This window comes from Dromiciops gliroides, chromosome 4, assembly GCF_019393635.1.
Source record: "Dromiciops gliroides isolate mDroGli1 chromosome 4, mDroGli1.pri, whole genome shotgun sequence".
NCBI lineage: Eukaryota > Metazoa > Chordata > Mammalia > Microbiotheria > Microbiotheriidae > Dromiciops > Dromiciops gliroides.
In genome coordinates this window covers 477,086,458-477,158,546 of record NC_057864.1, presented here as the reverse complement: position 1 = coordinate 477,158,546, position 72,089 = coordinate 477,086,458, and the positions used below count along the sequence as shown (strand labels likewise).

Genomic DNA, 72,089 nt, shown 5'->3' with positions numbered 1-72,089 from the left:
TACTGATAATGGGCATCTTTGTTTCGCTCCCAATCTTATTGGGAAGGCCTCTAGCTTATTCCCATTACAGATAATACTGATGGTTTTAGGTAGGTGCTTCTTATCATTTTAAGGAAGAATACATTTATACTCATGCTTTCAAGTGTTTTTCATAGGAATAAATTGAATTGTTAAAAGCTTTTTCTGTATCTATTGACATAATCATAGGATTTTTGTTGCTTTGTAATTAATATAATAAATTATGTTAATGGTTTTCCTTATATTGAACCAGCCCTGCATTCCTGATAAAAAATCCCACTTAGTCACAATGTATAATCTTTGTGATATGTTGCTGTTAGTCTTCTTCTTCTTCTTCTTGCAGGGCAATGAGGGTTAAGTGACTTGCCCAGGGTCACACAGCTAGTAAGTGGCCAAGTGTCTGAGGCCAGATTTGAACTGAGGTCCCCATGAATCCAGGGCCAGTGCTTTATCCACTATGCCACCTAGCTTCCCCCTGCTGTTAGTCTTCTATCTAGTATTTTATTTACAATTTTTGCATTAACATTCATTAGTGGAGATAATATAATTTTTCCCCCTGTTTTTACTCTTCCTGGTTTAGGGATTAACACCATATTTGTTTCATTAAAAGGCGGGATTCTTTCTTTGCTTATTATTCCAAATAATTTAGTTAATATTGGAATTAGTTATCTTTAAATGTTTGGTACAATTCACATGTAAATCCATCTGATCCTGATGTTTTTTCTTAGGAAGATCACTTTTTTATAAGCATTCTTCCATTTTAATTAAATTGTTAAATTTATTGTCATACAATTGGACAAAATAGCTCCTAATAATTGCTTTAATTTTATCTTCATTAGTAGTGCATTTACCCTTTTCATTTTTGATACTAGTGGTTTGGTTTTCTTTCTTTTAGGGATCTCTTTTAGGAGGTGATTGGTCGATTCTTTCAATTTCTATTTTAGCTTCTGCTTCTAGAATATCAGGGCAATTTTCCCTCACAATCTCTTGGAGGATGGTGTCTAAAATCTTGTTTTGGTCATGGTTTTCAGGTAGTCCAATGATTTTCAAATTATCTCTCCTGGATTTATTTTCCAGGTCAGCTGTTTTTCCAAGGAGATATTTCACATTGCCCTTTATTTTTTCATTCAACTGGATTTGCTTTCCCATGTGTTGATTTCTCATAAGGTCACTAGCTTCCATTAGTTCAATCCTAATTCTTAGGCAATTATTTTCATCAGGCAGTTTTTTAATTTCCCTTTCCATTTGGCTTTTCAAACTGTTGACTTTTTCTCATGACTCTGCTGCATTACTCTCATTTCTTTCCATTCTTTCCTCCCTCTCTCTACATCTTCCTTCTATCTCTCCTACTTTCTCTTCAAAGTCCCTTTTGAGAGCTTCCATGGCCTGAGACCAGTTCATATTTTTCTTGGAAGCTTTGGATGTAGGGCCCTGTGGTTGATTTCCTCATCTGAGGTTGTACCTTGATCTTCCTTGTCGCTGAAGAAGCTTTCTATAATTCTGAACTTTCTTTGCTTGCTCATCTTTTACTTGATTTTAAACTCTCCACTTGGCTTCACTCCTGTTCCCAGCTTCAGAGGGTCCCAAGTGTTTTGGTTTGAGGGAGGGCAGGTTTTACTCTTGCCTGGCTTGTTCTCTGGTCCAAAGACAACCTCAAGCCTACTTACTAAACAACCAACCAGCAAAGCTTTCTGTGGTGTGGTTCTTAGCTTCAATGAGCCTGCGCCCCTCCCCCACCTGGACCCGCTGGTACCCCTGCACTTTACCCCCTTGCCAGCCGTTCAGCCCTCTCATCTGACCGCATGCTCAGATCTAGAAGACGCTGGTGCTGTATCCGATTCAGAGGCTCTGTGGTAAATTCCTCTAGCAGCATGTCTGGTGTGTCTGCCTGCATGATCACACAGTTAGACTTTACTCATGGCCCAGCACGGCCCCCTGAAATCTATCTAGAGCTGGAGAATAATCTCAGTCCATATTTTTGTGTTTTTCTACTCCAGAGGTTCTTTTATTGATGTTTTTGGGGTGATTGTATCAGGAGCTCTTTCCTCTGCCATCTTGGCTCCACCCCCCCCCCAGTTTTCTTTCTTTAAAAAAAAAATCCTATTGGGGGCAGCTAGGTGGTGCAGTGGATAGAACACCGGCCATGGATTCAGGAGTACCTGAGTTCAAATCCTTCCTCAGACATTTGACACTTACTGGCTGTGTGACCCCAGGCAAGTCACTTAACCCCAATTGCCTCACCAAAAATAATAATAATAATAATAATAATAATAATAATAATAATAAATCATATTAACCGATGGTTCATTTGTTTTATTTTTCATAAAACCAGTGCCTAGTTTTATTAATTCAATGGTTTTCTTACATTCAATTTTATTTATCTCACTTTTAATTTTCAGGATTTTTAATTTGGCATTTAATTGGGGATTTAAAAAATTTTTCTAGAGTTTAAATTGTATACTCAATTCATAGATTTGCTCTTTCTCTATTTTATTGATGTAAGCATTTAGAAATATAAATTTTCCTTTGATTACCACTTTTGCTGCATCCTGTAGGTATATCTATATTGTTTCATTATTACCATTCTCTTGAATAAAGTTATTTATTGTTTCTATAATTTGTTCTTTCACCCATCATTCTTTAACATTAGGTTATTTAGTTTCCAATTAATTTTTTGGGGGAGAGGACAATAAGGATTAAGTGACTTGCCCAGGGTCACACAGCTAGTAAGTGTCAAGTGTCTGAGACCAGATTTGAACTCCTGAATCCAGGGCCGGTGTTTTATCTACTGCACCACCTAGCTGCCCCCTCCAAGTTAATTTTTAATATGCATTCCCATGGTCCTCTATTAAATGTAATTTTATTGCATTATCATCTGGAAAAGATGCATTTAGTATTTCTGCTCTTTTGCATATTATGCCCTAATATGTGGTCATTTTTTCTTTCTTTTTTTTTTTGTGGGGCAATGGGGGTTAAATGACTTGCCCAGGGTCACACAGCTAGTAAGTGTCAAGTGTCTGAGGCTGGATTTGAACTCAGGTACTCCTGAATCCAGGGCTGGTGCTATATCCACTGTGCCACCTAGCCGCCCCCATGGTCATTTTTTTTTCATACAGGTCCCATGTACAGGTGAGAAAAAGGCATATTCCTTTCACTTTCCATTCAATTCTCTCCAGAGGTCTATCATATCTAGGCTATCTAAGATTCTATCAATCTCCTTGATTCCTTTTCTTATTTATTTATTTTTTGTTAGTTTTATCTAGTTCTGAGAGGGAAAATTTGAAGTCTCCCCACTATTATAGTTTTGCTTTCTATTTCTACCTATATTTCAATTGCTTTTTCCTTTATAAATTTGGATGCTACAGAATTTGGTACATATGTGTTTGGTATATAATTTGCTTCATTATCTATGGTACCTTTTAACATAATGTAATTTCCCTGCTTATCTTTTAATTAAATCTATTTTAACTTTAACTTTGTGATCATGATTGCTACCTCCTTTTTTTTTTACATCAGTTGAAGCAGCCTTTATTTTTACTCCATGTGTATCTTTCATTTTGTTTTTTGTTTTTTGTTTCTTTGGTTTTTGTGGGGCAATGGAGGTTAAGTGACTTGCCCAGGGTCACACAGCTAGTAAGTGTCAAGTGTCTGAGGCCGGATTTGAACTTAGGTACTCCTGAATCCAGGACCAGTGCTTTACCCACTGTGCCACCTAGCAGCCCCCAAGAGTCTCTCATTTTTAAATATGTCTCTTGTAAATAATATATTCTCAGATTCTGGTTTTTGAGCCATTCTGCTATTTGTTTCCATTTTATGAGTTAGTTCATCCCATTCACTTTCTTTTTTTTTTCCATTCACTTCCTTGTTTTTCTTTTTTCTTTTGGTGGGGAAATTGGGGTTAAGTGACTTGCCCAAGGTCACACAGCTAGTAAGTGTCAAGTGTCTGAGGCTGGATTTGAACTCAGGTCTTCCTGACTCCAGGGCCAGTGCTCTATCCACTGCACTGCTTAGCTGCCCCTCCATTCACTTTCAAAGGTGTAATTACTAGTTGTGTATTTCTGTCTATCCTATTTTCCCCCAATGTTTATCTTTCTATCTCTCTTTTTATCCTATCCCTCCTCATAAGTCGAATTTACTTCTGACCACTCTTCCCTAATATGCACACCCTTCTAAGAGTCCCTTCCTAATCCCATCCCCTGTCCCTCCTATTTCTTTGTAAGTCAAGAAGACTTTTATACCCAACTGTTATTCCATCTTTAACCCAGTTTCAATGAGAATAAAGTACCTGCACTGCCCACTCTCTGCCCCATCCATCATCCCCTCCACTTTAAATATTCCTCCATTCCCACATCCTTTGTGTGAAATAATTTGCTCCATTTTACCCCTCCGTACCCAATCTTATTTTTTAGGATCATCCCACCATAATCAACATAACTCCAAGCCTACTATCTATATATACTCTTTTTAACTACCTCAATAATTATAACATTCTTAAGAGTTAACAAATATTATTTTCCCCTATAACACAGTAAACAGTTTAACTTTATTAAATCCCTTATTAGTCTTTCATGATTACCTTCTTATGTTTCTCCTGATTCTTGTTTTTGACAGTCAAATTTTCTGTTCAATTCTGTTCTTTTCCTCAAGAACATCTGAAATCCTTTAATTCATTAAATATCCATTTTACCTTGCATGATTATACTTAGCTTTGCTGATCAGGTTATTCTTGGTTGCAAACCTAGCTCCTTTTCTCTTTGGAATATCTAATTGGGGCTGCTAGATGGCGCAGTGGATAAAGCACTGTCCCTGGAGTCAGGAGTACCTGAGTTCAAATCCAGCCTCAGACACTTGGCACTTACTAGCTGTGTGACTCTGGGCAAGTCATTTAACCCCCATTGCCCCACAGGAAAAAAAAAACCATACTAGTGGAATATCTTATTCAATGTCTCAGTCTTTTAATGTAGGAGCTGCTAAATTTTGTGTTCTACTGCCTGAAGCTCCACAATATTAGAATTGTTTCTTTTTGGTTGCTTTTAACATTTTCTCCTTGACCTGGGAGCTTTGGAACTTAACTATGATTTTCCAGTGGTGGTGGTGGAGGGTGCGGGGTTCAATTTCTACCTTACCTTCCAATTCTAAAACTTCAGGGAAATTTTCCTTATTAATTTCTTAAAGTATAATATCTAGATTCTTTTTGTTTGTTTGTTTTGTGATGCTGCCCCAGGTAGTCCAACTATTGTTACATTATCTCTCCTTGATCTATCTTTACTAAAACATGATTCTTAGAATGTTGTTTCAGATGTGGTTTGACCAGGGCAGAGTAAGCCAGGACTATCACTTCCTTATTCCTAGAAGCAATATCTTTCTTAAAGCAGTCTAAGATTTTATTAGTTGTGTTAGCTGCCATCTCACACTTTTGATTCATATTGAGTTCACAGTCCAAGGAAACCCCATGATGTTTTCCAAATCAACTACTGTCAACTCTCATCTTGTACCTGTGAAGGTAATAATTTTAACCTAAGATTTTCAGGGCAGCTAGGTGGCGCAGTGGATAGAGCACCGGCCCTGGAATCAGGAGTACCTGAGTTCAAATCCAGCCTCAAACACTTAACACTTACTAGCTGTGTGACCCTGGACAAGTCACTTAACCCCAATTGCCTCACTAAAAAAAAACAAAAACAAAAAAAAACCTGTATATGATTTTCAATTTGTCCCTGTGAAATTCCATCTTATTAGATTCAGTCCAATGGTCTGACCTAAAATCTATTTTGATCTTGTCAACTAGTACATTAGCTATTCCCTCCCAGATTCATTTCATCTGCATAATAAAGAAGCAAGCTATCTATGCATTCCTGCAAATCACTGATAAAATTCTTAAATGGAACAGGCCAGGCACAGATCTCCAGGGCCCCCCATGGGAGGGCTCCCTCCAAGTTAACATTTTTTTAAACTACAGTTGTTCTGAAATTTTATTATTTTTTTAGCATTCTTTTTTTTTTTAAATTTTGAGTTCCAAATTCTGTCCCTCTTTTCCATCTGTCCCTCATGCACTGAGAAGGCAAGCAAAATGAGATCAATTCTGTCTATCTGTCTGTCTATCTATCTATCATCTTAGTGCAAAATATATTTTCATATTAACCATAATGCAAAAAAAGCAAGCAAACAAGCTAGAAAATTATACTTCAATTTGCACTAAAAATTCATCATTTCTCTCTCTGGAGGTAGATAGCATTTTTTTAATCATGAGCCATTTGGAATTGTCTCAGATCATCATATTGATCAAGCCAAGTCTTTCACATTTGATCATCATTGCAACATTGCTGTTACTGTGCACAATGATGTCCCAATTCCTCTCACTTCGCTTTTCATCAGTTCATATAGATCTTGCCATGTGTGTTGTTTTTTCTAAAACTACCCTTTGTATCATTTCTTATAGCACAATAGTACTCCATTACAATTATGTGACATAATTTATTCATCCATTCCCTCAATTGAGGAGCATCTATTTCCAATTTTTTGTTACAACAAAAAAGAGATACTATAAATATTTTTGTAAATATTTCCCTTTTCTTTTACCTCTTTGGGGTACAGACTTAATAGTGGTATTGCTGGGTCAAAGGGTATGCACAAATTTTTGCAGGGCATAGTTCCAAATTGTTCTACAGAAAGATCGGACTAGTTCACAACTCCACAGTTTATTAGCGTACCTATTTTTCCTTATCCCCTCCAGCATTTGTCATTTCTGAGTTGTTTTCATTTCCATGTTTCTAATCAATAGTTATTTAGAGCATTTTTTCATATGACTATAGAGAGTTTTGATTAATTCTTCTGAAAATTGTTCATATCCTTTGACAATTTGTCTATTGGGGAATGGCTCTTCTTTTTAAAATTTTGACTCAGCTCTCTATATATTTGAGAAATGAGTCCTTTGTCAGAAAAACTTGATATAAACATTTCATATTTTATATATATATATATATATATACATATATATATATATTACTTCATTGTCTATGGTACTTTTTAGAATAATGTAGTTTCTCTGATTAGCTCTTTTAATTAGGTCTGTTTTTGCTTTTTCTTTGTCTGAGATCATGATTGCTACCCTTGCCTTTTTTTTTTTAACTTCAGGTAAAGCATAATAGAGTCTTCTCTAGTCCCTTATTGTAACCCTGTGTGTGTGTCCTCTGTTTCAAGTGTGTCCTTTGTAAACAACATATTGTTGGATTCTGGTCTCTAGTTCATTCTGCTATCCACTTCTATTTTGTGAATGAACTCATCCTGTTCACATTCACAATTATGATTACTGTGTCTTTCCCTCCATTCTATTTTCTTCTGTTTATCCACACATACACTCCCCCTTATGCTCTCCCTCCTCAAAACTCTGTTTTACTTCTGACCACTGTACCCCCTTAATCCACATCCTTTTTTATCACACATACCCCATATATCTCCTCTCCTTTTCCTAGTTCCTATTAATAATCTTCTATTAATAAGATATATACCTCTACCCAAATGAGTATGTGTATGTGTATGTATGTGTGTGTGTGACCACCCTATTTTCCCTGCCACTATAAAAGTTCTTGCTTGCAAGTCTCTTTTATATGAGAAAATTTCCCCATTCAACCTCTTTCTTTCCTTTTCTCCCAGTGCATCTCTCTTTCTCACCTCTTCATTTTTTTCCTTTAGAGATCATTCCAACATAAACAGTTCACACTCTTGCCCTTTGTCTATGTAAACTCCTTCTAACTGTGCTAATAATGATAAAGTTCTTAACAGTAAAATGTATCATCTTCCCATATAGGAATATAAACATTTTAATCTTATTGAGTCCCCCATGATTTCTCTTTCATTCTTTTTCTTTTTATGCTTCTTTTGGGTCTTGTGTTTGAATGTCAGATTTTCAATTCAGCTCTGTTCTTTTCATCAGAAATGCTTGGAAATCTTCTACTTCATTAAATATCCATTCCTCCTGAAGGATTATACTCAGTTTTCTTGGGTAGGCTATTTTTGGTTATAATTCTAGTTCCTTTGCATTGCAGAATATCATATTTGAAGTCCTCTGCTCCTTTAACTTGGAGGCTGCTAAATCTGTGTGATCCTGACTGTGGCTCCATGATATTTGAATCGTTTCTTTGTGGCTGCTTGCAATATTTTCTCCTTGATCTGGGAGCTCTGGAATTTGGCTATAATGTTCCTGGAAGTTTTTTATTTGGGGATCTTTTTCAGGAGGTGATGGGTAGATTCTTTCAATTTCTCTTTTACCCTCTAAATCTAAGATATTGGGTCAGTTTTCCTTTATAATTTTTTGAAATTGTATGTCTGGGGTATTTTTTTTCTCATGGCTTTCCAGTAGTCCAATAATTCTTAAGTTATTTTTTCTCAATCTATTTTCCAGGTCAGCTGTTTTTTTTCCAGTGAAATATTTCACATTTTATTCTATTTTTTTTTTCATTCTTTTGACTCTGTTTTGCTGTTTTTTAATGCTCCCTTGTGACTGATCACAAGCACTGCTCTCTTCCCTGGAACTGAGACCCAGAAGTGCATATGGGCAATAGAATTGCCAGTCAGCACCAGCTACCAGCAAAAGTCCCCTGTAATCTCTTTCTGACGAGTTGTCTGAGCCCATTACCATTTCCGGGATGAGAACTCTTCATGCTGTTTACTTCCTAAATTGTCCCAAAATGTCTCACCCTGACCGCTTGTTGTTTCCGTTGCTCCAAAATTTGATTTGAGGAGTTATTTTAAAGTTTGTTCAGGGGGAAATATTGGGAGAGTCCAGCTGGGTTACCACCTGTACTGCATCACGTTGACTCCCCCATCCTTCAAGTTAACATTGAGCCATTAATTATTGCTGTTTGAGTCTGGGTATTTGACCATTTCTGAATTAATCTACAGTCATCTAACTTACATACCTCTCTGTTGTCCACAAGAATAGAAACTTTTTCAAATGCTTGGATAAAACCTAAGAAAACTGTTTACAATCTCCTCCTGTTCTATCAGTTAAATTCTGTCAAAAAAGAAATATTTAGTCTAGTACAACCTATTCTTGATGAAACTAGATTGGTTCTTTAGGATCATTGCTTTGTTTTTTAGATACTAATTAATCATCTCATTAATAATGTATTATGCCATTTTCTCAGAAATGGAAATAAAGCTCCCCAGATTATAATTTGCAGACTCTATTCTCTTCTCATTTGGGATGATCAGGACGTGTGCCCTTCTTCAATATCGAAGTACTTTTCTTGTTCCCAATAATCTTTATTTTTAAAAAATTATTGATATCTTTTGTTTTTATGTCACATTCATTCCAAAAAGATCCTTTTCTTCTCCCCTACCATTCCCTAAAACAGAGAATAAAAGGAAGGGGGGGGCAGCTAGGTGGTACAATGGATAGAGCACTGGCCCTGGAGTTAGGAGTACCTAAATTCAAATCCGGCCTCAGACACTTAACACTTACTAGCTGTGTGACCCTGGGCAAGTCACTTAACCCCAATTGCCTCACTAAAAAAAAAAAAAAAAGGAAAGGGGGAGAATTTGTTCAGCAAAATAAACAATATATCAACTATGCCCAAGGTAAAACTTGGCATTGTGAGTGAGATTTTACCCAACCCTTAGATATAAGTGATTTCATTATGGTAATAATCAGTATTTAGCCTATAAGTTGTGATTTAATATGTTTAGGTATTCTTTAGTGATATTCTTTAGTAACTTATACAGATAATAATAGAAGAAGTAAGATAGGTATTTGGAAAGTTTACGTATATGCTATATGTTAGATTGATGCAGATTACACATAATCGAAACCACATAAATGGAAACCATTAGTTTATTCCACTGTGGTTAGGTATCAACCAATGAGCTTAAAGGTCAACTGCTAAAAATAGTTACTCTGGACCAGTCAGAACTTGAGAAAAGTTACCTTTGGAGTTGGAAGGCGTCGATGGATTCGTTGTACATACATTACTTGAGTTGTATAGTATAAATGGTATTTCTGGGAGGGGGTTGTCTAAAAGTAGCATGGTATATAAGCATATAAACCCTGTAGGGATATAAAACCCTGGTGAGCCCCAAGCTTGGGGTCTTTCAGGTCCTACCCCTGACTGGCCAGCTTTATTGTGAGATAGGCCCTCTCTCAGCTTGGAGACTTTGCTGTTTCTTTTCTTCGTCAGACTTAGAAATTTTTTTTTTAAGAAAGACTTTACTAATGCCTTTTTTTTTTTTTGCAGGGCTATGGGGATTAAGTGACTTGCCCAGGGTCACATAGCTAGTAAGTATCAAGTGTCTGAGGTCGGATTTGAACTCAGGTACTCCTGAATCCAGGGCCAGTGCTTTATCCACTGTGCCACCTAGCTACCCCCGGACTTGGAAATTTTTGTGACAGCACACAAGTGGTAGCGCTAAGATTAAAACCCACATCTTCAAACTAAATATTGGGTCCTTCCCCATGTACCACAATGTCAAGCATTCCCGTCTCAAATTGTATATAGCTATCTCTGCATCTCAGAATAGTAGATATTCCAGAGGTGCCACAAAGATGTTGCCCTTGCAGCATGAAGATGGTCCTTATGGGTGTAAACTGGAAAACTCAGCGAACCCTTGTTCTGACAGAATAACAAACTCCATGGCAGCAAGAGGGCTGGCACAAGTGGATGTTCCCTGGCTAGAACAAAAGGAATATGTTTGGCTAGACCACCCCTGCTATCTAAACTGGAGGCTTTCCTGGCCGTGCATGTTGGTAACTTGGAGATTTTTGCCATCATATAGTCCCATTTATAAGAACAAGAGCCATTTCCAGTAGATATTCAAAAGATATGAACAGGCGGTTTCCAAAAGAAGAAATGTAAGCCATTAATGACCATATTAAAAACAACAACAACAATAACAATCTATAAATCACTAATAAGAGAAATGCAAATTAAAGCCATTTTTAGGTTCTACCTCATGATTGGCAGATTGGCAAAAATAACAACAACACAAAAGGAAAATGACAATGTCACAAAGGCTGTGGGAGAACAAGCACACTAATGCATAGTGTTGTGAATTGGTTCTGGAAAGCAATTTGGAACTACACCCCAAATGACAGTAAAGTGTGCCTGCCCACTGGTCCAGAGATACCACAGTTAGTCCACAAAGATACCACAAAGAGATCAAAGGAAGATGGAAAGAACCCACATTGATGAAAATATTTATAGAGCTGGAAACAAAAGTGGGCACCCATCAATTAGGGAATGACTGAGCAAGTTGTGATATATGAATGTAATAGAATATTATTGTGACATAAGAAATGATGGAAGGGATGGATTCAGATAAACCTAGAAAAATTTATCTGAACCGATAACCAAGCATTCTAGAAGTTTAGTGGTCTACCTTGGAAGACCCTCACTGGCAGCCTTCAGGGAATGGCTGAAATCCTGTACTAAGTATCAGATTGGCTCTTAAATTCCCTCTAATTTTCTTGGCTTTGGATTCTCCCTCTGCAACATAAGGATAATAATCCTTGGTGCTTTTGGTTTTGTTTTTTAATGGGAGAGCCAGGAAAATGGCTAATCTTTTTTTGGAGGGAAGAAAACATTACACCATATCTCAAGTAAGCCAATCCAGGGACTCAGCGGCTCAACGGGTGGGGTACCAGCTTGCAATAGGTTCCACAGTTAGGGCAATGCTGTCTCACCTTTGTGAAGCCAGAACCAGATGACTGCACTGTTGTCTCTTCACAGATACAGCCCACTATTCGCTTATCAGTGATGGAAGGGACCAGGTTCAGCTCCTCCGTAGTCCCTGGAGGCTAGCATATTGTAGGGCTCCAAACCATTCCTTGCAGCTGTCCGTAGTCATCTCACTCTCCAAACCAGCAGCTTGCTCTTCATCAGAAGAGGTGCCTCCTCCGCTCACCATGGAATGAGTGGCAGCTCAAGCCATGCCACAGACCCTCAAGGTCTGGACCACCAGCATTCCAGGGCCCCACAGTAACCCTGAAGCCATCACAACTCAATCCTTGGTGTTTTGTGATGAATAGATTTGATAAAATCATTGGAAGAGCTGGGATGGGGCTAAGGGAGGGGATGCCACTAAATTAGAACTATCCAGAAAGTGGAAAGGGCTCCCTTGAGAAAGAGTGGGGTTCCCTTCATGGGCTGGGGGGGAGGTACTCAAGAAAAGGCTGAATGACTATTTGGCCAAATTACAAACTTTAAAATGTAGAAAGAATTGGATTGGGCCAGATGGCTACCAAACTCCTTTCCAACTCTGAAATTCTGTGATTGATTCTGAATTAATGAGCCAAGATGAACAAAACCAGTGTTAAATTTCCTCATTTGGTTCTGTGTGTGTTTGTGTGTGTTTATAGGCAGTTATATAACTATTGTGTGTGGGTCATTTGGGTTAATACTTATTTCTGGGGAAAGGGAGATGGACCAATAATAAAGGACTGTTTTGGACAGGTCATCTACACAGGCTTCCAAAGAAGCTAATGGAATTTGTTTTCTTAGGGAAGTCTGGCATCCAGGAAAAGATGGACTCTGGGAACTGTGCCTGAGCGAGATTAAATCTGGAATACTTTGTTCACTGCTGGACCTCACACTGAAGAGGCATCCAGACCAACTGAAGTGTATCCAGAGGAAGGGGATACACGTGAGTACTGAACTGGGAGTCAGAAAGAGCTAGGTTTGGTTTTTGTTTTTGTTGGTGTTTTTTTTTAGTGAGGCAATTGGGGTTAAGTGACTTGCCCAGGGTCACACAGCTAGTAAGTGTTAAGTGTCTGAGGTTGAATTTGAACTCAGGTACTCCTGAATCCAGGGCCAGTACTCTATCCACTGCGCCACCTAGCTGCCCCAGAAAGAGCTAGGTTTGAACCCCACTTCTAAAAACTTCCTAGCTATTTGATATTGGCAAGTCATAACCCCTCTGAGCCTCCATCCCCATATCTACAAAATACTCATCATAATAGCCTCTCTCATACTAACAGAGATGATACGTCTGTAAACTGCTTCACAAACCTCTGAGCACTCTATAAATGTGAGCTTGTTCTATGTATAGATAAGGGGATGGCCTTTTTTTTTCCACACAAGAAGGAGAGACTGAAGAATTATGGGAAGTGGGAGGCATGAAGGATAAGGAAAGCCCAGGAGTTTTTGAACTCCCCAGCAAGGAAAGAACGTGGTGTGGAAGCACAGCAGGGAGCAGGCTAATTGCAAGCAAAGGGTGGTACTACACTTAAATGAATCTAATAACAATCAGTTGGAGCTCACTGGTCTGCTTAAGGATGATCTGCCTGCCCAGAATGTAAATACCTCATTGGACCAAGTTTCTTCCCACCCCATTCCATCTTCCCTTGGCTATTCTCCTCCTTCTCCTTCTCCTTCTCCTTCTCCTTCTCCTTCTTCTTCTTCTTTTGTGGGGCAATGAGGGTTAAGTGACTTGCCCAGGGTCACACAGCTAGTAAGTGTCAAGTGTCTGAGGCTGGATTTGAACTCAGGTCCTCCTGACTCCAGGGCCGGTGCTCTATCCACTGCGCCACCTAGCTGTCCCCTGGATATCTTCTTAAAAGATGAGTCTAACCATGTCTCTCTCTCTCTCTCTCTCTCTCTCTCTCTCACACACACACACACACACACACACACACACACTTCAATAAACTCCACTGGCTCCCTAATTCCTCTGGATAATAAAATAAGAAATGATATTTGGCTTTTAGAGTCCTTCACAACCTGGGCCCTTCCTACATTATTTCCTGCCTTACAAATTTTCTCTCTTCCACACCCTATATGATTCATGGACACTGGTTTCCTTGCTGTTCCTCAAACACTTCATGGCTTTGCATTGACTGTCCTCATGTTGAGGATTTTCTCCCCTTATCTCAGCCTCCTGGCTTTCCTGGCTTCTTTCAAGCTTCTACTACAATCCCACTTTCTATAGGAAGCCTTTCCTCATCCCTCTTAATGTTGGTGTCTTTCCTCTGTTGATCTCCAATTAACTTGTATAAATCTTGTTTATACCTACTTCTCTGCACGTTCTTTCCCCCATTAGAATGTGAAATCTTCCAAGGCAGAGACTGCTTTCTCTTTCTTTGTACCCCCAGCTCTTAGCACAAGCCTGGAACATAGTAGGTGCTTAATAATTGTTTGCTGCCTTGACTCTACTTCCTCTCTCCCTGCCTCATCACTGCCCTGTGAATTGGCATCATTTACTCTCAACAGTTTCTTATTCTTTGAAAACTTTATTTGTTATTTGTACTTTTATAATGAGTTTTGTCTCCAGATAAAGATGAACCAATTTTATATTGCTCTGAGCTTTTGCTATAGAGGAAAAGACAATGGGTATGGGGGAAGGTTCAGAAAGAACAAAAAGATACTGTGAGACCAACATCCTACTGCCCTGGATTTAACCACCAGTCTCTTTGGGGACATGAAAATAGGGAGAAGCAGGATTTGTATGTCACGTAATAATGGCATTAACAATAATTGTAGCCCAGGCTTCCTGTCTTAGAACTGACATGCCCAGTTTTAACACTGAAGCACCGTGGAGAGGGGCCTTTTGAATATGCCTAGTTTGCCCCCATATTGGTGGGGGAGCCTCCTTTGATTGGCTAACTGCATCTGAGGATTTTTTCTTTAAAAGTTAGGACATTGTGTTACCTGGAAGTATGACCCTTGATAGAAGATTCTTTTCACTGATCGTGTATTGCATTGGGTCCCATTGTTATCTGGCTTAAAACAATGTCTTGAGTGAATGGGATATTGATTGAGAAAGTCAGAGCCTGAAAGGTACCTAAGACCAGGGAGGACAGACACCAGAGCAAGACATCCTGGGCTGCAAAGGGGTTGATCTGAGTGCCCTTAGGAGATGGGGCAAGGTAGGGTGTGAGAAGGGTGCTAGATAAACATTATCTACAAACCATGGCCAAGAATCAACCATGGTACTAGTGAGGTGCCCAGGGCTTTCTCCTGGGTCATAACTTATTTTACCCCCTTTTTGATTTATTATGAACTTAACACTCAGAAGCAGCTAGATGGTACAGTGGATAGAATACTGAGTTTGGACTCAGGAAGGCTCATCTTCATGAGTTCAAATCGGGCTTTAGACACTTATTAGCTATGTGAACCTGGGCACGTCACTTTATTCATTTTGCCTCAGTTATTCAACCCTAAAATGAACTGAAGAAGGAAATAGCAGACCACTCAAGTGTCTTTGCCAAAAGAAAAAAAAAAGGGTCATGAAGAATTGGATATGATGGAAATGACCCAACAACAAAAATAACAACTATCAAAAAACATGAACATTTCAAAATAAGAAGAGAAAAATGGGATTATATCTAAAAGTCTGAACTTCTACCATATACAACTTTTTAAGGTATATGTTCAATTTGACACAATAGTACCACACCTACACTACTGGTCAGAGTTCCTTCTGAACTTCAATTTGCTCTCTTCTGTTTATTTTTAAATGCTTCATTGACACTCTTTGGGGAGATTTTTGCATCACTATCACCACCCCCAAAGTATCTCCTGGCTGAACAAACCCCTCCCTGGTAACAAATAAGTATACTGAACATAATAAAGTTATGCACTGGCTATGTCTGCAAATGTATATCTCATTGGGTACCTCTATTCTATCACCTCTGCAAAGAGACAGAAAGCAGATTCACTAGAGGTCTTCTGGAGTCATGACTGGTCATTGCATCCAGCAGAATTCTTATTCCTAATGGCCACAGATTGACTCAGAAAACCACAAATTAACATTCTATATGTCATATTTTATTTACTTTATTAAACCTTTCTCAATTACATTTTTTGTTTTGTTTTTTGTTTTTGCGGGGCAATGGCGGTTAAGTGACTTGCCCAGGGTCACACAGCTAGTAAGTGTCAAGTCTCTGAGGCCAGATTTGAACTCAGGTACTCCTGAATCCAGGGCTGGTGCTTTATCCGGTGCGCCACCTAGCTGCCCCCTCTCAATTACATTTTAATCTGTGTCTGCCACTAGGCTGAGTTTGACACTTCTGCTTTACTCTATTGTAGTCACTAGATAAATTATCCTCCTGCTTCTGCTCATATGAAGTGTTTGTACTATCAGTTAGTGATTCACTGAAGGGGCCACAGTCCTCAAGAATCGAATGGGGGATTGTGATAAATAATTATTCATAACTGATATCTTGGGGAGATTCAGTAACCTCCCCCTCTTCTTCTCTCTAAGTCTTTCATTTTTTTTTTTTTACTGATAAGATTTGAACTAGCTTCTTGTGGCAGAACACACCCAAGCAGAAGCTATTGTTCTCCACTCAGCTTGGTGGGGTCTATATTTTTTGAACTGGTGACCTTATATAGACATACTCTCCCTATCCAAGTGACCCCCATTCCTTCATTTTATTTTTTTGTTTTGTTTTGTTTTGTTGTTTTGGGTTTTTTAATCATAACTGAGAATGTCCTGTTTATTATAAACAAATTAGCATAGCACACACAACAGGATCCATCTTTAGGTAAATAGACCAAATAGCTGAACACTGTCCAGTAAAATGGTGGTCACTGATGGTCAAAGTAATCCCATAATCAGCGAGATCTGTAGACATAATTTAGCCCAACTTGATGAAGCCTATGTCTTTCACATACTGACGGAAGCACTGGCATCACATGTTCAAACTGTACTTGCAGATCAGGCCATGCCAGTTCGAACACACACGGCATGACCGAGACCCCTGGCCGAATTTGCGAGGGTGGCTCCAATAGAGCTGCTGTTGACCCATGGAACCGCTAGCAGAGACTCAAGATAGAAGGCCATTCCTTCATTTTAACAAAACCTACCTCCAATCACGTCAACCCATTAGATTTGATTGCTATTTGATGGACCACCTACAGTTAGAAGGGTATATAACCTGTGAGTCCATTGTCATTTTTGTCTTTTGCCTGAGAGACAGCTAATGGTCACCTTCTTATTAATAACCTGGTGGCCTCATTAATAAAATGAGTAAGTTACCCAGAAACTATGTCTCTCAAATTTGTAATCTTCACAGTTATGGCAAACCATGAAGGAATACTTTAAAGGAAAGAGACAGGCCTGGCTTAGGGTCTCCCAGGCAACTGCCCTCTCATTCAAATACTCATGGTGAGATCTCTTCACCTAGAGAGGCCTTTCCCTGAGAGACTCTAAGTTGAGATTTTGACTCTTCTCAACCTAAAATTTCTGATTGTAGCCTTTGACCATTTCTGGGTAAGCATATATGTCTCTATATGTCTCTTTTGCTGTTTTAGTGTTTGTATATGGTTTAATGTTTATAGTATAGTAGCATTTTCCCCTAATTTTCACTTTCATAGGGAGGAAATCATTCAAAACTCTATGAGAGGGGCAGCTAGGTGGCACAGTGGATTAAGCACTGGCCCTGGATTCAGGAGTACCTGAGTTCAAATCCGGCCTCAGACACTTGACACTTACTAGCTGTGTGACCTTGGGCAAGTCACTTAACCCCCATTGCCCCACAAAACCAAACCAAACCTCTATGAGAGTATCTCTAAAGCTACAATCCTTGCTTTCATGTTTTGAGGGTACATATAATTTAAGTTGTGTGTGTGAGAGAGAAGAGTAGAGGTAAGCTTACCCATAAGGCAGAAGTGTGTCAAAGTGAATAAAATGAAGTGAGATATTAAAATAGGCCAAGTGAGTAAAGTGAAGTGTGAGATATTAAAGCAAGGGGGGAAAGTAGTTTTAATTTCAACTCTTTGCTTTTGGGGTCACTTTGTCTTTTTTGTCTGTCTGTATGAGGTTTCTAAGACTCATTTAAGTAAAGGAACTGAAAAAAAGGCAGCATAAAACTTCCCAAGGAGTTAGTTTAGAAGGTGAAATCAGAAAAAGGGTTACTCTCAGAGTAAAAACACCATCTTTTTTCTTTGATGGGGCTTTAACCTGCAGCTCCAAGTTGATAAGATCTAAAGCAAGCAGCTGAAGATGGCAAAGGCTGATGAGAGAAAGCTAAGAGAGTTTTTGTCACTTCAAAATTAGATGAATTCAGGTTTAATTAGATCCCAAAGCTCAAGTTTGTAGATTATGTTTAAATTGAATCTGGAGAACTGGCTTTGCCTCCTCAATATAATGGGGCAAGGTGTTTATAACAGCCAAAAAAAATTTTTGTGTGTGTTGCAAGACACATTGATCAGGGCTTTTCTATCATAGCCTTAAAAGTAATCACTTTAGGATTTCAGTGATTTGTTGTAAAAGCTGTTTTTAAAATAAGTAATGTTGGTGAAGGATGTGAGAGAAATACAGCTCTCTTGATTTGTAAATTATGAAGTGTTAACTCTCTCCTGATTCTAAATGGTGAAGAGCAGCAGGACAATGAGGAGGGTGAGTGTGATTTTTTTTTGGTGTGATTTTTAATTTGGAAAACTATATTAAGTAGGCAGTCAAGTCCTTTGTGATCAATTAACTGGATTTTGGAATAAGCCCAAACCCCACTCTTCTGTTTCAACAGGAGCATAAGCCACTGTATGTCTCCTGAAAGTTTTTGTAATTGGGGCATCTAGGTGGCACAGTGGATAAAGCACCGGCTCTGGATTCAGGAGGACCTGAGTTCAAATCTGCCCTCAGACACTTGACACTTACTAGTTGTGTGACCCTGGACAAGTCACTTAACCCTCATTGCCCCACCCCCACCCCAAAAAAGTTTTTGTAATCACTAAAAACATCTTAATGGATTTCTTTCAAGGATTTGTCCCACAAACTTCTTTCTATATTAGGAGAATGAGAGATCTGGAGCTTTCTGATTTCCTACAGAACACCTGAATTTTGTGATAAGCAGATTAATGAAGAGAATCCCGTGGGCTGAAATTAACTCTATAGCTTAGGAAAGCAGGGCTTTAATAAGACATTGTCTTAATAATACTATGTGCCATCTGAGATGTGTTTGAAATGTAAAAGAAATTGAGGTAGTCTTAGTAATATGTTTGAAAGATTTGGAAACAGAAATAAAGGCTTGAAGGAAAATATGGAAGGTAGAAAAGGTTTGGGAACAAATGGGAGGACATGCCTTGCACACAGCAGGTGGGCAGTAGCAAGTCAATGTACTAGCCCTTCCTGCCCATGGATAGTTGTTCTGGGTGCCCTTATGCCATGAGGGTCTAAGAAAGTTTAACTTTGTTTTAAGAAGCATCTTTAAAAATCTTTCAGAAAGATTGAGAATGAAAACTTTGTAGCTTGATTTGAAAGCCAATAGACCAAGTTACAGTGGGCTAGAAAGATTGAGAAATCAAAATGGATTACACCTTGTGCATTAAGCCTCTTTTATTCCATGTGGCAGTTATAGGGGGAAGGAAGCATCTGATAAGAACTGGTTCCTAAGTGGGATAGGATTTGTTATAGTTAAAATGTGTTATATACTACCACTTTTAAAATCTTCTGTAGTAAATTAGCTGGAAATTCCATAATATGAAATGCTCGGAGGGCAGCTAGATGGTGCAGTGGATAGAGCACCAGCCCTGGATTCAGGAGCACCTGAGTTCAAATCCAGCCTCAGACACTTAACACTTACTAACTGTGTGACCCTGGACAAGTCACTTAACCCCAATTGCCTTACTAAAAAAAAAAATATATATATATATATATATATATGAAATGCTTGGAATAAATAATAGCCCTTGTGTAAAATATCATATTAAATAATTGAAATTGGGGCAGCTGGGACAGCTAGATTGTGCAGTGGATGGAGCACAAGCCCTGCAGTCAGGAGTACCTGAGTTCGAATCCTACCTCAGACACTTAACACTTACTAGCTGTGTGACCCTGGGCAAGTCACTTAACTCCAATTGCCTCACTAAAAAATTTTAAAAAATTAAAAACAAAAAGAAAAGAAAAGAAATTGGGGCAGCTAGGTGGCGCAGTGGATAGAGCACTGGCCCTGGATTCAGGAGGACCTGAGTTTGAATCTGGCCTCAGACACTTGACACTAGCTATGTGACCCAGGGCAAGTCACTTAATCCCAATTGCCTCACCAAAAACAAAAAACAAACAAAAAAAACCAAACAAATAATTTAAATTATAAATTAAGGTTCTGTATGATAACATTTGGAATATACATCCAGGTTCAACTGAATTTATTCTAGTCTCATTTTAAGTGAAATTTATTATTATTATACTATATCAGGAAATTTGTTAGCTGTGTGGTTTTAAGTCAAGCTATCCCAGTTATGTGATTTGTAATCTGTATAAAGATAATGCCAAAGATTAATGTGATAATTTAGTGTATTAGAGATATTGTTAGGATGTGAATTCTTCTTCAGTTCTTTTGAGTTTTGGATTTAAATTTGTTATAGTTATGGATTTGATGTGAATAATTAATCAGCAGATTAGCAACTGAGTTAGAGTGTCAGTATTTTAAGATTTCAGGATCTAGTTCTAAGCTTAAGTTAAGTTAAAGTGCAGTGATTTGACTTCAGTTCAGAACTAAAAATTGTAAAGAAAAAGATTTATTTTTGTTTTGGAAAAGATTTTTGGAAATCAGTCTGTGCCCAGCTTTGGTGTAGGAGTAGGGTTAGATCATGTGATTAATCATTGTCCACCCAGCTTTCAGGATGAATCAGGAAGACCTTATTCAATCTAATACTACATAAATATTGTATATGGTAAAGATATTGGATAATGTAATTTGTGATTTGTGATGTAATTATGTAAAATCTTAAATGTTTCCATATACTGTTCAACTGTCTAATTATTATTCTTTTAATATGTAAATAAATAACTATAACAACTATAACAATAACAACCACAACCATAACCATAACTATAAAACACTAGTAAATAATTAGCGACTTTGTGAAACCTCTGGAAGTTTCTGCCAAGGTAAACTGGCCACACCCTGGAAGCATTAAATCAAATTCCTTAGGTCTCTTTGCCTGGGTCAGAAAAGTTTTTAAAAAGTGGCAGGTCAACTTAGTCTTTAGATATTTTAGCCCAGTACATTTTAAACTAATGTAATGATAGCAAGAGTGATTTAAATAAAACTTTCTACATATTTCCTAGTATATGCCAGCTTGGAATTCACAGGGTGATGGGAATTGGAAGCTGAATGCTTAAGGCTCCCCCTTATCAGGAAAGTCTCAAAGACAGGTAAAGGAAGCAGGGAATTGACAATTGCTCCAGCTCTTTAAGGAAGTAGAAAACAAGGTTATAGCGTGCTGGGAATTGTCACCCCATCTCTTTTAGAGAAAGAAGGCAAAATGAAATATATTAATTTATTAATAATAATCATTTTCTTTTAAAGTGCTAAAAGTATTGAACCTTAGATATTAAAATGTTACCACTGGCAATTATAAATCTAGATTTGATCTGAGTTAAGTGAAAATCTGCCCTAAAGGAAATAAGAATAAGGTCTAAAAGTGCTCTCCTATCAGGAAGCTATTAGGTCATTCTATCAGTCCTACGGACCACATGTTGGTACGATCCTGAAGTACTGTAGTTAAGCAGTTATAAACTTCCAAGTTTTGTCTATATTTAAGAGGAAGTTCACCTAAAATTATTTGGCTGTTGCTGGTGAGAATTATGAGATTTGGAGTTATTGTTTTGTTTTGTTATCTTTAGAATTTTATTTTCCCCCAATTACATGTAATAACAAATTTAACATCCATTGAAAATACTTTACGTTCCAAATTCTCTCTCTTCCTCCCTCCCCACTCCCCTTTAATAAAACAAGCAATTCAATATGTTATACATCATAAATCCTTGAGAGTTGTCTTGGATCATTGTATTGCTGAGAATAGCCAAGTCATTCAAAGCTGATCACCTTACAATGTTGCTGTTACTTTGTACACAGTACATTCCACCTCACATCAGCTCATGTAAGTCTTTTCAGGTTTTTCTGAGAGCATCCTGCTCATCAGTTCTTAAAGCCTAATAGTGTTCCACCGTAATCCCACCCCACAATTTGTTCAACCATTCCCCCATTGATGGGCATCTTCTCAATTTCTAATTCTTTGCCACGAGAAAAGAGCTGCTATAAATACTTTTTGTACACATAGATCCTTTTCCTTTTTGTTCCTTATCTCTTTTTGGAGGAGTGTTGTTTTAATAAAGTATTTACATAGGGTTTCTTTTTTTTTTTTTTTTGCGGGGCAATGAGGGTTAAGTGACTTGCTCAGGGTCACACAGCTAGTAAATGTCAAGTGTCTGAGGCTGGATTTGAACTCAGGTTCTCCTGAATCCAGGGCCAGTGCTTTATCCACTGTACCACCTAGCTGCCCCCACCAATTTTCCTTTTAAAAATACCCATGTAGGGACAGCTAGGTGGTGCAGTGGATAAAGTACTGGCCCTGAATTCAGGAGGACCTGAGTTCAAATCCAGCCTCTGACACTTACTAGCTGTGTGACCTTGGGCAAGTCACTTAACCCTCATTGTCCCGAGAGAGAAAAAAAAAAAGGAAAATTGGTAATTATAAAAAGAAAAGACCTTGTAAAATTTCACTTGAAAATCTACAAGTATTCTTAGGACCATCAAGTCATAAATTCTTATCAGCCCCGTGCAAGCCTTTCACAAAATCAGGGTGTAATTTTCAAACTTCATTTAAGGATATATTTATATGAATGTTAATCTGGAGGTTTTCAGCAATTGGCCAGTGTAGTTTGTCTAGGTGTTTAATTCACTACCTATGTGGGATTCCAGAATGTAAGTATTTTCTTGGTTTACTGATTTTCCTCCCCATTGCAAATACCTTTTGATGAGAGGGAGATGGTACTTAGGGATTCGGTAATGATTAGGAATTTGTTTTGTTACAGCACTCTGGAATTTGTTTATGATACTCAAAGATATTTTCTACCAACTTGATCTTGACAAATTCCAATTTTTACTTTAAGGTTTACTTTAAGAGATATATGTCATTCTGGTTTCCAACTAATTTACCATTTATTCCTTTTAATGTAATAACAGATTTTAAGCTGTATTTAAGAAAGGGAAATACTTTTAGAAAGAAACATTTAAGTTTAAAAAATCTTTTGTAAAAAAAAAAAACCTTGTGTATATGTTTGAGTAAAAGATTTTTTATGTGATTTTTAGAAAGCTTACTAAATTTTATCTGCAAGCTAATTTATTGCAATAATTTGATACTGATAATTATGTTTAAACTTCCTGTGATTCGTGAGACTTTATTGTCTGAAGGGAAAACTTTTCTGGGACCCTGAAAATTCTTTTTTTGAATGATTCTTAGGTTTTTCATGTCTTCAGAGTGTCCTCTTTAAGACTCATCAGCAGGGGCAGCTAGATGGCGCAGTAGATAGAGCACCGGCCCTGGAGTCAGGAGTACCTGAGTTCAAATCCGGCCTCAGACACTTAACACTTACTAGCTGTGTGACCCTGGGCAAGTCACTTAACCCCAATTGCCTCGCTAAAAAACAAAAACAAAAAAGACTCGTCAGCAGCTCAACAATATCTGACATATCTGTCTCTGGGAATAAGGTAGGGAAGTTATATTGGGTAATGTTGGACATTCCCATACTAGAAAATCTGTCCACCTTTTATCAGGGTAGACAAAATTAAAACTTGCCATTGCAATACTGAATCTATTAATTATTGATGTTTCCATTGTTTAAAGGGATTCTGAGAATAGTAGTCTGTATTTATGTCCATTCAAACATGGTTAATAACTGAACATTTTACTATGTACTGTTATATGAAACATTGTCTAATCTGTATGCAATTTGGGATTGTACTATTTACACATCACAAGTCTTTTGTTTGCATTAAGCATTTTACAGCAAAATCATTTATACAATGTTGAATTTAGGGAGGAAATTCTACTTAGCATGAATACTAGTTATATCAAGATGTTATTTTTCTATGATGTGGTAAAATATGAAAGTTTTTAACAGTCGGTTAGGATAACTGAAAGACGCCAGTTTTTCAAGGACCACCCTTTTGGGGAGGAGATGAACAGTCCGCCTGCTGCGCATGTCAGACTGCCTGCCGGGTTTTTTGACTTCCGGGGTGGAGAGAACGAGGGTAGGCCTTTTTGCCTGCTTGGCGGGACTCCTGGCGGCGCGGCACAGACGGTCTCCCTCACTCCAAAGGTGGCCTTTTTGGTTTGGTGAGTTTTTATAAGAAATATAGACTAAGCCTAGATTTAAGACGATTTCTACTGTATTTCTACTTTCCTATCCTTCTAATCAACAACACCTTATATACAATAAAGGCTCTATCTAGAAAACCAGAAGCTTCTTCCATTTACTAGTCTGGGAGATAAATTAAGGGAAAAGTTAAGTAGGGGAGATTTATGATCTAATATCCAATTTTAAATTTCACAATGACAAGTGTCTTACTGTTACCAATGTGAGATTATAGGCAATGCTTGTTATCTAGGCTATGTGATTCTTGAGGGCTGGACCCATCTGAAGCTCTGATTATTGGAATTTGCTATTTAAAACCTTATGGAACTGTTAACTGATATTATTCTGAGTCTGATCATCAAAGAATGCTATTGAGCCAGTGAATCAATGATGCCAGCAACCTTATGGGGCTTTATGTACATAAACTTTAGGTGGAGTTATCATGGAAAGCGTTGGGAGAATAACTATTGGCATGGGCTGAGGTAGGATTCTCTTAACTCAATTTCCCCAATATGGCACGTGGAATGGAAAATATCCCACCTGACTGACTTTAAGCCTGGCTCGATGCAATTGGTCATATACATAACTTTTTGTTTGTGTGTGAGGCAATTGGGTTTAAATGACTTGCCCAGGGTCACACAGCTAGTAAGTGTCAAGTGTCTGAGGTCAAATTTGAACTCAGGTCCTCCTGAATCCAGGGCTGGTGCTCTATCCACTGTACCACCTCACTGCCCCCATATACATAACTTTTGCTTAGAATTGACATAAAGTTAAGGAAGCATTATTCCCTTACTGTATGATTATGTCCCTAGTCTTGTTAGATGATCAGTATGAATACAATTTTAAATCCCTATCTTATAGACTAGTACTGGAGCACATATGAGTTACTATCATAAGATGCAGGCCAAGAGTTATGGTCCTTTCTATAGTCTAAACAGCTAACAATTATGTGTTTAGCCTTGACATCTGTTACTAGCTATATGTTTCTGTGTAAGATAAAGTCCTTTAATTTCTCATTATGTTATGGGGATAATTAATTAATGCAAAAACTTGTGAAACTAGGATACTTTTTTGTTATTTAATTAACATCATAATTGTCTCAGTTCTGTGTTAAAGAGAGGAATTCCAACACAATTACTTATCTTAGAAAAAGAATGACTAATCTTGTCTTCAAGAAACAGCCACTTTTGTTAGGAGTTATTTGTTTGAATGTGGCTAGAGATTGAAAATGTTTCACTATAAACAACTTACTCAGTATGCACTGTTGTAAAATTAATGACTCAATGTATTTTTCTGTATCATCCCTGAATGTTTTGCCACAAGTGAAGTTAACCAGGCAACTTTTATATGAATTTGTTTTGTATTGGAGTCCATCTTCTTGAATCTCATCCTCCTAATGGAGGAATTGAATAATGCCAAGTATAAAAATTTGGTTCTAATTTTCTGTTTGTATCTGAACAACCTAAAATCACAAAAGCCTCTACTCCAAAAGGTTCCAAATTAAATTCTAAATTCCACAGTGAACTGACTTTCATTATCCGACCTGGTTATTGGCAAAGTAATTTAAATCTGTGTTAAGACCAATTTTGTAGGTGATTTTTAACAGAGGAAAAGAATCCCTATAAGTGACCTGAGTCTAAGAAGACAGTCAGCTGAAAACTGCTTTTGCGATCACACCTGGACCAGAGAGCTGCATCAGATGGTGTCCCAAGAATCAGATAGCTTTATGAGATGAGACTTCTGAGACTTGAATGGACATTTTTTTCACTATTTACTTTTTTCCTTTGCATACTTTATTTGTAAGGTCTACTTATAAAAGGGGGCTGCCCCCTTTGATTTTTGTCCATGCATCACCCAATTTCTCCCCTTTTTCTCCTCACATTGTTACTCATAATAAGCCCCATAGTTAAGAACCATTGATGAAGTGTTTGTACTATCAGTGATTCACTGAGGAGTCTACACTCCTCAAGGATCAAATGGGGGATTATGAGAAATAATTATTAATAACTGATATCTTGGGGAGATTCAGAGCCCCCTCTTCTCTCTAAGTCCTTCAGGATTTTTTACTAATAAGATTTGGACTAACTTTCTTGCACCAGAACACACCAAGGTGGGGTCAACATTCTTTGAATTGATGACCTGATGTAGACATACTTTCCCCATCCAAGTGACCCTCAGTCCTTCATTTTAATATAGCCTACCTCCAATCATGTCAACCAATTCGATTTGACTGCTATTTGGTTTTGATTGCCATCTACCTACAGTTAAAAGAGTATATAAGCTGTGAGGCCACTGCCTTTTCTGTCTTTGGTCTGGGAGAGATGACCAATAACCATTCTCTTGTTAATAACCTGTTAGCCTTATTAATAAAATTATTAAATTACTTAGAAACTATGTCTTTCACATTTCTAATTGTCACAATACCCCAGTTCAGTCATTCCACAACTTATGGGTAACTACTTTCTTCCCTATTCTTTGCTATAATAAAAAAAAAATGCTGCTATAAATATTTTTTCACATGCTAGTCCTTTTCCTCTTTGGTGAAAAGGGTATGCAGAATTTAGTAACTTTGTGGGGAGGGGAACTAGAGTTCTAAATTGCCTTCTAGAATGACTAGACTGATTCACAGCTCTACCAACAATGCATTAATTAAACCATGCCTGTTTTCTCACAGCCCCTCCAACATATCATTTTCCTTTTTTTTTATCATCTTTGCTAATCTGATGATCACCATAGGATGACAGAGCCTTAGAAGACCTTAGGGATAATTTAGCCCACCTCCAACTCATTCTTCAGATGAAGAAACTGAGGCACAAAGAGGATGTGTGACTTGCAGATATTAATAATAACAACTGTGATGAAATAATGGGATTTAGCAGATACTCAAAGACCCACCTGGAGATTAATCTATACTGATTGAATCAAGTGAGAGTGATTGACTGCTGATTAAGCCTACTTCAAGTTAATTGGATTGAATCACACCTGGCTATCCCTTAAGAAGGTATTGTTCTCAGAAACTAGACTGTGAACTCAACTTGAGAACGCCTTCAAAGTCAATGGATTTGGATGACAGCCAACCAATCACCTTGAAGCAGGGTGTAAGGACCGCCTCTGTTCCAGAACTATAAAAAAGCTTCCACAAACAGCTTGCTAGGGTGTTCCTGATTAAAACAGGCTCGTGGAGGAGGACTTCAGGAAGAACCCAACCAGGCTGGAACTCTAGGCTAGACTAGAGCTGAAGCTTCTGATTTAAGGCGACCACAATTTAGATTTTAAACATCACACAACAAAAATTGCATTGATATAGTATTTTAAGGGTTGCAAAGTGCTTTACACTTATTATCTCATTTGATGCTTACAACAACCCTGAAAGATAATTCCTATTATTATCTCCATTTTATGGATAAGAAAACTGAGGCAAACAGTTTAAACTGACTTGCCCAAGGTCACATAGCTAATAGTATCTGATGTCAAATTTGACCTCAGGTCTTCCTGACTCTAGGCACAGTGCTCTATCCAGTGTATCATCTACCTTCCGGATGGGATGGGGACCTAGATCTCTGATTTCCAAGCCAGTGTTCTTTCCACACTTTTCATAAAACCTTGTAGGCAAAGAGTTTTACCTCCCCCCACCCAACACTCCCCCTGGCTGATCTTATCCCTTTTCCAGAGGTATAACTAGGACATCTGCCAGCCATGGTAAATTCCATGTCTGGAGGTAGGGTGGAGGAATGGGTGTGGGTATGTGTGTATGTGCCTGTGGAGAGATCTCTGATATATGTCAGGACACCAACCTGAGGCAGGGCAGGGGTGTGTGTGTTCTGAAGAGCACTGTGGTAATAAAGCAGTACCCTGGAACAAAGCCCCTTTTGCCCTGCCCTAGTTATAGCTCTCTCTGTCTCTTCCTGAGAGGGCAGGCCTCTGCCTTCCTATTGCCTGAATTGGTAGAATATTCCAGAGTTCTCCTTAACCAGACTCAGTCCTCCAGTTTTCAGAGTCCCCTAAACTAAGCCTAGCCCAAGGAGACAGCCAGAAGGAACTCAGGATTTGGACTCAAAAGACCTAGATTTGAATCTTAGCTCTACAACTTATTGCCTATGTGACCTTTGGTAAACCACCTCATTTCTTTTTGCCAGTTTCCTCAAGTGTAGAGAGAAGGGGTTGGGCTCATTGGCCTCCAAGGTCCCTTCTGGCTCTCTGATTCTATGAACCATTAAATTCATGTCCCATAGGTTTTCAGCCCCTCCCCAATGTGTGGGCACCCACTATATGTTCAGTTTTCTACCACAAAAACGGACCACAAAGGGATATGTGCCCAACAACTTCATTTTATAGAGGAGAAAGCCGAGGCCCAAACAAAGGAAATAGCTGCCCAGATGTCACATGTTATATTACTTAGCAGCAGAGATTGGATGTGAATTTCTGGATTTCTCCCACTCCAAATGCAGCCCCCTTTCAAGTCCACAGTGATGGGGCAGCTAGGTGGCTCAGTGGATAGAGCACCGGCCCTGGAGTCAAGAGGACCCAAGTTCAAATCAGGCCTCAGACACTTAACACTTACTAGCTGTGAGACCCTGGGCAAGTCACTTAACCCCAACTGCCTCACCAAAAAAAAAAAGAGAGAATCAAGTCAACAGTGATGAGGCTGTGACTTGTCCTCTGGATGAGCCCAGGGTTTCATTGGGGAGATGTGATTTACACCCACAAAAAACCTTAGACTCCTTGGTTTCCTTTAAAGCTCAGCTGTACTGTTTTCTTCAGCATGAGATCCTTCTTGATCTCTTCAGACACCCAGGTTGCCCATGCTCTTCACACCAACCTTACCTTGTATCTCTCATATGCTCTTCACTCCAAGGTTACCTTGTACCTCTCGTATGCCTTCTGTAGATTCAAGGGTATACATATGTCAGCTGCCAATTTAGAACTTTAGCTTCCTGAGGATAATGATTGTTTGTCTTTGTATCCCTTGTAATTGGCAGGCAGCTAGGTGGCACCACAGTGGATAGAGTGATGACTTTGGGTTTTTTTTGGTTTTTTGGTGAGGCAGTTGGGGTTAAGTGACTTGCCTAGGGTCTCACAGCTAACAAGTGTCAAGTGTCTGAGGCCAGATTTGAACTCAGGCCCTCCTGAATCCAGGGCCGATGCTCTATCCACTGTGCCACCTAGCTGCCCCTAGAGTGATGACTTTGGAGTCAGAAAGACCTGAGTTCAAATCCAGCCTCAGACACTTGCTAGGTGTATGACCCTGGGTAAGTCATTTAACTCTGTTTGCTTCAGTTTCCTCATCTGTCAAATGAGCTGGAGAAGGAAATGGCAAACTACCATGGTATCTTAGCCAAGAAAACCCTAAATGGACAAAGAATCAAACACAATTGATATGACTCAACAACAACAACCACCACCACCACCACCAGTGTCTAGCACAGAGTAGGTGCTTTAAAAAGAGCTTTTCGATGTATTATTTGACTCACCAGTCAGTCAACAACAATGGGCTAATTCAGCAGCCTCTTTTCCCTTTCCTTTGGTCATAAGTAGTGATAGGATGGGCAGCTAGATGGTAAAGCGAATGGGACTGGACTTAAAATCCAGAAGGTCCAAGTTAAAATCCTACATCAGGTGCCTACTGTCTGACCCTGGGCAAGTTACTTAAACTTTTTTAGCCTCAGTTTCCTCATTTATGGGGATGATAATACCACCTTCATAGAGTTGTCATGAGGATCATGAGATAACATCTAAAGTGCCTTACAATCCTTAAAGTGCCTATGAATGCTAGCTATTGGTACTATAGGATCAGGAATCTAGAGCTGGAAGGACCTTGGAAGCTCAAGTCACTTATTTGTCAGATGAGAAAACTGAGACTCAGAAAGGTCTGTGGGGACCAATTTTTAATTGGGGAGTGCTAGCTAAGCGGCTTGCCGAAATATTGGGGCAAGGAAGGAGACCGGCAGCCTCCCTCAAAACAGAACAAGATTTATTTTAACAAGAGCAAACTTTAAAAAAAAACACGAAGAGGATCAGTAGGATCAAGGGAAAGGAAATAAAATGGGGAAAGGGAAATTATAATACCTGAAAAAATACCACGGCCCAGGAATCAGCTGAAAATACGGAACAGAACGCCTGTCGCTTTCCAGCTTCCACCTAGAATGCCCGATTCTCCTCCCCCAAACCTAGAAACACCCCACACAGTCCCAGCCAATGGGACAGCCGCTCTGACCGTCACATGACTGCCTTCACTAGGCTTCCAATCATATAATTTTGCCAGGCCCATGTAGGCGTCGGCGAGTGGTGATGACATAAGGTGCCAGAGCCCTGGCAACGGCTACAACCAGTGGGTGGAGCACCGTGTGGTTTGCGGAGCCTGAGGCCAGTGTGCGTCCGAGGCATAAAAACCTCAAATAAATTAATTCTTTACAGGTTATAATATGACTTAAGATCATAGATTTATGGCTAGAAGGGGCCTCTTGGCCAAACCCTCTCATTTGACAGATAAGGAAACTGAGGTCTAGCCACCTGCCCAGGGTTAGCAAATAGCAGACTTAGAACTCAAAGCCAGGTCCCCTGAACCCAACTTCATCCCTCTTTCCAACAAACCATGATTCAAAGGTATCACAGCTGGGACCACACAGGTTTGAAGGCCAACAACATTTATTATAATAGCATGAAGTTACAACTCCCATCAAAGAAGGACGACCTCCCAGGCATGAAGCCAAGAACTCTTCAGGCCTCTTTGGGGCCGCTGGGCTACTAGGCAGGAAGCAGGGTTGCCAAACCCTTCAGTTCCTGGGTGTGTGTGTGTGGGGAGTTCAAGCAGGGACCTTCTGGGATTTCAGGGAAGCAACATATGTCTGAGTCCATTTTGCTGTGGGATCAGCACAGACTTTCTGTCCTTTTTTGGTGATGAATCTGTAAAGGAAAAAAACCCAATCTACTGACTATCTTTCCATCATGAGGATAACACCAGCTTTGTCATTTACAAAATGCTTTCCTCATCACAACCCTTTAGTGTCCTGTCCTGGACTTGGAGACAGGACAAGCTCCAGAGTCAGTGGTCCTGGGTTTAAATGCTGCTCTGCCTCTAATGTCTACTCCCCATGTGACCTTGGTCATCTCTTAACCTCCCAGGACCTCAGTGTCCACATCTGTAAAATAAAAGGGTTAGACTAAATGACTTCTTGAGTTACCTTCCATATCTAGAGCTATGATTCTATAATCCTAAATCATTTATGTTTCCCTCTGTAAAATGAACAGAGTGGACTGGTTGACCTCTGATGTCTCTTCCAGCTCTAGATTGATGATCTATTACTTCACTGCCATAGAACAGTACTCCTACCCATCCTATCTCATCCCCAGCCTTCCTGGAACACATTCAGGTTGCATACAGTCTAACCCTAAATCCAAAGGAAAAATAGATCCCTATGATCTTCCTATGGGACAACTAGGTGGTGCAGTGGAGAGAACATTGGGCTTGAAATCAGAAAGACCTGAGTTCAAATCTGGTCTCAGGCACTTACCAGCTATGTGACCCTGGAAAAGTCACTTAACCCTATTTGCTTCAGTTCCTCAACTATAAAATGGGGACACACTGGAGAAGGAAATGGCAAAGTACTCCAGTATCTTTGCCAAGAAAACCCCATGGACAAGTCCATGGGGTCATGAAGAGTCAGACATGACTGAAAAACAACAACAAAAACAACATGACCCTCCTAGAAACAGCTAGACCAGGCTACATCACAGCAGAAGAGGCTAGACCAGGCTACATCACAGCAGAAGAGGCTAGACCACGCTACATCACAGCAGAAGAGGCTAGACCACGCTACATCATAGCGGAAGAGGTTAGACCAGGCTAGACCATCTCTACACTTAGGGAAATTAAGTGACTTAGAATCCCCATTTTACAGATAATAGAGGAACAAAGAGGGAAAGGGACTTGTCCACTGTCTCACAGCTAATATATTTTGGAGGTGGGATAGGAATGGATGAGTCTATCAATCAGTCAGTCATAGCAAGGCTATCAATGCTAAAGGCCATGCTCCCTGCCTGATCATAAGGTTGCCTTGTCTCTGGTGTCTCTGAGCCCTTGTCCCCATTCTCCAGGCTAGAAGGAATACTCACATGACAGCAGGCAGCGAGCAGCTGCTCTTGGTTAGTTCATAGCTCTGCACAAGCTTCCTGGAGATGGGCCTCGGGCTGAATTTCTCACAGCAGTATCTGGCAATGTCAGTGCCTCCTAAAAAGCAAGACAGAGAGACTCTGGAGATGTCCCGTCCCCTCACCCCCTGCCCTACCATCCAGCCCCAAGAGAAAAAAAAGGCACTTTTCAGGGGGCAGCTAGGGGAGCAGCCTTACGTGTGGCGCCCAGACTGTGGAGCAGAGGACATAAGCCCAGAGGACACAGAAAACTATCCTAGAGGCCTTCATGATTCTTCTGTGCATCTTCAAACACCACTCAGCTCAACAATGGTTCTGAGATGGAGGTGAACTCGTTTGCTTATTAAGGAAGAGGCTCCCTGAAGAGATTTCCTGAGAATTTTGTGGTTGGAAAAAATATCAGGAAATTCACTTTCTAGGCTAAGCTAGAGGATTTCACCTTGGCATGTGTGAGCAGCCAACAGCCAGAGGGGTGCACCAGTCAAGAGGAGTGAGTGATAAGCCGGAAAAGGGCAAAATGCCAGAGGGAATGCAAGTAGTGGGAACAAGAAGCACATTGCCTCAGGGGCCGATGCTCTGTGTCTTCCCAGTAGTGTCCAATGCCCAAGCCAAGGGACTTTTGGAAGATCATTTCAACTTCTGGGGAAGCAAATGGGGGAGTCATCAGTGATTTTTACTCAAAGCAGTTGCCCCAGCCTTGCTGGATTGTTTTCTAAAGCTTAGCTTTTTACATTTGGGATAGAATGATAGACTGCGAGTCCTGAAGACCCATGTTCTAGATTCTGACACTTAGATTCTGCCTGGGCAGATCCCTTAACCCATCTGAGCCTCTGTAAAATGCAATCTCTGAGGGCCCTCCCCAAAATACGAAATAGGTAGTGTTCTTGAGCAGAGAAATGACCTGTGCAACCCTGAGCAGGTCATTTCCCCTCTGTTTGCCTCAGTTTCTTCATCTACAAAATGAGGATAATAATAGTATCTACACTCCAGGCTTGTTGTGAGGATCAAATGAGATAATAATTGTAAAATACTTAGCACAGTGCCTGGCATATGGGTGCTAGATAAATATTAGCTATTAAATGGGTATATAAAAGATATACACAAAGTCAATGGCAGGTAACTTTAGAGGGGAAGGCACTAGCAGCTCAGACCAATTTGTGCCCCAAATCTCAATCAATGGGTAGAGCACTGGCCCTGGAGTCAGGAGGACCTGAGTTCAAAGCCAGCCTCAGACACTTAACACTTACTAGCTGTGTGACCCTGGGCAAGTCACTTAACCCCAATTGCCTCACTAAAAAAAAAAATCTCAATCAAGACTTTACCAGAGTCTCTCTTCTCAGTAGGGCACTCTATTTGAGAAACTAAATTAATATAGGAGAATTCTGAGTGGACATATCGAATAAGAGCAAGGGTAAGTATGATGAGTCAGAAAGACTTATTTTCATGAGTTCAAATCCAGCCTCAGACACTTATTAGCTGTGTGGCTCTTAACAAGTCACTTAACCATGTTTGCCTCAGTTTCCTCATCTATAAAATGAGCTGGAGAAGGAAATGGTAAACCTCTCCAGTATCTCTGCCGAGAAAATCCCAAATGGAGCCATGAAAAGTCAGACACAGCTGAAATGATTCAACAACAACAACAACAACAAAGTATTATCCAGCCAATCATGTATTCCTATGGGCCAGGGTCTTTTTTTATGGGTGAATGTAGAGGGACAGTTGAGATAATATAAAGAAGCAACTCAGCAGAAAGAGGACTAGGTATGGAATCAAGAAGACCTGGGTTCAAATCTCTCCAGACTCTTACTAGTTTGTGTCATTCTGAGCAAGTCACTTAGCCTCTACCTGTCTCAGTTTCCTCATCTGTAAAATGCCCTCCCTGGGGACTTGATTTTTTTAATGCCTTATTTTTAGGCTCTTTTTTACACTACTCTTACTTTTCAAATCCCGCTCCCCTAGAAAACTCTCTTGTAATAGAGAAAAGTAGTTAAGCAAGAGACTACATCTGATGGTACATGCAATATTCCATTAAACCCCCATCTTCCTACAGAAAGGAGGCAAGCGTATTTTATTATCAATCCCCTGAATCCAAAGAGTGGTCACTGCATTTAATGAGTATTGATGTCATTTAATGTTGCTTTCACTTACATTATTGTGGTCACATGTGGTCACATTGTTCTCTTACCTCTGTTTTCTTGGCTATGTATCAGTTCACATAAACCTTCCAATGTTTCCATGAATCCTTCATATTTGTCATTTTTTACTTCACAAAAATATCCCCATGAGTTAGAGAATGGCAGTTTGTTCTACCACTCTACAACAATGGGCATTGAATTCCAATTTTGGCCAATACAAAAACTGGAACTGTGAATATTTTAAGGTAAGTGGCCATTTTCTTGTGGTCTTTAACCTCCTTTGGCCCAGTAGCGGGCTTGCTAGGCCAAAGGATGTGGGCATTTCAGGCACTTTTCTCACATAATTAAAAACTGTCTTCCATAGCAGTTGGACGATTCACAGATTCACCAGCAGTATACCAGAATTCTTATCCTCCCCATAGTTTCTGGGACCCCTCTTACTCAGCCAGTGTTGGGGACTGGCTTCAATCTCCCCTTTTTGAAAAAGACTCACATGTACAAAAACATTTATAGCAGTTTTCTTTGTGGTGGCAAAGAATCAGAAATCAAGGGAATGCCCATCAATTGGGGAGTGACTGAACAAGTTGTGATATATGAGTGTAATGGAATACTATGGTTCTGTAAGAAATGATGAGCAGGGGGCAGGTAGGTGGCACAGTGGATAAAGCACTGGCCTTGGATTCAGGAGGACCTGAGTTCAAATCAAGTGTCTGCACTTGACAGCTGTGTGACCCTGGGCAAGTCACTTAACTCTCATTGCCCTAAAAAAAAGAAAGAAAGAAAGAAATGATGAGCAGGCAAATTTCAGAAAAACCTAGAAAAGTCTTAAGTGAACTGATGCTGAGTGAAGTGAGCAGAACCAGGAAAACATTGTACACAGTAACAGGAACCTTGTGTGATGATCAACTGTGATAGACTTAGCTCTTCTCAGCAATACAATGATCCAAGACAATTCCAAAGGACTCATAATGGAAAATGTTCTCCACATCCCAGAAAAAAGAACTGTGGATTCTGAAGGCAGATCAAACCATACTATTTCTACTTTTGTTTTGGGTTTGTTTTTTTTAAGTTTTTCCCTTGTGTTCTGAATCTTCTTTCACAATATGACTAATGTAGAAATCTGTTTGATGTGATTGTATGTATATAACCTATATCAGACTGCTTGCTGTCTTGGGGAGTGGGCAGGGAAGGAAGGAAGGGAGAAAAATTTGGAATTAAAAATCTTATGAAAACAAATGTCAAAAACTATCTTTACACGTAACTGGAAAATAATAAAATACTTTTATGATTTAAAAAATCTCCCCTTTTTTCAGCAATCTATTAAAAATCTATAACCCTCTGAAATATCTGAGCTACATCAACACTTACTCTATGGGTATAAAATTAAATGTAAAATGGGAGGCAGCTAGGTGGCCCAGTGGATAGAGCACCAGCCCTGGATTCAGGAGGACCTGAGTTCAAATCTGGCCTCAAACACTTGACACTAACTAGCTGTGTGACCTTGGGCAAGTCACTTAACCCTCATTTGCCTCATTGCAAAAAAAAAATTTAATGTAAAATAGATGATCTCCTTGTCTCCAGGTTGAGATATGAAACCATTAGGAACCAGGTCCCCAAAGGCAGATTAGGAAGACATGTGAGCCTCAGCTCCACTGCGTGGACCCTTAAACCTTAGTTTCTCCACCTCTACTCAGCCCCACCTTCATACAGACTAGGAAAGCAACAGCCTCCCACCCAGGCCCTAGCACCTCAGAACCAGCTATACAGGCGAGCTATACCAGAGGCTAACTCCTTCTCACCCTCCCAGAAGCCACTTCTTTACAAAATTAACAACTTTCTGAGACTGAGAGCAAGAATGAATCATTTTAATGTCGTGCTTTAAGCACTATAAAGTGCTATACAAAATGAGTGCAACATGACTTTCAGAGGTAATGAAAGGTCATGAAGAAGGAAGCTACTCACATAACATTAGCGAACACCTCTAGGGTTACTTGAACTTTGCCAAATATTTTCCACTTATTATTTCACTTGTTCCTCACAACAACCCTTCCAGGTAAGAGCTATTATTATTAGCCTCATGTTATAGATAAGGAAACTGAGGCTCAGAAAGATGACTTGGCCTGCCCAGGGTCACACAGCTTGGGAGTGTCTGAGGCATGATTTGAACTCAGGTCTTCCTGACTTTTGAGTCCTGCACCTTCACCCACTCCACGGACTAGCTGCAAAGGGAGCCCTTTGGCAAATCCCCTTGAAAAAATGAACAGCCCCCTCTTCTCTGAGCTGGGAAGATCAGGCTTTCTGATTATCTATCAGAAAGCTTCTTTTGAAAATATGCCTGTGGACATTCTTCCTACCCCATCCCAACCAAAGTTCAGATTATTTCATTCAACAGCCATTTATTAAACAGTCATTCAGTAAAAGGCACTGGGTTGGAGTTGTAGATACAAAGATGGAAGGAGATAGAGGCCTTGACCTCAATGGGCTTACATTCTAGGCAAAGGATAAGATAAATACACAAATAACTATAATATAAGTTATAATACAAGAAGTTCACAGAAGTTAAGCCCCTCCCTCCGTAAATACCATAACTCCAAATTGTCCTGACTTCCCACCTTCAGTTTCCTCGTCTGTCAATTGAGGCAGTTAGACAAGGTTACCCCTAGCTCTGTTCTAGGCTTTTGATCCTGCCTCTGACACTTACTAGCTGTGTGACTGCAGGGAAGTCACTTCATCCCTCTCTGCCTCAGTTTCTTCATCCATAAAATGAGGGTCCCTTGTCACTGTAATGATGCCATGATCCCTGAGGGGATAGCTTTTCAGGTCCCCCAACTCCAAACTCAAGGTAGCCACTAAACAGAGCTGCCCCAGGTAAGGATCACTTAGGGTGTGGCCCAAGATCTTAGATGGAACATCTCTCCCTGATAACATCTGACTACTGCTCCAGGTACAACAATAACCCAGTGTCTTGCACATTTCTTTTATATCCAGCTACATCTTGGGAGTGGGGCCACCCAGTGTGGAAACTCCCTCCACTGATGCAGGTGGCAACTCATTTGTCTTAGAGAATTGTGTGGGGGTACTTAGAGCAACCCACCAAGGGTCCCTGTCAGTATATGTCAGGGGTAGGACCTGAACCCAGGTCTTCCTGACTAAGTTTGGTCCTATATGCACTGGGCCATATTTTCCTCTCACTCTGCCCATGGTATCATGAAATCAACCAGGTCAATCAACAATATTTGTAATTATTCTTTGCCAGGTTCTGAGCCAGGTGCCTAAAATGAAACAATCCATGCTTCCAGAAAAAGAGCTTCGGAATGGGGCTTACAGAGTATCTCTATAAGTCTCTGTGTCAAGAGGGGAAATGGTTTCACCCTCCCAATGGGTGTGAGCAGCAACCAAGGCATCGCTTCCCAGTGAAACAATCTCCCCTCCTCCTCCCCCGACACCCCCCCCCCCCAGCTCAGGACTGGCCCTGTTGACCACAGAGCTGAGGGTTAGGATGGAAAGAAACAGTCCATGGGGACAGAATACTTGGCAAAGTAGAAAAAGCAGTTTATGTACATCATCTCATTTGGTAACGAGCATAGGACATTAGCACTGGAAAAGGGCCTAGAGTCAACCAATCAGGCCATCACTGGCAGCAGAGGCCCTGGTCTGAATCCCGGCTCTGCCCATTCTATGACCTTGGCTGAGTCTCTGGGCCTCTTGTTTCCTTCTTTATAAAATGAAGGGGAGGGAGGATGTACTCAGTGGCCTCCAAGGTGCTTCTAACCCTAAAGCTGTGATTCCATTGATTTTACAGAGGAGGAGGAGGAGGGGACGTCACCTAGAGAGCAAAAAGGACTTGCTCAGGGTCACATGGGCAGTAAATGGGACTCCGAGAGCCTGGGATGTACAAAGTACACCCTGATGATGGTCCAGCTGAGAGAGAAGGAAGAAAGACCACCTTCTCCACCACCCATTCCAACCCCCAGGCAACTGGCTGGTAGAAGCCACCCCCATCTTAGTGATTCAAGGTGGTGCTGTTGGAAGATGGCTTCCTGAGGGTTTTTTTCAAGGCCTTTGGCACAAACCCCAGGGACAGCTTGGCTTTCTTAGCATCTATTATCTTCATTCGATCCTTGACCCACTGCTTTGTGGGATCAGCACAGACTTGTCGGTTTCCTCTGATGGTAAAGCTGGAGGGGAAGAAACAAAAGATGATCAGAGTAGAAGGGAACTTGGGGATCCTCAAAATTGAGCCACCTCATTTCATAAAAGAAAAAGCCTGGAGGAAAGAGAAAGAAAAGAGAAAAAAAAGGAGAGAAAGAAAGAGAAGAAGGAAGGAGGGAAGGAAGGAAAGGGGAGAGGAAGGAAGAGAAAATCACATAAAGGATTAATATCTTGGGGAATATATGATAAATATGGAGAAAGGGGACTTGATCAAGAAATGAACCAGAATGGAAGCCCAAACTATTATCAATATGATTCTGGTAATTATGATATCCTCAAAATGCTAACCTTGGATAGAGGGGAGCACTCAGCACCTGTGGGACAAGAGGGAGGGAGGAAGAGATGAGGGTGGAGGATGCAAAGAGGAGAATGAGTGAAGAAGGGGAGGGGACTAACTCCTTGGCCTACACAATCTCAAGGGGACTGCCCCTGACCACCACACTTAACCCAGATTATAATGGAACACTTAGAATGTAATAGAAAATAATTGCACCATAAAAAAAGATACACAGAATGAAATCTGGAGCAATTCAGAGGAAGTGGTATATAGTAAGAAACAGTTCATAAACTCATTGTCCATGAAGAGTTTATAAACAAGAAGACAGCTACAAAAACTCACAGGAAACAGATGGGAAAGAAGCTCAGGATCCAAGATCTGCTATGGACTTTTGAGTTCATTGAGTCTATTTTACAAATAAGAGAAGCTGGCATAGAGAATTAGGTGACTTGCCCAAGGTCACACAGCTAGTAAGTAACTGGGGTAGAATTCAAACCCAGACCTTCCGGACTTAAGTCTAGCACTCTGTCCTTTACAACACAGATTTCCTAGTTTTGTCCATCACTCACTAACTGTGGGACTCAAAGCATGTCCCTTGCCCTTTCTGGGCTCAATGTTCTCTGTTAAAGGAAGGGGTTTAAATAAATTCCCTCTAAGCTTCCTTCCAGGTTTAGGAATCTACAACCAATTCTTTCTCACTGGGAGTAGCAGGAATGACAGAATCACTTAGGGCAGGAGCCCCTTGGCTCCATGGTCTAGTTTTCTGGGGTTGTGTAAGCAACTCTGGGGCAGAAGAAGTCACCATATGCCTGCTATCCCCAGTCAAGAGACCCAATTCATCAGTCAACATTTACTAAATGTGTACTGTTATAACAGGCCCTGTGCTGGGCAATGACAATAACAAGTGACTTTGGATCACTCTCTTGAGTCCTTCCTTGGGTCACCCTCTATCCAAGGTTAGCATTTGGAGGATACCATAATTATCAGAATCATATTGATAATACTTTGGGCTTCCATTCTGGTTCATTTCTTGATCCAATCCCCTTTCTCCATATTTATCAACCCTCTTTTGCCTCAGTTTCTTCAACTGTGAAAGTGGGATAATAATAGCCCCTCCCTCCCAGGGTTGTTGTGAGTATCAAATGAGATATTTGTAAAGTGCTTAGCCCAGTGCCTGGCCCATAATAGGCACCATCTAATTGCTAGTTATTATTGTTATTAAATGAGTGAAACAGTTCTTGCCTTCAAGGAGTTTACATTCTAATGGGAGAATCGAACACATTTAGAGGCAAGTAAGTACAGAATACATACAAAATAATTTAGGTATGAGGGGTGCATTTTTGGCATAGTAGACAGCCTGTGACATGACATGAAAGATTATATGGAGGGGCAGCTAGGTGGCACAGTGGATAGAGCACTGGCTCTGGATTCAGGAGGAACTAAGTTCAAATCCGGCCTCAGACACTTAACACTTACTAGCTGTGTGACCCTGGGCAAGTCACTTAACCCCAATTGCCTCACCAAAAAGAAAGAAAGAAAGAAAGAAAGAAAGAAAGAAAGAAAGAAAGAAAGAAAGAAAGAAAGAAAGAAAGAAAGAAAGAAAGAAAGAAAGAAAGAAAGAAAAGGAAGGAAGGAAAGGAAGGAAAGGAAGGAAAGGAAGGAAAGGAAGGAAAGGAAGGAAGAAAGAAAGAAAGAAAGAAAGAAAGAAAGAAAGAAAGAAAGAAAGAAAGAAAGAAAGAAAGAAAGAAAGAAAGAAAGAAAGAAAGAAAGAAAGAAAGAAAGAAAGAAAGAAAGAAAGAAAAGAAAAGAAAAAAAGATTATATGGAGGAAACCTTCAGAGGGACACTTGGACTGAATACATTTGGTGGCTGTGTGGAAGAGGAGTTGAAGAGAAGAGAGATTGAAGACCTCCTTGGGAGGCTCAGAGGCCTTTGAAGGCCTGAACCAAGATGATGATCCAATGAATATTGAGAACAGGATAGGTGGGAGAGATGTTGGGGAGGGACAATCAAGACCAGGCAATGAGTTGATTAGTTACAGGGTCCAGGAGAGTAAAGGAAGAGGAGAGGTAAGAATGACTCCTAGGTCCAGGGCTCAAGTACTCACATCACTCCAGGCATGGAACAGGCACTCCGGTTGGTTACTTGGTAGCTGCTCACTATGCTTGCGGGGATCGCCTTCTGTATGTAGTTCACACAACAAGATGAGGGAAGGACGGCAGCTCCTGCAAGATAGAATGAGAGGGTTTCCTTTCCTTTCTTTCTCTGTCTGCTATAGGGGAGTTTTGGTGCTTAGACCCATGGCTAGGACTTTAATTGAATTCAGCAAGAAGCATTCATTAAGCACCTACTGGTTAAGGGTCACTGGAAATACAAAAATTAAATGAGATACTGCCATTTCCCCTTGGAAGCCTACATTCCAGTGTCAGGGTGAGACATGACACTACAGAACTGAGCCCCCACCCTTGGCCCCTACAACTAGGTAGCACAGTTAGGTGAGGTGGTAGATAGAGCACTGGACCTGGAGCCAGTAAGACCTGAGTTCAAATCTGACCTTATACAGTTAATAGCGGGTAATTTAATTTCTGCCTCAGTTTCTTTGACTGTAAAATGGGAATAATAATAGCACCTACTTCACAGAGTTGTTGTGAGGATCAAATGAGATAATGATGGCAAAATGCTTAGCACAGTGTGGGTGCCTAATAAATGCTTATTTCCCTTCTTCCTCCCTTCCTTCCTACAATTTAGTTCCCATCTCAAATGAAGAAAAAAGAAAGGTTTCTAGGTTTAGAGTCAGGGAACCCAGTTATAATCCTGATTCTGCCACCTTGGGCAAGTCATTTCACTTCTTCAAGTCTCAGTTTCCTCATCTGTAAAATAATGATGGGGATGGACCTCTAAATGTGCTTCCAGGTCTAGGTCATGAACTTGTTTTCAGGACAACCTGAGTTCCAATTCTTCCTAAGAAATTTACTATGTGACCATGGATGAAGTCATTTCACCTGTTTGCCTCAGTTTTCTCATTTGGATGCCTTCAGGAAACTGCAAAACTCTTTTAACACTAGAAGGACCAGGCACATTCATTGACACAGACTTTTTTTTTAAAATAATTTTGCTGTAATTTGCCATAATTTATCTTCTCCGTGCAAAGATACATTAAATGCAAATAATTACAAGCAGATCTTATAATTTTGCTTTGAAATACAAATTTTTACCCTGTTGCTTTTTTTATGGAAAGAAAAAAATGTTACAGCATGGTCCTTCAGGATACTTTTGAATTGCAGTCCTTCTCCAAAGAGCCCAAGCTACTTATGAAAGTAAAAGCCCATCTTTGACAAACCAACATTCTCCCTGACTTGCTGGATGGCAGCAAGACCTGGAATGCAATAGAAGAGAATGGAGTGGTGCACCGTGGGTGTGGATCAACTAAGGCTTGGAGCAAACAACCTGTTAGACCCAGAATTTCACAGGAAGAGGCTGATCTAATGGAGACAACAACAGAATCCTTCTCAGGGGGTTGTTGTGAGGACTGAAAAAGATAATGCCTGGACTGTGCCTTGCAAATCTTAAGGTGCATGTCAACAGCTTTCTTGATTAGTAGATAGTAGTAGTAATAACACCCAAGCCTATACGCTTCCTTCTCTTCTCTCCTTTCCCTCCATGAGTCCATTTGATTTCCTTTAAGGAATCACAGGATATCAGAATGGAAGGAACCTTAGAGACCCCCTAGTCCAACCCTCTCATTTTACAGATGAGAAAATCAAAGTTCTGGTTGGGTTGGGGATTCATTCAAGGTAGAGAACAAGGTAACAATGAACTACAACTGGAGCCCAGGGCTCCTGACTCCAAATCCAGTTGCTTTTTCCCACTGCCCAGGTGTAGCAGGGATGCGTTGTGATGGCCTCACCCTGCTCACCTGCACTTAGCCTTTCAATCCTGGCCCTTACTGCCCCTCTCCACTCCCAATCTCTAATACTTGGCCATTCCACTCAACTCCCCAGATCCCATCCCAAGCACTCTGAGTCTATCTCACTCCTTGTCCCTGGGCTCTTTGCCTCAGGAAGCAGAAGTAACACTTCCTAGACCTTCAACACAGGATGGGGAGGAGAGAGGGAAGGCAAGTAGAAGGAATTCAATCTTACCTGCTGCAAAGGCAGTCGGACAACAGATAACCATGAGTAAGAGGTGAAGGAAAATCATCATGGAAGCCTTCATGATCTTGTCAGGGGAGAAGATATGGAGAACTGGACCTAGGGATTTTTAGAAATAGTTAAGTACTTGTAAAAAAGTTAAAACAGAAAACCAAAGCAGATAGGAGAACCCTAGGGAAGAGCTTGCTTCTGTTCCTCTGATTCCTTATCGGCTTCCCCACGCCTTTTATAGTTCTCCAATAAAGAGGAAATATCCTTTCTTGTGAATTAAAGAATGCACAAGTGTTTTGCCACTCAAGAAAAGGGAAGTTGGAGGTGGGGCTGAGTCAAAGGGTTTATTTTGGGGGACACTGAAAAAGGGCTGATCCAGGAGACTCTAAAGTTCATTCTTTCCATCATCATCATCATCAGGGGGGTGTTCCTTGGCAGGATTTTCTCTTGCAGAGTTGGACTGGCTCCAGTTGATTAATCCATTGAAACCAAGCATGAAGAAACTCAGCTCCACCCTTTCTTCTTGTATTTCTGGCAGACACCTACTGGACAGCCTTAATTAAATCAAATTGGCTTGGGAAAGAGTCATAGGTTCATAAGTCTAGAGCTAGAAGTCAGCTTAGAGGTCCAATAAAACAACTTGCATTGTCAGGTGAGGGAAACTGAGGCCTGGGGAGGTTGCCCATGGTTACACAGGTATTAGTGGAGGGGCAGAGATTAAGCTCTGGTTCCTTTTCCAAATCCAGAGCTCTTTCCACTGTACCAGACAGTGGCCTCGATGACCAACTGAAGGAACCTCAGTTAAGCAACTGGTAAATCTTCCTACTCCAGAGAGTAGAGATACTTGGACCAGGTGCCAGGAGACACATATCCTAATCTGGCCTCTGCCATCAACTGACCTGGATGACCTTAAACAGGTCACTTCCCTTCTCTAGGTCTCAGATACCTTTTCTCTTTACTGAGTCCATTAAATGAGGGCATTGCAATAATTGAGACAGAGCTAGATGGGGGGGGGGCGGTGCTGGTTAAAACTCTGACATAGGAACACAATGGAATGTAACCAAGTTCCAAGGAATGATAGAGATGAGCAACTCGGAGAAATCCGACGAGGCTCTTGAGAAAGGACGCTGAGAAGAAAGCAGAGCCATGCAAGGCTGACCGCAACAATCTAAACCAACCAGAGAATGACAGAGATGAACATCTCAGAGGAACACGGAGAGACTCTTGGGAAAGGAAGCTGAGGGGAGAGAGCAGAGCCAAAAGGGCAATACGCAATAGCCAGCCAGAGCAGCATAACTGAAGCCAGTACTGGGCGGGGCCGGGTGGGGGGTGGGGGGTGGGGGGTGGGGGGTGGGAACGACAGAACTTCATCAATTACCATGGATATTGTTCATATGAAGCTGTCAAGGAGAGAGCTCACAGCCCTCCTTTTCTGTTAATGATCCAAAAACTAAGTGTTTCCAGGAATGTACTTTTTTTTTGGGGGGGGGGAGAAGGTTGCTGGGAAATTTGTTGTATCAACACACTATGCATTGATACTTTTACAAAAATGTTTTTGTGAGAATTTGAAAAATAAAATCATTCAAGAAGGTTGGGGCTATGGGATCCTTAATGTGTGATTCTGAAGTTCTTTGAAATGCCTCCTCCATGACCAGCCCTAGGCTATGGAAAGAGCAGAGGCTCTGACTGTGTGACCTTGGGCAAGTCTCTAAACTTCCCTTCATGAGTCTCCATTTCTTCCTCTGTTAAAGAAAAGGGCTGCATTAAATGACCTCTAAGGCCCCTTCCAACTCTAGACCTATGAAGTACACAGGGCTAGACTTAGTAAACAGGGTTCGTTCTTTCTTTCTTTCTCTTTCTTTCTTTCTTTCTTTCCTTTTTTTTTTTTGGCGAGGCAATTAGGGTTAAGTGACTTGCCCAGGGTCACACAGCTAGTCAAGTATCTGAAGCTGGATTTGAACTCAGGTACTCCTGAATCCAGGGCCAGTGCTCTATCCACTGTGCCATCTAGCTGCCCCAACAGGGTTCTTTCTTAATGGCTTCACAGTAGGCACTGAGACAGCATTTCCCTCACTTGTTATGGTCCCTAGGTGCTGTTCTCTCCTCTCCCCTAAACAGAAAGTGCAGAGTGTGGGGTCTGCGACCCACCCAGTGAGACAAGGCGAGAAACAGAGTCTAATCAAGCATGTCAGGGTTAGTGTCCAGAGAAGCACATTGGCTGGATAGGAGGACACAGGCAGAAAGACAGTTTAGGTCTTGGTATAGGCAGCCCTATGTAGTGGATAGAGTGCTAGACTAAAGGTCAAAAGGACCTGAGTTCATATCCTACTCTTGATGTATACCAGCTGAGCAAGCCACCTGATCTCTCTCAACCTCAATTTCCTCATCAGTGAAATGGAATAATAATAGTGCCTGGCTCCCAGGGTTGTTGAGAGGATCCAATGAGGTAATAAATCATAAAATGCCTCCCAAACTTTAAGGTGCTATACAAATGTCAACGATGGTTATTATTTTTTAAATAAATTTTATCACTATCTCTTGGGCTGAAAATGCTGCAAAATTATAATGAGTAAGTTTGGCCCCAAAGAAGAGATAGAAGAAAGTCACCCCCCTCCTCTTATTTCTTTGCAGGGTAGTGGGGGAAGGGGGGAAAAAACTATGGGTGTTCAACACTGCACATAATGACAGAATTTGGGGGATGGTGTTGGTTAGTTCTTATCTTTAAAAATTCTTCAGTATAAGGTATGGCCTTGGGCTAAGAGGGGAGGGGTATACATTTGGAAGCATAGTTGATGGTGATATGACTAATTATCAGGAACCTGGAAGATTTGAATCATAATCTTGGGTTTTGTTTTTGGTTTTATATTTTGATATTTACTAGATGTGTTACTGTGGGTAAGTCATTGAACCTCTCTCACCTTCAGTTTCTTCATCTGTAAAATGGAGGTAATAATAGCACCTCATAGGGTTGTTGCGTGGATCAAGTGAGATAACACATATAAAGTATAAACCTTAAAGTATTGTGTAAATGCTAGTTCTTACTACTAAAAATCTAAAACACATGGTCTGGTCAGACCATGGTCATCGTGGTCAAAGTGGGCAGTAATAGCTGAAATCTAAACCCAGAGAGAGGAAACAGATAGCCTGACCAGGGTGAGGATCTACTCACTACACCATCCTCCCTCTCCTTTGAAGGGTTGGGATCAGTCAACAATGAGAGGTTGGAGGCTGGGGAGGTGGATGAAGGAGGAAAAGAAAGAGGAGAAAGAATGAGGTAGAGAAGGAAGAGAACTGGGACATCTGGTGTGAAAGAAAGAGCCTTGGAATAACATCGGGAGGACCTGTGCAGTTTTAAATAGCCCCCTAAGTTTTGCATGCTGTTGAGGTAGGTACCTGAGGTGTTATTATTTCTATTTTATAGATAAGAAAACTGAGGCTTATGGGAATAATGTAACTGACCCACAGTCACAGAGCCCACCAGATGTCTTATGGGACTCCAAGTGCCAATTTCTCTCCACTAGATATGGAAGACATCTCTCCCCCACTCACTTTCTTCATCTGTAAAGCAAGGGGATTGGATTAGTTGATTTGTAGAGGTATTTCCATCTCTGAAGAGAATGTGAGGAAGGATGAAAGAGAGGATTTGGGGACGGGGTGGCAGCAGTGGGAGAAAAGTGAGGGAAGGATTCTGGGAGAGAGGACGCTGCAGCCGGGGAAAGAGCTGGGATCTCCCTTGGGAGCTGGGAGCTGGCCAGCCTCTTTGTGCACCACAAATAAGTCTAAAGAGGGATCACCCTTGCTCCGCTTCACCCTGGAGGGCAGAACCAGGAGATGCAAAGAGGCAAATGTAAGTTTGACATGTGGGTGGAAATCTCTCTCCCTTCACTAGTGGTTTGCCCTTCACAGAAGGCTTCAAGTACGGACCGGATGACTTCCTGGTCGGGGATATTATGGTGGGGATTCTTTACTGGATATAACTTGGACTTGGTGACCACTGACATCCCTTCCAACACTGACACTCCATGATTCTGCTTCATGGAGAGGAGTTTGAAATATTTTGGCTCTTAAGCTCCATGCCCAGCCCTGAACCTCCCCATCTCCAGCACTGAGCCCTAGGCCCCAGCAATGAGTCTCCATCCCTGACACTCCACCCTTATCCCTTCCCCTGCTCTTGACCATCCACCTCCGTCACTGAAAGAATCAACCTTCGTAAGCAGCACCAAGATCCTCTCCCTAACACTGAGCCCCCATTGATGGCGATGAGGCTCCCTGCTCGACCCTGAGCGTTTAGGACCCTATCCCTAGCACGACTTCTTAGTAAGAAGCCAACCCCTAACACTCAGCCTCCAGCCTCAACACTGAGTCCTTATGCTCAGCTCTGTGGAAATTTCCATAGAGTCGTTGAGGATTCAAGGGAAATTCTGACCTTTTTTCAAAGGTCCTTCCCCTCTGCCCCCTCATTTAACCTTCCTTCAGAGAAGTTTTGCTCTCTATCATGTATATTGGTGTGGGTGAGGGAGGGTTCACCTCATGCTTGCTGACTCATAGTCTGAACCTCTGCACTGACCTAGTATTCATTTATCCAGAGCCTGGCCAGAAACACTTCCCTTCCATCTTAATAAAGAAACAACTGAGAGCAGACAAGGAGGAAAGGAAGGTGAAGTGAAAGCTGCCCTATATTTCATACAAGGACCATGGGTCTTTGTGGTCATTTAACTAGTCATGTGACCTTGGGTGAGTCATTGCATCCTACACCCCAGGAGTAGGGGGAGAGGGTTGAACCTGATGGTTGCCAAACCTTCCACATCTAGCTCTGTGGACAGATGGTCTCATGAAGGTGTGACCCGGGTAACCTTGGCAAGGGCCTAAGTGCAGGGGAGGTGGGTCTGGAGCTAAGGTTGGGGGTTTCAAAAACAAGGTTAATGGGGCAGCTAGGTGGCACAGTGGATAAAGCATCGGCCCTGGATTTAGGAAAACCTGAGTTCAAATCTGGCCTCAGATACTTGACACTTACTAGCTGTGTGACCCTGGGCAAGTCACTTAACCCCAACTGCCTCACAAAAACAAACAAACAAGGTTAGTGATTTCTTCCTGCTCCTTGGTGGCAGACATTTCTAAATGTGATCCCCTAAGGTCCCTGTCCTTTTGCCAGGGTAAAAGTAAAATAACTGGAGGCAGCTAGGTGGCACAGTGGATAAAGCACTGGCCCTGGATTCAGGAGGACCTGAGTTCAAATCTGGCCTCAGTCACTTGACACTTACTAGCTGTGTGACCCTGGGCAAGTCACTTAACCCTCATTGCCCCACTCTGCCAAAAAAAAGTCAAATAACCATGAAGAATCAATTTTGTTTGTCTATTAGCAAAACAGTAGCTTGAAAAACAAGGGGGGAAGGGAGGAAGGGATGGACCTCATCCAAAAATCTCTCCTCTACCTGCCTGTCCCTGTGCCTGAAATCACACCACTAGAGCTTAAATTCAAAGGATCACAGATCTAGAATTGGAATCTTAGAGACCACTTGCTTCATTTTATAAGATTAAATGACTTGCCCAAGAATTCCAGTCCTTTGACTCAAGAGCCCATGTGCTTCCTTCCTATTGTGTATGCCTTGAAGTGTTTTTCTGTCTGCCCGAGTCCTGTCTGGAAATGGAAATGACTGGGGGGGGGGACACTTTAATGGGGTCCATAACAGCATCGGAGAACAAGGCCATATGAATATGAGACTTAGGTACCTAATTTTTTAGGGGGGAGAGATGGTGGCAGTGTGAAAAAATGTTACACATATTTCAAAATTATATATCCATGGATAGTTTGTCCTTCCTGATAGAATGGAAGTTCTTTGAGGATGAAGACTGCCTTCTTTTTTACTTTGTATCTCCTGCTGTTCTGTCACATGGGGGGTGGGGATGGAGCTGCTGTTCACCCTCATTTCTGATCCTTAATAAATACTGGATTGATGGATTCATGGATTAATTCTCTATCTGATCATAATTGCTCCATGGGCATGCCAGTGGGTGACACCTCCCCCCCCCATTCCTGGAGCTGCAGCTTCTCTTGGTTCACCCCTCCCCTGTCAAGCACAAAGCTGAGAGCTGGGCATAGCCTAGGAGCATCCAGGGCAGGGCAAGAAGCATCAGTGAAGGGGGGGGCAACATGCTTCTCTTGCATGTCCTCCAGTCCTTGCACCTTAAAGCTCTCTGCTCTGTGCAGGGGAGAAGAAGCCCTGGTCATGCAGAACCCCTTCTCCCTCCTCACCCAGGGCCTGGAGCCCTCATGTGCCCAGTGTGGGTCCCCACCAAGGCTGGCCCTTCTCTAGGAAGTGGCCCTGGCCACAAGATCCTCCCCGCCCTCCCTGCCAAAACATATATTCCCCGGAGCCCCAGCTCCTCTCCCCTGTCTCCAGAGCGTCCAGAGCACCCTTCCAAGGGTTCCCGCATCAGTCAGTATTACTAACACGGGCACTGGCTTGGCCACTGGTTTAAAGAACTCCCAGTGAGAAATTCCCTGCGCTGATGTAGTCAGGCACTTGCTCTGTTATATACTGCCATCCGGAAGGACTGAAGACTTGCCAAGGGTCACAGAGCCAGGATATCTCACAGGCAGGGCTTGAACCCAGGTCTTACTCACGCCAAAGAAAGCCTTATGTCCATGAGATACTAGCTAATAATGATATACTGCAACCTATAGCAACAACCGTTACTGTTATTAAATTTCATTGATTGTGTTTATTCCTATCTCACCTTCATTTCTGAAGATATCATCCTCCATCCCCTACCCAAGGAGCCTTTGCTCTTTTTTATAAATAAAAATGTTTATTACTTTAAAAAAAAGAAAGACTTGAAAAAAAGAAATAATTGCACCTCTATAAAGATAAGGAAACTGAGGCCTAGACAAGGAAAGTGACTTAACCAAGGCCAAAAGGTTAGTTAATAGTGGCAGAGTTTGGTTTAGAAACTAGGTGTCTTCATTTTTCCTCCTCTTCCTCACATGTTCTTTGAGTACTTGCTTTGCACAAGGCACTATGGGAGAATCCCAAGACATGTGCCATGTTGTCCCTGGCCTCCAGGGATTTACATTCTAGTTGGAAGATGAGCATAAGAGAGAAAATGTTAATCCAAGGTAGCATATGTCCCCACGTGTTAGAGGCATCCAAGAATAAGGAGCCTGGGTTACATTTCTAAGGGGGTTTAGCACCCGTTCCAGAACTCAAGACCTCAAGAAACCTGAGAAATATACATGGATAGGTGGCCCAGGGTTTCTTTAACTGCAAAAACACCGTCATCTCTACACTAGCTAGATTGTGAGAGAAAACATAAAAACAAGACTTCAGATTAAGGAGTTGTCCAAAAAACAATGTGTTTCAGTCTGTTTTCAGATACCATCAGTTCTTTCTCTGCAGAGGGATTGCAATTTTCCTAAGTCCTTCAGAGTTATACGGAATCATTGCCTTGCTGAAAATAACCACGTGCTTCCCAGCAGATCATCTTACACTATTGCTGTTATTTTGTACACAGTACATCTCTCTCTGCCTCAGTTCATGTGGGTCTTTCCAGGTTTTTCTGATAGCATCCTGTTCATCGTAACTTTTATGTAGTACCTTAAACGTGATAAAGAGTTTTCTTCACAATAGCCCAGCAGAGCAGGTACCATACATTTTGCCATTGCAGTCAATCATCATAACTATTTCCCTCCATCCTATTCCCTTCCCATGATATTGACTCTATTTTCTATCTTATTTTGCCCTATTCTTCCTCAAAAGTGTTTTGCTACTGACTGCCCCCTCTCCCGCTCTGCCCTCCCTTCTTTCACCCTTCCCTCCTTATCCTCTTCCCTTCCTACTTTTCTGTAGGGTTAAATAGATTACTCCTCCCAATTGGGTGTGTATGTTATTCCTTCCTTGAGCCCACTCTGATGAGGTTAAGGTCTTTGAGCTAATTCTGTTTTCTTAGATTTTTCTTCCTCCCTCCTTCTTCAATTGTCCCTATGAAATCAAGCAATTCAATATATGTCATACATGTACTGTTATGCAGAACTTCACCTTCCTCAAAAGTGTTTTGCTTTTTACAGCTCCCTCCCCCAAACTTCCCTTCACTCCTTCCCCTCTTCTCCCACCCCCCATCTCCTTCCCCACTCACTTTTCCACAAGGCAAAAATACATTACCATACCCACTTGAGTATGTATGTTATTCCCTCTTTGAGCCAATTCTGATGATAGTAAGGTTCACTCACTGCCCTATTCCTTCCCCCTCTTCCCCTCCCCATCATAAGCTTTTTTCTTGTTTCCTTCATGTGAGTTACCTCTCTCCAGTCCACCTCTCCCCTTCCCCCTCCCCCAGTCTACTCCTCCTACCCCTCAACCCTATTTTAAAGATGTCATCATAGGGCAGCTAGGTGGTACAGTGGATAGAGCACTGGCCCTGGATTCAGGAGGACCTGAGTTCAAATCTGGCCTCAGACACTTAACACTTACTAGTTATGTGACCCTGGGCAAGTCACTTAACCCCAATTGCCTCACCAAAAAAACAAAAAACAAAAAACAAAGATGTCATCATGGGTTAGCTAGGTGGCACAGTGGACAAAGCACCAGCCCTGGACCCAGGAGGCCCCGAGCCCAAATCCAGTTCCAGACATAAGTTACCCCACCCTGTTTGCCCCACAAAGAACAAGGATAAACAAAAAAAATAAATGCTCTGACCTCAACATGGGACCACCCTCAATGCCTCTCAGGATTTCTTCCTGGTTCCTCACTGGGGAGGGACAGCCAAATTCCTCCCTAGGTCCTGCTGACACCTGTGCACTTTTCCCCTGGTCAGCCATTCAGCCCTCTCACCAGACCACAAGCTCAGTTCCAGAAGGCGCTGGTGCAGCAGCTGATTTGGAGGCTCGGTGTTAAGTTCCTCTGGTGCGATGTATCTGGGGTCTCTGTAGGTGTGATTGTGGGGTTGAACTTTACCAGTAGCTCAGCATGGCCCCCTTTAATCTGTCTATGGCTGGAAAATAATCTCAGCCCATATTTTTGTGGGTTTTTCTGCTCCAGGGGTTCTTTTATTGCTGTTTTGGGGGTAATTGTATCAGATGCTCTGTGCATTTTGCCTTTGCTTCTAATACTTTTTTTTTTTGGCAGGGTAATGAGGGTCAAGTGACTTGCCCAGGGTCACACAGCTAGTAAGTGTCAAGTGTCCAAGGCCAGATTTGAACTCAGGTCCTCCTGAATCCAGGACTGGCGCTTTATCCACTACATCACCTAGCTGCCCCTCTAATATAATTTTTTAAAAATTAATCATATCGATGCCCACTCCCATACTGGGCAGCTAGGGGGTGCCATAGTGCACAGAGCACTGGGCCTGAAGTCAGCAAGACTCATCTTCCTGAGTTCAAATCTGGTCTCAGACTACTTATCTGTGTGACCCCGGGCAAGTCACTTTACCCTGTTTCCTTAAGTTTCCTCATCTGTAAATTGAGCTGGAGAAGGAAATGGCAAACCACTCCAGTCTCTTTGCCAAGAAAACCCCAAATGGGGTCACAGAGAGTTGGACATGACTGAAATGACTGAACAACAACAAGAACTCAGGCTGCCAAATGGAAATAGAGGAAATCATGCAATAATCCTGACTAGGTTCTCTATGTTAGCCAAACTCCACTGGCTCCTTGCTGTAAGCAGGCAGTCTGCCTATTACCTCCTGAATTGATTCCCTGTTCTATTCATTGCAGTGACCATTCCAAACCTTCTCTCCTCATGTCTCTCAAACCTCTTCCTCCCCCCTTCACCCTTTTATCAAGTTGCCTTTTACTTTACCAAGGAAATAGCCAATCAGTCATTTGCTGTGTGCTCCCACTTCTTCCCTTCTTTATAGTTCAAAACCATTTGACATTGTGGGGTGAAGAAGGGCGAAGGGGGCAAGCATTTATTAAGTACCTACCACGTGCCAGGCTCTATGTCAAGTGCTTTACAAAGACTCATCTCTTCTCTTTTCCTCCAATTTCTGATTACTGCTATCCCCAGTGCTTCATATATTGATTGATAAGGAGGTGGCCCTTCTCAATAAACCCAACCCTTCTCCATGTACCCTTGATCCCATTTCCTACCATCTTCTGCAGAAGATTGTCCTCACAGTTATCTCTCTAGTCTGATCCCTCCTTGCCTTGATCCATAAATACACCCTCAGTGGATTCTGCTATCCCTTCAAGCTGTCACACTATATGGCCCTTTTCCTTCTCAGCCAAACTTCTAGAAAAAAACTATTTCCACTTGCTGCCTTCACTTCCTTTCGTCTTACTTCCCAACTCTTTACCATCTGGCTTCTGACTTTACTCAACTGAAACTGCAGAGTAACCAAAGATCTCAAAATTGCCAAATCTAGTGACCTTTTTTCAGTCCTTATCTTGACCCCAACTTCTCTGCTATGTTTGACACTGTTAACTAGGATATTCTCCAGGAGACTCTCCTCTCCTAGTTTTAGTGAAAGTGTCCTTTTGGGAGCAGCTAGGTGGGACAGTGGATGAAGCACTGGCCCTGGATTCAGGAGGACCTGAGTTCAAATCTGGCCTCAGACACTTGACACTTACTAGCTGTGTGACCCTGGGCAAGTCACTTAACCCTCATTGCCCCGCCCCCCCCCAAAAAAAGAAAGTGTCCTTTCTCATCTCTCCTCCTACCTAAATGACTGCTCCCTCCTGGTCTTCTTTGTTGGATCATCTTCCACTTCATGCTCCCTAACTGTGGGTAATCTTCAAGGTTTTGCTCTGGGACTTCTTTTCTTCTCTCTCTTGATAACCTCATCAGCTTTCATGGTTGGACTATTGTCTCTATGCTAATGACTCCCACATCTTTCTGTACAGCCTCACACTCATCTTCTCTAAGAAACCCTTCCTAATCCCCCCAATTAATTTGTATGCACTTAGCTGATCTCCCCTGCCCCCCTCACCGCAGAAGCTTACAAGGTTTTTGAGGTCAAGGACTGGTTCTTTTTTCATCTTTCTATTACTAGTAATTAGCACAGCACCTAGCAAATAGGAGTCACTTCATAAATGTGTGTGGATTTTATCTGGATTGTAGAATTGTGAAGGTGGATAATGTGTCTAGAAAGATAAGTTGGGGCCAGCTTGGGAAGGGGTGGGGTCAGATTTGTCTCTAAAGGCAACAGCAGGGGGCAGTTAGGTGGCACAGTGGATAAAACACCAGCCCTGGATTCAGGAGGACCTGAGTTCAAATCCAGCCTCAGACATTTGACACTTACTAGCTGTGTGACCCTGGGCAAGTCACTCAACCCTCATTGCCCCACCAAAAAAAAATTTTAAATTAAAATTTTTTTAAAAACTATAGTGCTTGGGGCAGCTAGATGGTGCAGTGGATAGAGCACCGGCCCTGGAGTCAGGAGTACCTGAGTTCAAATCCGGCCTCAGACACTTAATACTTACTAGCTGTGTGACCCTGGGCAAGTCACTTAACCCCAATTGCCTCACTAAAAAAAAAAACAAAACAAACAAACAAAAAAAACTATAGTGCTCACTACACACTGGCTACTATGCTAAGTGCTTTACAACATTATCTCATTTGTGGGGGGCAGGTACAATTATTATCCCCATTTTACAGTTGAGGAAACTGAGACAGATAAAGGGTAAATGACTTTCCCATGGTTACACAGCCAGTAAGTATCAGATGCTGGATTCAAACTCAGGTTTTCTGACTCTAGGACTGGCAGTCTCTCTGCTGTGCTACCTAGCTGCCTAGGAAGATATACTATCTTCTGTCGGACTGCTTTCTCCATATTCATGCTTCTGTGCTTGTGACAGCTGACAAAGCTCTAAGGAATACTTTCTAGATCATTCATACTTAGGTTTCTGCACTTAATGAAATTACCAAAAATCTTGTAAGAATAGGGGATTGGTGGGGAGGGGGGGTGAGTGAGGAAATTAAACTCTCAATTCCACCAAATGTAAACTCTAAGGATAATTTCTTATAATGTGAAAACACATTTTTACCCAACTTGTCAAATATTAGGTAAAACTTTCATGTCTTTCCTTGAAACAAAAACTTTCTATTGAAATGGAATTTTTTTTAAAAAATCATAGTCACTAAAATGGGTAACTTCCTCCATAAGTGCTATTCCCATGTAAGTTAGGGAGATATATATCCTAAGGAAGTCACTGACAAAAAGAAAGCCTCCATGTAAAACAAAATATTTACAGCAGTTCTTTTTTATGAGAGCAAAGGATGGGGGAGGGATGCGGGAAGAAATTATAAACATGATGAAGGTCAGGTAGGATGGATTTACATCAACTGATTCCAAGTCAAGTAAGGAATGCAGGGAAAAGGATATACACAATGACTACAAAAGGGTAAAAGGGAAGACCGACTGTCAAACCATCAAAACCAAATGTTGTAAAACTATAAAGAACAACCTTGACCACAAAGAAGCAATATGAGAAAGCATACTCCCTCCCCTCCTCCAGCTCCTCCTTTGCAGAGATCAAGTTCCAGTAGGTGTGGGAGATTGCTTAGGTCAGATCATTCTGTTGTTTTGATTAATTTTGTTGATTTTTTTTTTCCTTCTTCTTCCTCTTTAAAAAAAATCCTTTATTATACAGGATCACTCTCTGGGGAGGAAGGGGAAGGGATATGGGGGAAATCTAGGAAATGTAAAAACAAAAGATATCAATAAGAATCTATTTTTTAAAATAAATAAAGAGGGGTTATTATACTTTCAAAGGTTGAGAATCACTGATCTAGATGAAGCCCCTTATTGTAAAGATAGGGAAACAGAAACCCAAAGCAGGGAAGTAACTTCTTATTATTATTATTCTCTTTTTGCAATAAAGAAACCAAGGCAGTGAGAGGTTAAGTGACTTGGACACACAGCTACTAATTGTCTGAAGCAGGATTTAAACTCAAGTCTTCTTAAGGTAGCTAGGTGGCACAATGGATAGAGTGTCCAGCCTAGAGTCAGACTCATCTTTCTAAATTCAAATCTGGGGGCAGCTAGTTGGCGCAGTGGATAGAGCACCAGCCCTGGAGTCAGGAGAACCTGAGTTCAAATCTGGCCTCAGAAACTTAACACTTACTAGCTGTGTGACCCTGGGCAAGTCATTTAACCCCAATTGCATCACTAAAAAAAAAATTCTAAATTCAAATCTGACCTCAGATGCTTATCAAGGTGTGACCCCGGGCAAGTCACTTCACCCTGCTTGCCTCAGTTTCCTCATCTGTCAAGTGAGCTGGAGAAGGAAATAGCAAACCACTCCAGTATCTCTGCCAAGAAAACCCCAAATGGGGTCATGAAAAGTCAGACAAAACCGAAACAACTGAATTTCTCGACTCCAAAAGTCCAGCAGCACTCTGTGTTCACTTAACCCTCCTCTGGGTTTCAACTTCTTGAACTGTAAAATAATGGAGTTGAACTGAAAGGTCTCTAATGGCCCCTTCTAGATCTAAAACTATGATCCTAGGAAAGGTAAAATTGAATTACTTAAATTCTGAGGGCAGCCTCAGTTTCCTCATCTATAAAAGATGGGATTGAACTGGATGGCTTCTAACATCCCTTTGAGCATTAAATCTATGATCCTCAGATCCTATGATGTCCTGGGGGGGCAGGGAAGGATAGGGAGATACCTCTTCCATTTGGGGGCCACTGTCAGCAAAGGTTTCCTTTACAATAAACTTAGGTCTACTCTCTGACATTTAGCCATCAATCATCAAGTGTTTATTAAGTGCCTCACCAAGCAGACAGGTCAAATCCATCCACCATGAGCTTGTCATAGCCTTTTGAGTACTTGAAGCCAGCTATCCTATCCACCACCCAGCCCTACATCTTGCTTCTCTAGGTTCAGCATTCCCATTTTCTTTGGCAAATCCTTGGAGGGCCCAGTATTCCATCCTTTTACCATTCTGGGCACTGTCCTTTGGATTCCAGTTCATCAAAGACTATCTAAAAAACATGATGCCTAGACCTTAATGCTAAATTTCCCATGGATTCTTTTTTTTTTTTTTGCAGGGCAGTGGGGGTTAAGTGACTTGCCCAGGGTCACACAGCTAGTAAGTGTCATCTGAGGTCGGATTTGAACTCAGGTCTTCCTGAATCCAAGACCAGTGCTTTATTGACTGTGCTACCTAGCTGCCCCCCTTCCCATGGATTCTAACCAATGTTCCCCCACTTCATCATTTTGAAGTGAGATGGCCTCAGGGCACAGCTACTCCCACCCCAAGCAAAGCCCATAGTCAAGGGCACCTCACAGTGAAGAAGGAAACCAAGGCACACTTACCTCCAGGTGACAAAGCACAGCTAGTTTGCAGTTGAATCAAATGTTTTGATATGGAGTATCCAATATTGGGTTGATGGAAAGAGTGGAAGGGGGTGTGACTAGGCTCAGAGGGTGGGGGAATAAAGAGGAATGGGACAGAGGGAGTGACAGCATTTTACAAGCTCTGACACCCAGAGAGGAGGAAGAACTTGGAATGTGTGTTGGGGGGGAGGTAGGGGTGAAGGTTCCATTTTCTGTATACTTTTCCTGACCCCAGGCTTCTAGACTAGCTCACTAATGTCATTGTCATAATACCAACCTCATCAGAAAAATCACGGATATCAGATTAAAGGGCAAGGTTCGAAGGGAGGACTCAAAGAACCCGCTACCAGATCAGAGGTCCATTGAATGATTCCTGATACAGACACTAATTCCTGGATCTTTCAGGCATTTCTCATTTTAAAAAATCACCTCAATATGAGATTAGCACTTGTCCTACATGATGGGGCAAGGGTCAGAGGGAGCGCCTAATTACTTGGTTGTAGAGTAGAACGATCTTTGTTCTCTACCTAACTACTGAACTTGGCTGAGACAGAGGTTTGGAAAGACAGAATTTTGCTGAATGAGTCTGAGTGTGGGCTAAGAAAACCATCCCCACTCAAGTCAATTAAACTAGTATATTCTATCTATCTATCTATCTATCTATCTATCTATCTATCTATCTATCTATCTATCTATGTGTCTGTCTATTTATCTATCTGTCTAGGTGTCTATCTGTGTGTCTATCTATCATATATATGTTTGTGTGTATGTATAATACCTAGCTTCATATAGCCCCTGCTATCCAAACCTGCATTCCTAACATTCTTGAGACTACTGACAATGCCACCTCAGCAACAAATGGAAAGGTGTTTTCAGGGACCCAGCTGTGACTATCCTTGGTACTTCATCATTTGTGCCTATACCTTTTGGTGATTGATATGCCCTAAGATGTCCAACAATTTTCAGTACAGTTGATTGCATAAGGCTCTGTCTAGGCACACACATGCAACATTGAGGAGATCAAGGAAAACCACCCCATCTACCAGGCTTCCCACATGATTGCCATGTGGTTATTTCCACTAACTCTCCTCCTGTAAACACATTTATTGCATACAGACTGGGGCCACTTTGGAAATACCTGCCCAGAAGCTGAAGCTAGCTCTGCTTTTGTGAACTGTTAGCAGACAGCCTCAGAGTAAAAGGTGGCTGGTGCCTTCCTCAGGGCAATATTGTTATTATTGACAATAATATTGTTATTACCAATATTGTCGTTACTGACAATAGCAAAAAAAAGTCTTTCCTGGGCCCATAGATTAATTACTATGTCATCTTGATTATGGGAACATTTAGGATTGTCAAATGAAAGGTCTTTATGAGGCTAACCTAGAAGTCACAGTGTTAGGGCTGCCCATTAGAGCTCACATTTATATACATAGCACCCGTGGGCACTCCCTACGCAAACTTGCAGGCTGGATCCCCAGTGATGGCTACTCTGTGGGTCTAGACCTACTAGAACATAGAATTTGGAGACACAAAGATCTGAATTCGAATACTGCCTCTGACCTTCACCATGGGGCTATCATTATTACTATAGCTATGTAAGAAAATAATGGGCCTTGCCAACACCCAAAGGCCCCAGATTGATTGGATTGAGTGGATTGACTGAGATTGACTGACTTCGCTGATTAACTTACTTAAAGTTAATTCAATTGAAACCACACCTGCCTGGGGGCAGCCAGGTGGCGCAGTGGATAGAGCACCGGCCCTGGAGTCAGGAGTACCTGAGTTCAAATCCAGCTTCAGACACTTAACACTTACTAGCTGTGTGACCCTGGGCAAGTCACTTAACCCCAGTTGCCTCACTTAAAAAAAAAACAAAACCATACCTGCCTGGCCCTCAAGAGGGTATTGTTCTCAGAATGTGTGGACTCTGACCTCAACATGGGACCATCCTCAAGTCCAGTGAACCAATGGATTTGGGTGATGCTGGCCAATTAGCTTGAAGCCTGGTGGAAGTACCTCCTCTCCTTGGGAGACAGAGGAAGCTTTCTCTCTCAGTTTGTGGCTTGAACAGGCTGGTGGTGGAGAAACTGAGGACACTGGGCTAGATATACTTTTTCTTGGCTTTCTGACCCAGGTGTTCTCTTTTTCACTAATAAATGCTTAATGCCCCAAAACTGGTGCTAAAGCTTCTAATTTATCTAATTTATAAGCAAACCCTAGCTAGTTTTCCCTACACTTGGGACAGGAATAAGGCAACCACACATTAAATTTTAAACATCACAGCTAAAACCAGAACTCACAAGCCTCCCACTAATGCATTGCCTCAAATAGTCATCCAAATAATATGATTAGTTCAAAACAAAAACATTTAATGAAATGGAATAAGAAGAAAAAGGAGTAATAAAGCATTTCACCCATAAACTCAAGGTACACACTACCACCCACATTATCAGTGGGGAAAGTAGACACATGTAGAGAACTTACATAGAAAGGCAATATATAGAAAAGATGGGTAGCCAGGGCCAACTGCTGCCTCCAACAGTCTTGCCAATCATGCTTCTTTTCCTGGTCTTTTATGTCCTGCTGCTTAGAAGCCACTCACTAGAGTCAGAACCATGGCCAGAGGCTGCTAGTGACAGACCCTCTGTGTGCTGGGTCATAGAGCAGTTCTCTGCTTCTGGCTTCGGCTCAGGTCCTTAGCTATTTCTTCTTCTTCTTCTTCTTCTTCTTCTTCTTCTTCTTCTTCTTCTTCTTCTTCTTCTTCTTCTTCTTCTTCTTCTTCTTCTTCTTCTTCGGCAATGGAGGTTAAGTGACTTGCCCAGGGTCACACAGCTAGTAAGTGTCAAGTGTCTCAAGCCAGATTTGAACTCAGGTCCTCCTGAATCCAGGGCCGGTGCTCTATCCACTGTGCCACCTAGCTGCCCCCAGCTATTGCTTCTTTATAGGCAGAATGAGTTCTGCTTTAGGTCAAAAGCCAGAAGACTGTTGATTGTTGTTGTTTTTAAATAGCTCTTTTAGAAAAGCAATCATCTCAACTAAAAGCCATTTTGGGGGATAAAGGAAAAACTGCTGCTGCTGCTGGTGCTACTGCTGCTGCTGCTGGTGGTAATGATGATGTTGTTTTTTTTTTAACCTTGTTCTCTTTCTAATCTCAGCCTCTCCTCTACAGGAGGAGATAGTCTCCACCTTGGGTCAGGTACCCAACTCTTTAGAAGAAAAAGCAGACTCACTCTAACTGATTCACTAGTCCCCTCAGGCTCTTGCCTGTCTTCATTCTTATTCCAACCTGCTGATTGGAGGCTTGGCTCTCTGTCAGACACCTCACACTAGCTTATGATGAACATTACCTAAAGCCTCCTTATTTTCATCTCTGAAGTTTAGACATCTGGTCATCTTTGGTATACAAACTATTGACCCAGGAACTGCTAGTCATCTCCAGCATTCAGGGCTCCTTAGTTCTCCAACTCCAAACCTCTTCCATTCTCCAGTGTAGAGTGGATAAGGAAAAGGCACAGAAATGAACTAAACCCAGAGATCAATCTCTTATCCCTGCCTGGCCATCATCTGGTCTTTTAAGGCTTTACACACACAATCGACAAAATCCTCTAATCTCCCATTTGATTTTTCTGGGCCCCCAGGGTACATATAATATAACTAGACTTTTTTTTGGTGGGGCAATGGGGGTTAAGTGACTTGCTCAGGGTCACACAGCTAGTAAGTGTCAAGTGTTTGAGGCCGGATTTGAACTCAGGTCTTCCTGAATCCAGAGTGCTTTATCCACTTCACCACCTAGCTGCCCCCATGACTAGACATTTTATTATAAAATTATAAATAGCAACAGAGTGGAAAGGTCAGATCCTAGCTCTGTTTATGTAATAGCTGTGTGACCTTAGATAAACCACTTCCCTCTGTGAACCTGAGCTTCCTCTAAAAAAGGGGGATTCAATAAGTGTTTCATAATTGCTAACATTTATATAGTACTTACCATGTGCTAGGCATTGTGCCAAGTGCTTTACAATTATCATCTCATTTTACCCTCATAACAAGCCTGGGAGGTAGGTGCTATTATTATCTCCATTTTACAAATGAGGAAACTGAGGCAAACAGGTTAAATGACTTGCCCAGGGTCACATAACTAGTAAGTAGCAGTGGCTAAGTTGAACTCAGGTCTCTTACTCTAGTCCCAATGATACCCAAGGAGCACAATGATGAATAGCATGGAATGAAGAGCACTTAAATGAAGTAAGAGCACTTCTGTTCAAATTCTAGATGAGGCACTTACTTCCTGGGCAATATCAGGAAAGACACTTCACCTCTCAATTTCCTCATCTATAAAATGATGGAATTGGGCTAAATGACCTCTAAATGACTTTCCAACTACCCATGTGTGGTCCCATTAGCCTACTTGTGCCAGGAATCATATTTGTGCCTAGACATTCAAAGACAAAAATTAAATATTCTTTGCCATCAAGGAGCTCACATTCTTTTTTAAATTATCTTATTTATATTGATAGGTTTTGTTTTTATATCACATTGTGGGGACCAAATTTTAATTGGGGAGTGTTAGCTAAGCGGCTCGCAGCAATATTGGGGCAAGGAAGGAGACTGGCAGCCTCCCTCAAAACAGAACAGGATTTATTTAACAAGAACGAACTTTAAAAAACACAAACAGGATCAGTAGGATCAAGGGAAAGGAAATAAAATGGGGAAAGGGAAATTATACAACTGGAACAAAACAACTGTCCAGGAATCAGTTGATAATACGCAGCAGCATCCTGTCCCCTTCCAGCTTCAAGCTAGAATGGCGAATCTCCTCCCTCCTTCCCATCAGACACCAGGCTGATCACACACAGCCCCCAGCCAATTGGCAGGCCGCTCTGACAGTCACATGACTGCCCTCACTAGGTTTCCAATCATTATAATTTTGCCAAGCCCATGTAGGCATCCACGAGTGGTGATGACGAGGTACCAGAGCCATGGCGGTTACAACCAGTGGGTAGAGCACCGTGCCGTTTGCTGAGCCCCAGAGGCCAGTGTGTGCGCCAAGGTTTTTTTTTTTATTATTATTATTCTAGCCAAAAGATGGGGTCAGAAAAACCTCAAATAACAATTAATTCTTTACAACATTCATTTCCGAATGTATACATTTTAAAAGAAAGACAAAATTAGGTCAGTAAAAGTAATCAATGCATCACCTGGATCTGACAGCTTATGAATAATAGCATTTGATTTTTTTTCTTCTTTCAGTTTATATAATTATTTAAAATTTTTAAATCTTATTCTCATTGATACCTTTTGTTCTTTTATCACCTTCATTTTTAAATAGAGCCCTCCCCCTTCCCTATTCAGCAAACCACTCATCATAACAAAAAGTGTGTGTGTGTGTGTGTGTGTGTGTGTGTGTGTGTGTGTGTGTGTGTGTGTGTAAGAGAGACAGAGAGAGGGAGAGGAGAGACAGAGACAGGCAGAGAGAGGGAGAGAAGGAGAGACAGACAGACAGACAGACAAAACAAAACCAACCCACAGATCAAATCTAACAGTGCATGAAATATTCCATATCCCTAATCCCCCACCTCCACAAAGATGCAAGGGACCCACCTTTTCTCACTTCCTCCCCTGGGTTGAGCTTGTTCTTTATCATCACATAACATTCAGCTTAGTTTTATTGTTATTTTTGTTGACATTGTTATAATCCTTGTGTATCTTGTTTTCTTGTTCCTGCTTTGTTCACTTTGTATCAATTAAGGTGTCTTCCTATGTTTCTCTGGATGTAGCGTGTTCATCCTTTCTTACAGTAGTCTTTCATGGCATTCATGTGTCACATTTGTTTAGCCATGGTTGCTCTAGTTGCTGTATATATACTATGCTTCTGTTTCTTAGCTACTACAAAAAGTCCTATTACAACTATTTGGGTGAGACCCTTCTTTCCATCTTTGACCCCTTTGGGGTAGATGTCTACAGTAGGATTTCTGGGTCAAAAGTCACTTTTCTGGCATAATTCCAGATAACCTTCCAAAATGGTTGTATCAATTAATAATTCCACCAACAATGTATTAAAGTGCTTGTCTTCAGGGAGTGCCTCCAACATGAGCTATTTCCATTTGTTTTGACCTTTGCCAATCTTCTGGGTGTGAGGCACAATTTCAGTGCTGTTCTGATCAAGAGAAAGAAATGAAGTGACTGAGAGAGAAAATTGGGCATGGAGGATGCATCTCTTTATTTGTCCTCCTAACAGGTTAGGGCTTAAGGTCCTAGGAATCTGGAGTACGAGGTAAGGACAGAGCATTAAAGTAGGGAGGATGAGATGATTAGAGAGCCCCCCTCCCATCTCTCCCTTATAACACTGACTTCCTTTCTTGCTCCTCCAGTTTCTCTGGGAGGGAGGGAAGGCCAAAGGTCAGTTGAGTTCCATCGAGTTACACAGTGTTATTTTAGCTGGCTAGAACTGTCCCAAACTCCTGCAAGTTATAGATAGAATCTATGGCAAAGGAAGAAAAAAATGAGTTCCCATTCTCTTCTTTACTTCTCTTTTTATTTATAAATAAAAATGACAGCTTGTGTTTATGTCATGCTTTAAGATTTGCAAAGCTCAGGGCCAGCTAGGTAGCCCAGTGGATAAAGCACCGGTCCTGGATTCAGGAGGACCTGAGTTGAAATCCAGCCTCAGACACTTGACATTTACTAGCTGTGTGACCCTGGGCAAGTCACTTAACCCTCATTGGCCCACTAAAAAAAAAAAAAGATTTGCAAAGCTCTGTATCTCCATTATCTAATATCACCTTCACAACCACCCTGTGAAATATAGGTGCTTTTATTATCCTCATTTTACAGATGAGGAAACTGAGGCAAACAGGTTAAGTGACTTGCCTAAGGCACACAGCTAGTAAGTGTCTGAGGCTATGTTTGAACTCATATCTTCCTGACTCCAGGTCCAACACTGCACTACCTAGCACCTGGGGAAAAAAGTGAAACAATTCAGAATCAGGAGAAAAAAAATGAAGAAAGGTATCATTGCACAATCCTATTGTGAGAATGGGGATGATGAGAGACAAAAACACTATCCCTGAGTCTTTGCTCTTCATAAGGATAAGGCAAGCAGAAAAGTCCAAGGAATCTGTATAGATACTTCAGATATCCCTAGGTGCACTTTGATCCAATGTCTAGCCATTCAAGGAGAGAAAAAGTTAAGTTATACCCTACCAGGAAATACATCCCAGGAACTACACCTCTGCTACTAGTCCATCCATGCATGCTATAGACGTCATCTCTGAGAAAGGACAGTCAAGATCTAAAGCAGTTGTCTATTTCCTACTTTGGAGTCCAGATTAATTTTTTTTTTTTTGCAAGGCAATCAAGGTTAAGTGACTTGCCCAGGGTCACACAGTTAGTGTCAAGTGTCTGAGGCCAAATTTGAACTCAGGTCCTCCTGACTGAAGGGCTAGTGTTCTATATACTGCACCATCTAGCGGCCCCTGGGCCCAGATTCTTTGTGTGTGTGTGTGTGTGTGTGTGTGTGTGTGTGTGTGTGTGTGTGTGTTTTTAGTGAGGCAATTGGGGTTAAGTGACTTGCCCAGGGTCATACAGCTAGTAAGTGTTAAGTGTCTGAGGCCGGATTTGAACCCAGGTCCTCCTGACTCCAGGGCCAGTGCTTTATCCACTGCACCACCTAGCTGCCCCATGGGCCCAGATTCTTAAAGCTGGCTTTGTGGAGTCTGTCAAAATCATCGACAACTTTACTTCTGCTATAAGAGTTCATTTCATGGCTGTGCAGCTGGACAAAAGCAGACTTCTATCTCCTAAATCCAGGCTCAACTTGGCTTCAGCCGTCAGTTAATTGCTTTGCCAATCTGACTATATTGGAAGATAAGTCTTTCCCTCTTTGCCAGTCAGTTGGTGTTGGACCAAAGTAAAACTTAAGGAGACTGATCTAGGGATATACACCATGTTTGCGTCTAGAATTACATCCTCAAAAAGTCTGTGCACAGCCTCAGCAGCAACTGCATTCTCAGTTTAAAAGCATGAAAGAAATTTAACAGGAAGGGAAGATGTGGAAACTTGGGGTACAAGAAGGACAGCTGGCAATATATGGTGAGGGGCATCTGGTATGTAGAGGGAGAAGAAAAGAGGGTGGGTGGGAGGGAAGAAGGGAGAGAAGAAGGAGGGAGAGGGAGGGAGGAAGAAAGGGAAAGAAGAAGGAAGGTAAGAATGGAGAGAGGGAAAGGGAGAGGGAGAGGGAGACGGGGAGAGAGAGAGAGAGAGAGAGAGAGAGAGAGAGAGAGAGAGAGAGAGAGAGAGAGAGAGAGAGAGAGAGAGAGAGATTGTCAGGCATGGTCAAATGTGACCTCAGACACCTACTAGTTGTGTGAACCTGGGCAAGTTGCTTAACCCTGTTTGCCTCAGTTTCCTCATCTGTGAAATGAGCTGGAGAAGAGAATGGCGAACCACTCCACCAGTATCTTTGCCAAGAAAACCCCAGATGGGGTCTTGAAGAATTGGACATGAATGAAACAACTAGACAGACAAAACGATTTTGTTCATATCTATACGAATCTATGTCATTTTGCCCACTTGGCAGAATACAAGCCTGAGAGCAGGTAACCCTTCCATTTTGTCTTTGGATCCTCTGTGATTAGCATGGTGTTTGGCACATAGTAGGTGTGCTTAATAAATACTTCTAGGTTGATTGATTAGTTGATTGAATGTTGGGGCCAGCCACTAAATTACAAAGGGTTTCAGAAAGAGGGGCTAGTGAGTAAGGAGAAGCATCAGTTATATATAACTTTGTTAAGAAATTTAGCAGTCAGGGGCAGCTAGGTGGGACAGTGGATAAAGCACCGGCTCTGGATTCAGGAGGACCTGAGTTCAAATTTGACCTCAGACACTTGACATTTACCAGCTGTGTGACCCCGGCCAAGTCATTTAACCCTAATTGCCTCACCAAAAAAGAAAAAAGAAAAGAAAAAAAAGAAACTTAGCAGTCAGGGGCAGCTAGGTAGCACAGTGGATAAAGCACCAGCTCTGGATTTAGGAGGACCTGAGTTCAAATCTGGCTTCAGACACTTGACACTTACTAGCTGTGTGACCCTGAGCAAGTCACTTAACCCTCATTGCCCCCCCCAAAGAAACTTAGCAGGAAAAAAAAAAAGGAAAAAAAAGAAATCCCATGCAATTAGAAAAAAATTAAACTCTATTAAATTTCTTCAAAAGAAACTTAGCAGGGCAGCCAGGTGGCACAGTGGATAGAGCACCGGCCCTGGAGTCAGGAGTACCTGAGTTCAAATCCGGCCTCAGACACTTAACACTTACTAGCTGTGTGACCCTGGGCAAGTCACTTAACCCCAATTGCCTAACTAAAATTAAAAAAAAAAGAAACTTAGCAGTGAAAAGGAGAATGAAGACGGCACAGGAGCTGGGTCCAGGGAAGCCTTTTAGGACGTTGTTAATAAGAGATGAGTAAGAGCTGGTGGAGAAGCCCCAGAGGAAGGGGCTAACTGCTGGAGAAGGGTCCAGGAAGAGATGGGGGAAGGAAGGGATCAGGAGGGAGCTAGGCACTGTGCCTGGCACATAGGAGATGTTTCATAAATAACTGATGACTGACTGAGACAGGGCGTTGATAAGAGGATGCTAATCATTGTGCTCAATGCTCAGAGGAGACGGTACATGTCAAGTGCTTTGCCAACCTTAGATCAAGAGACAGATGGAAGCTATTATGGAAGATGAAGTGTGATGGAGTTTAGCACAGCTGAGGTTGGGTGAAGATTAGCAGAGCCACACAGGGAGAGAAGTTAACAAAACACCATTGAAACCCCCAAGGGGAGAAGAACAGATGCCAACAAGGAATAGTCTCAGTGTGTGGCTCCCATTGCCCCCAGATCCCTGCAGAGGGTAGCATGTAATGGGGGTGCAGGTGGGGCTTTTGGATGTGGAACCAGGTAGTGATTTTCCCATTCTGGTAGAAGACCCAGAGTTCCTCAGCCTTCAAATTTACATAGAGTTTTTGTTGTTGTTGTTGTTGTTGTTTGTTTGTTTTTGGTGAGGCAATTGGGGTTAAGTGACTTGCCCAGGGTCACACAGCTAGTAAGTGTTAAGTGTCTGAGGCCGAATTTGAACTCAGGTCCTCCTGAATCCAGGGTTGGTGCTCTATCCACTGCGCCACCTAGCTGCCCCTTACATAGAGTTTTAGACAAAGAGGCAGCTGGCACCAAAAAGACACTGTCATCCACAAGGGAAGAGGGTAGAAGGGGCAGGGACAATGTAATGAAATTTCTTCCCCCTAAACTGCCTAATAAGGAACGAGGAATGAGGGGCAGAAAAGTAAGGAACTTAACTCCGTGTCAGTCGTGCCAGAGACTGGGGTTGGAGGAGGGGCAGGGTTAGCACCTAGTCTCTGGATTTGTTAGTCTTTGCATACTTTTATCATGGGGGGCTGGGACCATACCAGCGAAAATGGTTTTCCCTCTTTCTTTCCTTCCCTCCTTCTTTCCCTCTTTCTCTCCTTCCCTCCCTCCTTCCTTCCTTCCTTCTCTCCCTCCCTCCTTCCTTCTTTCCCTCCCCCTCCCTTCCCTTCTTTCCTTCCTTCTTTCCTTCCTTCCCTCCCTCCTTTCTTCCTTTCTTCTTTCCCTCCTTCCTTCCCTCCTTCCTTCTTTCCCTCCCTTCTCCCTTCTCTTCCTTCCTTCCTTCTTTCTATCATTCCCTGGGAAACTCCAGACCCCCTACCCTTTTCTGACTAGCAGTTTGTAATCATACCCTAACCCCAAGGTAAACTCCTGGGAATCTCTGCTGTGATCAGCAGTTTCCAGCTGCCCCTGTTCCCAAATAGAGATGGCTCCAAGGATACTTCTGCAACACCCCTCCCCCTTCCTGAAGTTCAGCTAGTCTGTTGAATAACTACCCTACAGGTGACCCTGGCTTGCAAAGAGTATAGTTAGCAGCCTGCCTCTGTTAGCTAGAAGTAACTCAAGCCTGTGGTTTTTCTTGTGGTTTGGCTAAGAAGGTGCTAAAACCCTACAGTAAATAAGTTGTGACCTACCCACTGTTCCATCTATTTACCTAGATACCCCTCCTGACTGTATATAAATTCTGTTTGTAACTCCCCTCACTGAACTTCCCTGTCTGAGTAAGACAAGGCTTTGTTCTGGATTGTAATTCTTTGACCCTCAACAAATGCCTTTATTTATTGACTACCTATTGATGTGATTTTTTTATACAGGTTTGAAACTTCCCTCCATCCTCCCTTCCTTCCTCCTTCCTTCAGTTATGCCCCTGCCTACCATCTCATCTCTAAATTGTTTTCCTCTGGTCCCAGAATGCTGAATCAGCAGAGACTGGGAGAGTGGTTTCAAATGATCCCAATACATGAGTGTGCGATTGCCCCTCTCTTCTCACCAGGAGTCTTGGGGAGCTCTTGATTTGCAACTAGGCAGAAGTCTTGGAATAGGATAAAGGAGGATGAGTTCTACATACCACCACGTGTATAGCTAGCTTCTTGTCTTCCACTAACCTGGATATTCTGTGCTTCCATGAGAGAGAGGAGAGCAAGCATCATGTGACTAACCACATGAGAAAATGTGGACCATCTCTGGCTAGAAGCCACAGTGCCATGGAAGACAATGGGGACTTGGAGCCTTGAGGAGAAAATATCCAGGGCAGCCAAGACTGCTTGTGATCACAAATACCATTTGGCTGGTGATCTGGGAAGAAGCTGACTTCCCTCACTGTCTCCCCCATTTCCCCTTGCTTCTTTCTAGTCTGTAATGCTGAGACAGAACATGGATACCCCCTTCCTTCCTCTCTTTCACATGAACAGTGGGAGAATTTAGTCAGAAGTTCTCTAGAGACACCAAAAAGATGTGGTAGAACAATGGGAAGAGGTTTAGGAAATAGCTGACTCAAATGAGACCATTGGATCTATTTTTTCCCATTTTTCCCCATGTACTGTAAACCATGTGACTGTAGCTTAATAGATATCTGAATCTGTGACTCCTCTGGTTGGCTTTTTTTTGGGGGGGGGAGGAGCTGAGCAATGAGGGTTAAGTGACTTGCCCAGGGTCACACAGCTAGTAAGTGTCAAGTGTCTGAGGCTGGGTTTGAACTCAGGTCCTTCTGAATCCAGGGCTGGTGTTTTATCCACAGCGCCACCTAGCTGCCCCCCTGGTTGGCTTTTAAAGCCCTTCACAACCTGGCGCCTTCCCACCTTCCAGTCTCCTTACACTTTACCCCATCCTCCTTCCCTAACATGTGCTCTACAATCCAGCCACACTCACCTTCTTGCCATCACCCTCATGCACCACTCCATCTTCTGACTGTACATTTTCACTTGATGTGCTCCCTACCTGGAATGTTCTCCCTTCCAGTCTCCACTTCCAGGTTTTCCTGGCTCCCTTCCAGTCTCAGCTCAGATCCTACCATGAGCAAGAGACTTCCTGCCTCCCCCTAGGCAGGGTCCCTCAATGCTGGAGCTTTCCCATTGAGATTGCCTCCAATTTTCCTTGTATAGATCTTACAGGCACCTTGTGTTTGCATACTATCTCCCCCATTGGAATAGGTGCTCCTGGTGGGCAGGAATTATTTTTGCCTTTCTTTACTGTTTAGTACACATTACACATTTAACAAATGCTTGTTGGTTTGACAAATTGGGGTGGGCTTTTTTTTCACTGAGGCTGGTTCTCATGGGATGGAAGAGTAGAGTAGGCTTATTTCTCAACTTCCATGGACCTCTGTTTTCTCACCTGTAAGATGAGAAGATTGGAATAAATGACCTCTTTGGACCTAAAATTCTATGAGTTAAGCCTGTGACCTTGGGCTTGGAACCTTATTTCGGTTTTAAGATGAAATCCTTCTCAGCTGACCTCACTCATGTGACACACCACGTCTAACAAAGGGGAGAGCCATGAGCTCATTTTGAGTGGGCTCTGCCTTTGCCATATGCAGTGCATTCCTTTCCTATCTGCTGGCAAGGCAGGAACTAATTAGCTGTTTCCTAGAAATCAGAAACCTCAGTAGAATTCAATATGCGGTATGGCTCTACCAGATGGGAGAACAAGAGTCATAATCGGATGGAGGCTTTGGGAGTCTACTCAGAGGCTAGAATAGAGTGCTTTCCTCCATATTAGTAAAAACACTATTGTCCCCATTTTATAGATGAAGCAATCAGAGAGAGCAGCTGATTTGCTGAGTTACACTCCCAGGAAGCAGTGAATATTCAAACTCAGATCCAATAAATCAAGTTATCTCTAACTGATTATCTATCAGGTCCCCAGTCCTGAGCTAGGGTGCTGTCATGTAGCCATAGCGGAATGGTAAGTCCATTGGGCCCATTATCAGGGGGGTGATGGATTAAAACCATCCTCTGCAACTTTGCAGGTAGTATGACACTGCGGAAAGATTTGGGGTTCAAATGCCACCTCTGATACTACCTGAGTAAGGCAGCCCCAGTTCCTTCTGTAAAATGAGAGTATTGGTCCAGACCAGGGCTTCTTAAACTTTTGCCACTCACAACCTCTTTTTGCCCAATAAATTTTTACACAACCCCAAGTAATATAGGTGTATAAGATAGGTATGTGTAACTCTTTACTGTTGCCAAATTTTTCATGACCCTCATATTCAGTTATAGGACCCCATATGGGGTCACAACCCACAGTTTAAGGAGCTATGGTCTAGGCTGCTTCTGAGTTCAGCAAATGGAATAGTTTTGAATACTGTGGATAAGTTCATTTACTTTGGCAGTACACTTTGATAATGAGGATTGATGAATACATTACCAGAGCTAGTTCAGGGTCTGGGAAACTCTGAAGGAAAGTGTGGGAGAGAATTGGAATTAAACTGACTACCAAATGAAAGGTCTACAGAGCCATTGTGCTGATCTCATTGTTGGATGCCTGTGAAACCTGGAGAGTCTACCAGCATCATGCCTGGAAATTGAGTCACATCCATCTGAATTGTCTTAGAAAGGATCACCTGGCAGGATAAGGTACTGGACTCTGAGATCCTTTCTTGAGCCAAACTGCCAAGCATTCAAACTCTATTGCAGAAAGTACAACCCTGATAGGCTGGCCATGTTGTTCAAATGCCAAATGGACACTTACCTAAAAGACTGTTTTATGGAGAACTCACAGAAGGCAACCACTCACATGGTGGTCAGAAAAAGCAATATAAGGACTCTCTCCAAGTCTCTCTGAAGAACTTTGGAGATGACTGTGTAACATGAGAGATAATGGCACAGGACCACCTAGCATGATGTGCCCATGTCAAAGAAGGTGCTGAGCTCTATGAGAAAATTAGAATTACATTTACTCAAAAGAAATGTGAAACACAAATCTAGAGACATCTCCAACCCCAAAGTTCATATGGACTATTTGAGGTAGAGCCTTATCAACCACAGTCAGACACACTGGAACTGGACTCCAACCATTTATCAATTGGGGAATGGCTCTTTTTTTTTAAATTAATAAAGTATTTTATTTTTTTCCATTACATGTAAAGATAGTTCTCAACCTTTGTTTATACAAGCTTTACAATTTCAGATTTTTCTCCCTCCCTCCCCCCTCCCCTAGACAGCAGGCAATCTGATATAGGTGTTATATATATATATATATATATATATATATATACACATAATAACATTAATCCTATTTCTGCATTAGTCATATTATAAGAGAAAAAAATCAGAGCAATGATGGAAAACCTCAAAATAGAAAAAAACCAACAGCATCAAAAACAAAAGAAATGGTATGGTTCATTTAGCATCTATACTCCGCAGTTCTTTTTTTTTTTTCCCCTGGATTTGGAGATCCTTTTCCATCACAA

General features: G+C 41.6%; 1 protein-coding gene across 1 annotated transcript; it reads right to left on the bottom strand.

Annotated features, from left to right (window-relative positions):
* Positions 1-37,903: 37,903 nt before the first annotated feature.
* On the bottom strand, positions 37,904-43,087 carry CCL24 (C-C motif chemokine ligand 24). Its single transcript, XM_043999951.1, has 3 exons — positions 43,004-43,087; positions 40,969-41,086; positions 37,904-38,551 (listed from the first exon to the last, which is right to left on the bottom strand). The coding sequence occupies exons 1-3, from the start codon at positions 43,074-43,076 to the stop codon at positions 38,377-38,379; spliced, it is 366 nt and encodes a 121-aa protein (XP_043855886.1). The 5' UTR covers positions 43,077-43,087; the 3' UTR covers positions 37,904-38,376.
* Positions 43,088-72,089: the final 29,002 nt, after the last annotated feature.

What these genes read in the sequence shown, in the direction of transcription:
- CCL24 (XM_043999951.1), bottom strand. Translation starts at nt 43,076, where the DNA reads ATGAAGGCTTCCATGATGATTTTCCTTCACCTCTTACTCATGGTTATC. An exon ending in TCCGACTGCCTTTGCAGCAG is followed by an intron (nt 41,087 to 43,003) that starts GTAAGATTGAAT and finishes TCTATCTTGCAG; the next exon opens with GAGCTGCCGTCCTTCCCTCA. An exon ending in TGTTCCATGCCTGGAGTGAT is followed by an intron (nt 38,552 to 40,968) that starts GTGAGTACTTGA and finishes CTTCCCCTCCAG; the next exon opens with CTTTACCATCAGAGGAAACC.